Genomic DNA, 72,089 nt, shown 5'->3' on the forward strand with positions numbered 1-72,089 from the left:
GTAGGGGTACCTTAGTAGGCTGAACATTTGGGTCCGCAAATAGTTTAGGGTTAGGGACACTTACCTGAGCTGGAGCGGGGGCGGCTGGGGAGATTTTGTCGGCGAGATGTGACCCAGAGGGGTCATCTCACCGAGACACTATAGTGTCTCGCCGAGACGCCTCCAGCGGTGGGTTGTCTCGCTGAGACACTATAGTGTCTCACCGAGACAACTCGGGCGATGTCGCATTTTCATCGACCGAGTCTTCTAAGCCGCTTCTTACCTGATTCCCACTCCTAAGTTAGATGGCATGGACCCTTTCCTTTGGATTTTGCTCACTGTTTGGGGGTAGTTGTCCCACAGGACGTTCAGAGTTATTCCTTGCCATTTGCCCCAACTGCGTCTCCAACTGCTTCGTGTGAGCTTCATTCTGGACCATACGAGTTTCCATTCCTGAGACTCTCCCGTCTATCGCTCCCAATACTTTTATCATGGCATCCACCTTATCTTCCAGGGTGTCTTTTTTCTTTTGGTATTGGTTCTGATTTTGCTGAGGCGGTGCTGAAGAGGTCCCTTGATTGGAATTCTGAAATCCGGGTGGTCCCAAGGCTGCTTGGTTGTTGGACCAACTGAATCTCGGGTGATTTTGTCTCCTAGCGGGGTTGTAATTATTCTGATAAGGTCCATTATGCTTCATATAATTGACTTGCTCTAGCACGATGGGGCATTCTGTGCTTCTGTGCTCTCCTACGCAGATTTTGCATTTGAAGACTGGCGCGGGCGCTGGTTCGGACTTTTTCATCTCAGCCAAGACAAGATCAAGCTTTTCTGCCAGAGCTGCTACCTGAGAGTCTGACTCTGATGTACCTACCGATTTTGATGATGGGGCCTCCACAGCAAATACACCACGTCTTGGGGTCGGCTTCTCTATCTGTCAGTGTGCACTACGCTCTGCTAGCTCCTTCACAAGGCTATAAGCAACTGCCGCTGTCTTACTGAATAGATTACCACCTGCAGCTGCATCCAAAGAAGCTCTGTTAGCAGAAGAAATACCAGAGTAAAAGAGTTGTACCAAATGGTGCTTTTCAAACCCATGATGTGGGCACTTTCGCATGAGCTTTTGGAATCGTTCCCAAGCCAAGTGTAGATTTTCACTCTCAAACTGTTTGAAACAGTTAATATCGCTCTTGAACTGCGCCATATTGGACGGCGGAAAATACTTGGCCAGAAATTCACTGACTGTGCTATCCTAATCTGCTAGGGATCCTGGTTCCAATGAGGCTAGCCAATCTGCTGCTTCATCCTTCAAAGAAAAACGAAATAATGTCATGTATACATCTTCAGTAGTAACATTATTATATTTAAAAGTGCTGCAATAAAGGGTGAATTTATTCAAGTGGGCATTGGGATCCTCATGGTATTCTCCACCGAATTGTCCCGAATTTTGGATCATTTGGATCATCGCTGGTTTGATCTCAAAAGAAGCTGATGCAATGGTAGGCTGCACTAAGCTAGAGGTAGCTGTAGGCCTTGTGGCCTTGAGAAGCTCCATGATAGAAGGTGGATTGGCCATCTCTTCCGGTTGAGGGATTTCCTCTTCAGGGGGGATGTCGATTTCCTCCACCCTAACCTGCTGTCTGCGTTCTTTCCTTAACCTGCGCGTAGTTTTATCAATGTCAAGGTCAAAACGCAAAGGTGAATAACTTCGAGAACGTCGGTGCATAAACTAAAAACAAAACAAAATAAAATAGCGTCAATATCAAATTTCGATTTTTTTGACTTAATGTGCACTCGCGTGCCTCCCCGGCAACGGCGCCAAAAAACTTGATGCTCCTTGGATATATAGTAAAAGTAAGGTCAAGTATAAACATATCGCAACAAGTAATAAAGTGTGCAAGCACAGGTCGAACCCACAGGGAGACAGGATTGCAGAGCCACTAAGTCTAATCAAACGTCCAAATGTCAAGACAAATAGAATTGGGGTGGAATTGGCATTAACTAAATATGCATTTAATTATAAAGAACTAAAAATTAACGCTAGGGATGACAATTGGTGAGGTTAATGGATGAGAAATCTGGGATTTCGGATCCTTTGGTTGAATCATATATCTAGGTCGAGAGTTAAGAGTTGTTAAATCATGTCGGAATATAACGGCAACCATTCTAGAGAAGGTATGAATGTGATCAGTATTCTAAAACCCCTATTCACATGTGTTCAAACAATAGGTTGGTTAGGCAATATGTTCTACAACATGTAAAGCATTACTAAGTCCTGTTTGGTTGAACTCTAAGCCGTAGCCCAAGTAAGAACCGCACTCCTAGTGTCCTAGTGAGGTCTGAGTGTATGGGTTCAGTATAGATTCTCTCCTCTCGGTCTCGAATCTATCTAAAATTCTATTTCCTTTCGGATCAAGACATTAAGTACAGACAATCAAATTACAGTTGACAATCAAATCATACCCTAACTCTAAACCCAGATATAATCATTCACACCAAATTCACCTCCATCCCAGATCGGATGGAGATTAGCTCATAGATATGTAAATCAACACAATCATAATGATAAAGATGAAATCCATAAATATATATTGAAAATCAATAGAAGAGTACAAAGGAGAAGAAAACTAGACTGTCACTCTAGTGATCGTCGATGAATCCTCAATTGAAAGTCGCCAGAAAATGGAATGAGAGTAATTGAAAATCCCAATTGTAGTAAATGAGCCAAAGCCTAGCTTCTAAAATGTGGTTTGCTATCACAATGGCTGCTCAATTGTTTCAGAAAAAGAAGATTATCTAGAAATAAAACCTAATTCCCTTTTATAGTCACAACAAGAGCTACAAGGGCAAAAAGGTAAATTACAGGAATAAAAATGGAGATTTCCAGGTTTTCATAGGGCCAATTTAGCAAAAAGAGCCGGACATGCGTTGCTGATTCGCGTTTTGTCTCGGCGAGACAGTAGTTGTCTCGGCGAGACTGCATGTGGGCGGGTCCGCTTCAGCTCCTCGTTCTCTCGGTTGATGCCTGATTGCTTCTTAGAGCTCCGAGGAGGTCCAAAAAGTCCTGAAAGACACTAATCATGTCGTAAGGTAAAGGAAACATAAAACCGACCTAAAACACGAAAACAATAAACAAAAACAGTTGAAAATAACTAAGAACAGTGAATGAAATGCACCTAAACATCTATGAAATATGGAAATATCAAGTGGCCCGTGGGGGACGGTCACTAGCGGGTCGCTTGCTTCTTGTCATGGTGGAAGTGAAGGAGTAAGAGAGAGTTTGGAATGATTATGGGGGGTGAGAGTGAGTGTGAGGGAAGAAGTTGGGGAAAAGGGTGAGAATTTATAGGAGAGGGGTGTAATTCCAAGGGATTCTCGGAATTCCAGGAGGGATACGCGGGGCGTGAGGGGGCAACGCCACGCGTATCCCATCTCCTGACTTTATTTTACGCAAAAACTCCACTGTACGCGGGGCGTGCCTGGGGGTACGCCTCACGTATCGCGGCTCCTGGTCAAAAAGAGGTGGGAGAAAGGCGAGAACGCGGGGCGTACATGGGGGTACGCCCCGCGTGGAATTATTTTTTTGGTTTTTCTCCAAGGGTATTCGGAAGTTTTATGGTTTTTAATTAATATTTAATGTTTTATGGTTTTTAAAGAGTAATTATGAGGGTGGTTAAAGCAAAATTGATGATGGAGGGAGGTTGAAGAAGTTTTGAATTTGAAAAGCTGGGATGTGATTGGAAGGTAGAAGAGGTGGAGTGGAGAAGTGGGAAAGACTTTTGGGGAAGAGGAAAGAGTGATGGGAGAGATGGAAGAGGAAAAGCTGTCATGGGGAGTTGCAATTCGCAACTCCCCTAGGATACGCGGGGCGTGCCCTAGGGGGCGCCCCGCGTGTCGGTACACGTGGTGCTTATTAGGAAGAAGACCCAACGGTCGAATGTACGTGGGGCGTGGTAGGTCAGACGCCCCACGTAACGTGTCTTTGATTACGAAAATGGGGACAGACACGGAGATGCGTGGGGCGTGAGAGGTATGGCGCCCCGCGTAGGGTTTTGGATGTTAATGGGATTTGTTTTTCTTTTGATTTTTTTATTTAAAGAAACGAAATGAGACGGAAGAGAAGACAAGTGAAAAAAGAAATAGAAAGAAATGCATACAAATAAAAAGAGAAAAATAAAAATAAATAAAACTAAGGTGAAAAAACAGTTATGATACATATAAACAAGGGGTTTGAGAAATTCAAACCGGTGCTACGTTTAGAGTCGGAGTAGCTCAACTTTCTCATGCGGCGGCTTACTGCAGGTTGTCCGAGTTGGAACTTGATGGGTCCGAACTTCTACCGTTTAGGAGAGTTATTGCTTGTCCGGACTCTCTATTTTTTCCCCGCGAGTTTTTCTCGGTGTTTGCTGGGAGAGTTCCTATTGGCCTCTCCTGTTGCTGACAATTCAAATGGGCTACCTGACGGCTAAGGTCCCTGCAAAACACCTCACTATCGGCAAGACGAGTTAAGATATCCTTTAACAAGGACGTTACTGACTGGCCATGCACGTTGTCGGGAGGCTGATTGTTCTGACCACCGGGCATGGTTTGTGGTTGCCCTAGCCCATTTTCCCGATATTCTTGATAAAAGTCGGGTGGGGGCCTCAATACATTATTATTATTAACGTACGACAAGTTAGGGTGTTGGTATCGAGGCCTCCATCCGCTGTCATTATTATTGTGGTAGTGTGAGTAGGAGTTTGGGTTAGGATTGTACCTTTGATTGCCTCCTACGTAACTTACATTTTCGGTGTCACCGGTGAAAGGGCTACCGGCTTGGCAATTAAGTCCGTCATGATCTCCACCACAATGATTGCACATCAGGACCTGTGCAACTTTGTTGAGGCTCAACTGTGCTATCAAAGCGTCAAGTTTTTTATTCATTTCCGCCATGGAACTTTTTGGAGCCTCTTTCTCCACAGCGAACGTTTGATGTCGCGGGGTCCGGCAAGCCGATTTTCTTGCCACTGTATGCTTTTCCTTGCGAGCTCGTGGATGAGCTCATATGCTTCGCTGGCCGACTTTCTAAACAGGTCCCCACCTGCCGCGGAATCCACGGTAGCACGGTTAGTAGGTGTTAATCCGTGATAAAAAGTACTTACCAAATCGTGCTTGGGGATATCGTGGTGCGGGCAGCTTCGAAGCAACTTTCGAAATCTCGCCCAAGCCGCATAAAGGGCTTCATGCTCGAGCTGCCGAAAGGTAGTGATATCGTTCCTCAACTTAACCGTTTTGGAAGGCGGGAAGTAGTAAGAAAGGAATTCCTTCTCAAGCTCCTCTCATGATGTAATCGATCCCGCCTCCAACGAGTGCAACCACTCCAACACTTGTCCTGTTAAAGAGAAAGGAAACAACTTTAGTCGGACGGCCTCAACCAGAACACCGTTTTGTCGAGAAGTTTCGGCACACATAAGAAATTTATCGAGATGTTCGTTAGGGTTTTCATGGGGTTCCCCTCCGAATAGACCAAGCTGTTGGATCAGTTGGATCATGCTAATCTTGATTTCATATGTGTTGGCTGGAATGGTGGGAGCGATGATTCCGTTGCGATTTTGAGGGCGATGCGGAGCAAGAATCTCTATCATCGAGCGCATGTCGTTTCCTCCACCATTACGGTTGTTGTTCACGGGTTGCACCGGTGGCCTTTGGTTGACCTCGGGTTGGTTAGCTTCATTGTTGAGGTTTTCCATTTTCTCTCTCCGAATCCTACAAAGAGTACGTTCAATTTCAAGATCAATAGGAACGAGAGTATCACTCCGAGATCGGGTGTGCATAAAATAAATAAATGGGAAAAAATTATAAACAAGAAAGAATATTGTTAGTAAAAAGTATATATAAACAATTTATACAAAGATAATGCTTAGACTAACAATAAAACGCTTTTGTCTAATATTGCAAGAAATTATAAATCCCCGGCAACGGCGCCAAAAACTTGATGTGTTGCGCCTAGGTAGAGCTTATGAATATATATTATGATAAGTTCGTTATGACTATGGATGTGATCTTCCTAAATGCTCTATCTCTACTAGACGCTACTACTTAGGGGCAAGTGTACCCCGTCGTATCAAGTAATAATCCGGTTAAGACCGGGTATCGAATCCACAGGATTTATAACTACAAGTATTAAACGACTCGGTTTTATACGTTATCTAAGCGGTGAATACTTTGAGTTGATTTGGGAGACAACTACAAACTACTCCTAACTACGGGTGAGAAAGATTTATATAACAAAGACTCTACGAAGTGATACGGATAGTGATAAGTTATAAATATGATAAACAATGACTCCGAATATATACGGTTGATGATTTACTCTTGCAATGACGACTACGTGTAGAGTGACTGACACGTGGAGTACTTAGACTACGTGGTTCGTAGTCAAGGCGTGTCTAATGCTTGGGATTAGAAATTAGGGCCCGTAAGTTCCGTGGCTTGTCAATTCCTACGGTTTTTGGTGTGTCACTTCTGGTAAGGCAACACCTATATGAATCCCTAAAGATAGCCCGAATGGCGTCGGAAATCGCGTTCCCCTACACAATAATCAATTACGAATATCAAAACAAGTAGCAAATATCAACACATATAAAGAAGTAGAAATTGTAAATCATAAATTATAAATATGGAAAATGTAAATATGGAATACAACCAAGCTTAGTACATAGGAAGAGTACAAGCTAATTAGCAAGTGAAAAGGGAAGAATCCGCCCTCGGAACTAGCTAACCGGACTCAAAGCCGTCTCTTAGGACTTGGAGGTGGAACTCTCGAGCTTGGTGAACGAAGGTGGAACGGAACTTCGACGGAATGCCGGAATAAACGAACAAGTTCTCAAGGGGATAGAGTTTTCCTATGTAAAATCTGAATCTAAAATCTAAAACTATATAGCAAGAGCTCAATACATAAAATTCTGGATGTCTAAATGAGTGCTAGTCACTCTTATTTAGAAACATCAAGCTAGGGGTAGAATTGTAAGTTCACAAGATACAAGCATGGAGATACATTATTTCTGCAGAATTCCCATGACACGCCCCGCGTATGGTAGGGGACGCCCCGCGTATTGGCCCATTTCGTCAATAATTCCTGCATGTGGACCAAATTCAGATCTTGTTGTCTCAACCACGCCCTGCGTAGACTAAGGTACGCCCCGCGTGGTTGGGCTCCTAAGATTTAGTAGCTTGAATTAGGTCTTTTACGCCACGCGTAGCCTGAAGCACGCCCCGCGTATATGAGTCCCTAGAACTTTAGATTGAAGAACTTCCCATATACACCCCGCGTAGTAGCAGTTGACTTGGGAGACCATGCAGTCTGACTTTCATGATTGATCTTATCATCTCTGACTAGATGTTTCACGCCCCGCGTGGAGGTTGATACGCCCCGCGTATCAGTGGGTTAGTCCCACGTGGTGCCTGTGGATTGAGCAATTATTTCTGACTGGATGTCCCACGCCTCGCGTGGAGGTTGATACGCCCCGCGTATGTCGGTGGATTTTTGCTCCTTACTCGTACCTGAAATACAATTCTCGAGAGCCGAGTTAGCTTGACGTTTTATTTTCTAAATTAATCAAAAATAAAGATAAATAACCGAAAGTACGGATTTTATTTTTATTTCGTTATTTTATTAAAACACTCTATTTTTGCAATTAAACTTATTTATTTTTTCCAAAATTAAACCGTAAATCACGCTTAAAGATAGGGACGAAACGCCCCTATCAGTAATAAATCTGGTTTGAGTCCAGGTATCAAATCCATAGGATTTACACCCATAAGTATCAAACTACTCGGTTTTACAATGTTATCTAGGTGAAGATTACTTTGGTTTTGGGTTTTGTAACTATTTAACTACTCTCACACTATACGTGAGACAAATTTCAGCTTTAAAGGCTTTATAGAATGAAACGGGTTGCGTTAAGTTATAAAACGTAATAAATGATATTTCAGATTGCATAACAAGTAATATTTAATCATGCCAATACGATTATGAATAAATTAACCAACTTTGTTAGTTCTTAGTTCGTTATTCCTTTGGGAAGGGCGATATTAATTCTAATTGATTCACAAACTAGGCTCATAAGTGTCATGGCTTGTCAATTCCTACGGTTTTTGGGCTGTAAATTCCAGTGATGCAACACTTATATGAATCTTAATGGATTTCGAAGTTTGTAATCAACCTAATAGCCAATTATGAGAATCAAAGCAAGAAATATATATATTAATAAGTGTAACGAAAATGAAAATCATAGATTATATATTAAAACTGTGAAAAAAGTTTGAGCAGAATACAACTGAATCTAGCACATAGAAAAGGTACAAGCAAATTAACAAGGAAAAAAGGGTAGAGAATTCGACCCTTAGAACTAGCTAACCAGACTCAAAGTCGTCATTTCGGATTCGGAGATGAAACTTCCAAGCTTGAGGAATGATGATGGAATCATAACCTTATCGGGATGATAGAAGAATTTTACAACAATCAATCTCTCAAGGTGTAAAGTACTTTATTGAATGAAAATATGAATGCCTAATTGTGTGCCAAGCACCCCTATTTATTCAAAAATCTAGTTTGAGACATAATCATAATTTACAAAGGTAATTTGGACGTTCGCACTCTAAGCTAGAAAATGGGGTCATATGGCATGTGGGTGAGTGACATATTGTGTTGACCATTGATTCGTAAGTTTGGCAACATTTGGTCTTTAGCCACACGATGTGTGGCCTCTTGACAGATCGTGTGGTGAAGTTGAGGTACATTCTGCCCAAAACTTTATAATTCATATGTCGTGTGAAGTATGTCACATACATGTTGACTAGGTTTTATGGTTGACTCTGAAGAAAGTAATGCTCCACACGCCATTTGGAGCCTTTTTTTTGTATATATTGCTTGTGTGAATCTATCCCACACAACGTGTGGCATACAGGATATGTCGCTTGATATCTTCACAAATCTCCTCCATCACATTCGCACTGAAATAGATGCCAGGTTTACTAAAGTTGATAGCCTGACCTGCCATACTTTCATAAGGATGAAATAAATTAATAATCTGTTGACATTCAACCTCAGTAGCACTAAAGAATGGGAAGTTGTCATCTGCATAAAAAAATAATAAGTGAGAAACACTAGGGACCCCAGGACATATTTTGCAGCTCGTAATCAAACCATCCAATTCAGCTTTAAACGGGACAACACTTCAGTGCATACTATAAACAGATAGGGTGAGGGCGAATCACCTTGTCTCAGACCCCTCCCAACGACCATAGGACCAACAAGTTCAGAATTCACACAGACCTCATAAGATACTGTACTAACACACAACATTATCTAGTTCACCCATATATCATGAAACCCCAATCGAGTTAATACCAGTTTCAAAAAACCTCAATCCACCATGTCATAAGCCTTGCTTACATCAATTTTCAAAGCCACTTCGCCATTTCCACCTTGTTGCTTCCTTTTCATATAGTGTAGAGACTCAAATGCAATCTGGACACTATTGTTGAAACACCTTTCCACATAATTTTGATTTGACAAAATTGTTTAAGTACAATTAAAAATATTCTAAACACACTAAGTTTAAATGCTTTGATTTATTCTACTAATGTGTTTGTTCAATGTTGAGTTAAATTGTTTATAAGACACAAAGATTAAAAGGCCCAAAGCCCAATATGGAAGTCAAAGCCCAAGTCAAACAGTTTAAGGCAACTCGGCCCTCGTATGTCAAAACGCTGTCGTTATGTACAAAACGCAGTTCAGCGGAAGAAGGATCTAGAAGACCTTCAAGGAATAACTTCGGGACGAAGCTGCTGAGTTGATTCGACAAAGAGTACAAGACAGCAGCTGGCTAAGAACAACTTCCAGACAAAGTGTTTCCACTTTGGGTAAAGATCAGAAGACACAGAATGCTGTCCAGTTGACCTTACCTTAAATGGAGAGACATTTTGCCGAGCTGACCAAAAGCTGACCGAGGACAGAAGATACTCAAATCTGATTGGCCGAGAGCTCTGAGCAAGACAGGATGACAACGACAGGAAGCCATTTCCCTCCAACGGTTATTTCGAAATTCGAAATGACCGACACCTCAGGCGTCTCTATAAATAGAGCCCTTCAGTTGCTTCATTCACACAAAACTTGATCAAGCCATTACGCTGACCAAATTTCTACGCAAAGTTCTGCAAGAAAAAGCAAAGCAATCTTACACTAAATTTCATATCTTTTGTGTAAAAGTCTAGAGTGATTATTCAATCATCTAAGGTGTCTTAGCAATCATTGTATAGGACAAACACTTATCATTTCTAGAGATTAGAAAGGAGAGGCTGAGTACTCGGTTATAGTACTCAGCGAGAGATTAGGATTGAGTAGAGGTATAGAGGAAGATACTCTTGTTATACTCAGTTGCTAAGATTGTAAAAGGTTTGATGCCCTACCGTTAAAGAGCTCAGTAGAGAATTCAAAATCTCGGAACGTGTTCCGGGGACAGGACGTAGGCTTGGAGGCCGAACCTGGATAAATCTGCTGAGTAACATATTTCTAACCTTTAACTCCTTCATATATTTATTGCTTGCTTAAACAAAAACTGACCAAGTAAAGAGGTCAAGCTGAGTTGTGCGCATTGAATATCTGAGCTCAGGAATAGACTCTAAGTTCTATCTCCCGACTCAAGTAAAGAAAACTAACCTAGTCACTAGTTGACTAAGCCAGTATCTTGCTATTCACTCAGCGCCATTGTCCAAACCTTTTTCTCACGAAAAAGAAGTCTGCCCTAACTTAAAATTTTTAAATAGTTCCTAACCCCCCCATTGGAACTATACGTGTAACGTTATAAGGGACCAACAAGTGGTATCAGAGCTTAAAATCTCACTGTAAAAGGTTTAACCACCTTGAGCTGATCCCCACTATGGGCGAAAACAGCACTCGATTTCTCCCAGGAAACCAAACAACTCAGATCTTACCTGAGGGGTTGTCCATTACTCGGCCTCCCCTATTCTTCGGGTCTAACTACACCTTCTGGAAGAATAGGATGAAAAATTTCATTCAGGCTACAAATATGAGTGCCTGGCTATCCATAGTCCAAGGTCCATTTGTACCTGTCGAAGTTGTGGCTGGCCAAACAGTTGTTAAAGCTGAGGCCAAATGGACAGAGGATGATCTCAAGAAGCTACAAAATCATGCTTCGGCTATAAACATGCTTCACTGTGCGCTCGATGCTGCAGAATATAATAAAATCTCAGGTTGTGAGTCGGTGCAAGAGATCTGGAAGAAGCTAGAGGTCACCTACGAAGGAACCAATAAAGTAAAGGAGTCCAAGGTGAACCAGCAGATGAGACTGTACGAGCTGTTCGAAATGAACAATGATGAGGGAATATCTGACATGAACGCAAGGTTTACCAACATCATCAATGAGCTCAAGAGACTTGGGAAGATCTTTACTGAGGAAGAACAAGTCAAGAAAATACTCAGGAGCCTTCCCAAAGACTGGCAAGCGAAGAAGACCGCTGTTGAGGAAGCTCAGGACTTAACCACCTACAAATATGATGAGCTCATCGGCTCGCTGCTGACCCATGAGATCTCGATGAAGAATTTCGAGGTGAAGGAAAAGTCTGAAGACAAGAAGCAAAAATCTCTTGTCATGAAAGCTGACTCCACTGATGGGAGCTCAACAGATGATGAGGAGATGGCTATGTTCACAAGGAAGATGAAAAGGCTGTTTAGAAAGAATGACACATATTCTAAGAAGCCTTATAGAAAGTTTGATAAGTATAAAGCTGAGTCCAGCGACAGCAAATACAAGAAGGACAACTCAAAACCCATTACATGCTTTGAATGTCATCAAACTGGCCATATCAAGTCAAGCTGCCCTACGCTGAGGAAAGAAAAGAAGAACGGAAAAAAGGCAATGGTGGCAACATGGAGCGACAGTGATGAGTCTTCATCAATAGAAGCTGAGGCCACCGAGTCAGCGAAGATATGCTTCATGGCTGACGAACTTGCTGAGCCGTGCGTCTCTGAGCATGCTGACCCCTCCATTGCATCTGATGATGAGGAGCAATCAAATGAGGTAATATCACTTTCCCAGCTCAGAAACGAAATGGGTAATGCCCTGAGTGACCTCTATACACTTGTCAAAAAGTGTAATAAGAAAATTAGAGCACTCAACAGGCGTTGTGACGAGGTTGAAGAGGTCAAGCTAAGTGACCTCAAATTCCTTCTTCAGGACAACTCAACTTTGCATGATAACATGGAAATCATACATAAGTCTGTCACTGAAGTCCAATCAGATTCAAAGAAACTGAAAAAGGACGTCACAAATATCCAGAACCAACTAAAGGTTCAAAATAAAAGAAATATTCCTCTAAATGCTCAGTACCGAAGTACTGGTCAGCAGAGATGGAATCCCCAGCGGAATGTCCAGTGTGACTTCTGTGGGAAGAAAGGACACACCACAAAGGTGTGCAGGCACGCTCAGCACTGGGGTGCTGACCAGTCAGTGAAAAATCCTAAACGGAAGGTCAGCTGTGACTTCTGTGGAAAGAATGGCCATACTGTCCAAGTATGCCGCCATAAAATAAAATATGATGTTTTACCTGTTGAACCTAACAAGCAAGGACCCAAAAAGAATTGGGTACCTAAAAGTAACTAGTTACAATGCAGGTAAGCCTGAGGTGTGCTGAGAAGTCAAAGATGTGGTATATTGACAGCGCATGCTCGAGGCACATGACTGGTGATGAAACTCAGTTCATCACATTTGAGCATAAACGAGGAGGAAGCGTAAGTTTTGGAGACAACAAAAAGGGTAAGATAGTAGGGTCAGGAACCATCGGAGGTAATCCTACTATTGAGTCAGTCTCCCTAGTCAGCAGACTCAAATATAACTTACTCAGCGTAGCTCAGCTATGTGACAATGGGAGAAAAGTTATATTTGATGCTACTGGATGTAAAATATACGAGGGAAAAACAAATGAGTTAATTTTAACTGCCCCTCGGATTGATAATGTCTTTATGCTAGACTTAGAGAAAAAGTTTTCAAAAACTGTATGCTTAGTTTCAAAGGAAGAAAATTCCTGGCTATGGCACAGGAGACTTGGTCATGTAAGCATGGACCTCCTGGCCAAATTAGCAAGAAAGCAATTGGTTGAGGGACTGCCTGAACTTAGATTTGAAAAAGATCAATTATGCCACGCTTGCCAAGCTGGAAAACAAACCAAACAATCTTTTCATAGCAAAAACATTGTCTCAACTAAGCGTCCGTTAGAATTACTACACTTGGATCTCTTCGGTCCAGTCCAACCGCTGAGTCTGGGTGGAAGAAGATTTTCCTTGGTCATTGTAGATGACTTCTCTCGGTACACTTGGGTCATCTTGCTGAGTAGCAAGGATGAGACCTTTGAGACATTTTCAAATTTGGTTAGAAAACTTGAAAATGATAAAGACCTAAAACTGGCTCACATCCGAAGTGATAATGGTGGAGAATTCAAAAACCAACAGTTTGTTAAATTCTGTGAAGCCAGCGGCATTGACCATAACTTTTCTGCTCCTAGAGTGCCTCAACAAAATGGGGTTGTTGAAAGGAAGAACAGAACACTGGTTGAAATAGCCAGGACAATGCTGAGTGAGCATAGGCTTCCAAAGTACTTTTGGGGAGAAGCTGTTAACACAGCATGCTACATTCTTAATAGGGCTCTTGTTAGACCTATACTAAAGAAAACCCCCTATGAGCTTTGGAAAGGACGAAAGCCCAACATTGGATACTTTCGTGCCTTTGGCTGTAAATGTTTTATTTTAAACACTAAGGATAGCCTAGCTAAGTTTGACTCAAAAGCTGATGAAGCTATCTTTTTAGGCTACTCAACAAACAGCAAAGCATACAGAGTTTTCAATAAACGAACTCAAGTTTTAGAAGAGTCAGTACATGTTGAGTTCGACGAAACTAACCCTGCAGGAAGATATCTACCGCTGACCGAGGATGATCCACACTCAGCACCCGCTGATCAAGATACAGCTGCTGAGTCATTCCCTCAAGGGCTGACCAAAGGTAAAAGTGAACCAAATATTGTTTTCACTGACCAGTCTTCACCTGCAGAGATTGTTGAAACACAGACAGCACAAGACATCAATCTACCCAAGGAGATAAGGATTCCAAGAGGGCACTCAGAGAGTGCAATCCTTGATGCCGCTGAGAATACCCTGATGACAAGAAACCAACTCAGGAGGTACCTCAGCAATGTAGCCTTCGTCTCAGTTCAGGAACCTAAGAACTTCGCTGATGCTGAGGAAGATGAATTTTGGATGAGTGCAATGCAAGAGGAACTTGACCAATTCAGAAGAAACGATGTATGGGAGCTAGTGCCACATCCAAGGAGTCAGAAGACCATTGGAACAAGATGGGTCTTCCGCAACAAGCTGGATGAGCAAGGAAACGTAGTCAAGAACAAAGCAAGGCTTGTAGCTCAGGGCTACAGTCAGCAAGAAGGTATTAACTACGGTGAGACCTTTGCCCCAGCGGCAAGGCTAGAGGCTATTAGGATTTTATGTGCATATGCATCTTACATGAACTTTAAACTGTTTCAAATGGATGTTAAGAGTGCATTCCTTAATGGAGTTATAAACGAGGAAGTTTATGTTAATCAACCTCCAGGGTTTGAGGATCTTAAATTCCCAAACCACGTTTATAAACTCAAAAAGGCTCTGTACGGCCTCAAGCAAGCACCACGTGCTTGGTATGAGAGGCTGACCCGTTTTCTGCTGACTAGAAACTATGTCAGGGGCAAAGCTGATACAAGCTTATTCATTAAGAGAAAGGGTAAAGATACCCTGCTAGCTCAAATATACGTTGATGATATTATTTTCGGTGCTACTAATGAGTCAATGTGCAAGGAATTTAGCAAGCAAATACAGACTGAGTTTGAAATGTCGATGATGGGAGAACTCAACTTCTTCCTTGGACTTCAAATCAAACAAGGAAAGAATGGCATCTTCATCAGTCAAGCTAAATATGCCAATGAGATATTAAAGAAATATGATCTTGAAAATTGCAAGCCAATATCCACTCCTATGGGCACTGATACTATCCTCTGCGCTGACGAGAATGGTAAGTCGGTAGACAGCAAATTGTATCGAGGTATGATAGGCTCTCTACTTTACTTAACAGCAAGTAGACCGGACATTCAGTTCTCAGTATGCTACTGTGCTAGATATCAATCTAACCCTAAGGAATCTCGTTACATAGTTGTAAAACGAATCCTTAGATATTTGCAAAGCTCAGTGAATGCAGGTTTATGGTATCCCAACACTCATGGCTTTACACTCGTTGGATACACTGACGCTGACTATGGTCGAGACAAGCTAGAACGGAAAAGCACCTCTAGAGGATGTCATTTCTTAGGAAGCTGTCTTGTATCCTGGTTCAGCAAGAAGCAGGCGTCAGTAGCCTTGTCTACCACTAAAGCTGAGTACATTGCTGCTGGTCACTGTGTTGCTCAAGTCCTATGGATTAAGCAACAGCTTGAAGACTATGGTGTTCAAACAAAGACAATTGAGGTCAAATGCGACAACAAAAGTGCAATTGATCTATCAAAGAACCCAATTCAACACAGCAGGATGAAGCATGTCAGCATAAGACATCACTTCATTAGAGACCATGTACTCAAGGGTGAGATAAAGCTGACCTATGTCCCAACGGATGAGCAGCTTGCGGATATCTTCACAAAGCCACTGGCTCATGAACAGTTCAGCATACTGAGAGAAGCCATTGGTATGTTTAATCCTCTTCAGTAAATTCCTGTTCTAAAATGTAAATTTATGCTGAGTGAATTACTATGCCGAATGAGTTATGCAAATGCATGCTGAGTGATTGTTATGCTCAGTACTTAACATATCAATACTGAGTAAATATGCACACCGAGTAGTAATCTCAAACTGAGAAATCATCCTTTCACATACTACTGACCACTCAGAATATAAAACGCTTAGTATTCTAAACGCTGAGTGTTAGATCCATTGCATTAAATGCAAAAGCACGCGAATAGCCACCTAGGATGACGTATGCGCCGAATGTGTCATAAAAGCCAGGATCTTTGTCGGTTGACAATCCCAAGGCAAAACTGACACATGGATTCGATAAGATCCACTCTTCACCACTATAAATAATGGGTAAATCCCCATTTTTTATTTTCTTTACACTTATTGAAATCTCTGGCAAAGCATTCTCTCTCTCTCTCTAAGACTCTCAAAGCTTCCCAATCCTTTTTCTGAAACAATGACTAGAGTTTCCGTCAACATCTCCGGTGCCGGTCACCCTAAGACCAGCTCCGATGAACCCTCCAGGCAAACTACTGTGCCTGAAACCACCAAGGTCACTACGCCGAGCAAAGGCAAAGCTGGCCAAGCTACCTCAACTAAGGGTAAGCCGACTAAGGCCAGAACCTATACCAAGGTATTTGAAGACATTAGCGAATGGAAAGTAGACTTTTCACGATGGGTTTTTGAGACCTTCGTGACATCCGAGCAACCCTTCTGCGAATGGATATCGTAAAATGGATGGACCGAGCTGTTCTCCATTAGGGATCACACCTATCCTGACCTAGTAAGGGAGTTCTACCACAATCTCCGAGTTGCTGATGATAACCAGGACTATCTGGTAATTGTGGTAAAGGAAAAGACCATTTTCATAAACCCTACTTATCTCGCTAACTTGCTGAAGTTAAAGAATGAGGGAACAAAACTGAGGCGATCTGGAGATCATGAAGGTACTGGGTACGATACCACCTTCTGTAAGCCCGCTGGCCACTCTGGAGAAGTCTCAAGTACCTCAATGGGTCAGCACCAAAAGATGGCTCACTATCTGCTGACCTACTTCATTTATCCCAAGATCAACTGCACCACCTCAGCAACGAATTTTGAGCAATGCTTCATATGGCATATGCTGACATACAAGCCGATCAAGATACCAGTATTCTTGATTGTTGGGTTCATAAGGAGCACTGGAACTCTCAGGCTAGGATCACTCATCACCAGAATCCTCTTAGATCATCAAATTGATCTATCTGAGGAAACTAAGGCTAGAGGATCTGAGATAACTGCGGCTTCGCTGAGGGCTTTGAAGTTCAATCAGCCACTAAAGAAAGGAAAAGCTGCTGCTGAGGAAACAGCTCCAAAGCAAAGCCAAAGGACAAAGGCTCCAGCTTCCCGCAAGAGGAAAGATGTTGTGACTCCTTCAAAGAAAGCTGAGCCTCAGGCCAAGAAGTCGAAGTCAGCTGCTGAACCAGGTCAGGAAAGACCTAAGTCAGCTGAGAAAAGGAGTAGGCAAGATGAGCCTGAAATTAAGGAAAGAACAAATGCTGATGAGCAACCTCAAAAGAAGCAGAAGTCTTCTACACTGACTCCTATTGATGCTATTCCTACTGATGTCGTTGTTCCTGGTGATTCTCACTACACACAGTGTCTAGGAACTATAGCTGAGCATCAAGAAGATGATGTGCATCTGGATGATCAGTTTATTGCACAAGTTGAGGAAGAGTTAGATGGCGATAGTGAAGAAGATGAAGAACAAGAAGAACGCGGTCAGGATGACGCTGAGGACACCGAGGAGACAGCTAGCGATGTTGATGCTGAGCATGTCAACACTGAGTTAGTTGCTGGAGATGAACAAGAACAAGCTGACCAGCTTAATGCTGATCAAGAGGAAACTTCTCCCTCTCACTTAGGAGAATCTATACAAGCTGACACCCCTCCTCCAAGAAGAAGATTAATCAAGGCAAGTCAAAAGTCTGTCATTGACCCTCCTGTTCAGAAACCAACTGTCCCTGACTTTGTTATCCAAAAGCTGACCCAAGACCCTTCTAAGCTCAAGCTGAAATTTTTCAGAAAACAACCAACTTCTACTCCATCGGCTTCCCTTGAAAAGCAAGCCTCTGTTTCTTCACCAAAGGAACACGCCGACTTAAATGCTTCTGCAAACTCTACAAGCCAAGTAGAGCCAATACCCGTCAATGTTGTTACAACAAGCATAGTGCTGACTCAAAACATCCCTGCTCCAGTCAGCACAGACAACATTCGGATCACTTCTTCTCCAATCAACACTTTTGCCGATCAATCAGCTTTACCTGAGACTCAAGTGCAGATTGGAAACACACCTCTAGTCACTGACCATGTGATTCCACTGACTCCTCTTCCAACCGGTCAAACTGAGGAAACCAGGCAAGTTCATGAAGGCTCTCTTAGCTACTTGCATGCCACCGAGTCTGGTAAAAGAATCATTGACTCGGTGCAAACTTTAATCAAAGACCTTCATCAAACCACTCCACCTGCTGCTGGGTCTTCTACTGCTGAGACAACTCAGCTCTCCTATGTAACTCAGCTTCTCAACGAATTTAAGGGATTCAAGGACTTGTTGAGTGTCATCGTTACCTTTCAAGCACAGCAAGCTAAGCAGGATTCCATCGCAAAGCTGGCTGAGATCCAGCTGACAATAGTTCAACATCTCAACGCTCTTCAAGAACAAGTTCAGATGTTGTCAGCTGCGAACACACGCTATGCCACTTCTGATGAAGTTAAAATGCTCTTTGCTCAGCTTCACACCGAGCAAATCAAGACCAACGAGCAAATGGTCTCCTATTCTCAATGCTCAGTGGAGCAAATTGGTGAGGTTGTTCGACTGTTGAACTTAAACAAACAAGAGATGGACACTGACGCCATGAAGCAAAATGAAATACTGTCTGCCACCAGACAAACCTTCAACCATGTACGTCACAACAACATTCAGCGTCAATACTACGACACATCCTTACTGAAGACTTTTCATCAAGTCGTTGCTGGTCTGACCGATGCACTTACCTGGATAGGTAAATCTCAAGCTTTCATAGTAAGCATGATCAGCGCTGCTGAACTCAATATACCCGCCGAGGTATCAGATGATGGAGTTGCTATTTTTTACGGTGTCAATGAAAGCGCCGATAGACTTAAGACGTTGTCCACGGAACTGACTAGAGCCGTCTTAACCGACGCTTTTAGGATTCCTCCTCCAGATGCTGAAAAAACGGGGGAGAAAGAACAAGCTAGAACACAGCATGAGCATAGTCAGTCCAAGCAAAAGAAAAAGAAATAGAAATTAGGCTAGCTCAGTTATGCTAAGTTTGTAGTCTCTATGGTTATACTTTTCTTTTGTTGTATATGCTGACTACTTCTAGTAATATCAATACTTGCATCTTTTTATCCAAAAACTAAGTTATGAGTTATTATATACGATGCCGAGTATTAAGTTAGTATGTATCTTCATGTACATCAACTATGTTTAATGCTTATAAAACTTATTGATTGTACCCAATGCTGATAATATGTTTGACATTGACTTGTATGTTTATATAACACTGTCTTATAAAACTCATTGAACAATAAATTACTCAGCGGCCTCTGAATGTTAAAACTTCCGCTTAAACACTGAGTAAAATAGAATATGTTTCATGAGCTGTCCTATATATGAAAACTGACCTTAGACTTACTCGATTAAACCTTTAAATGTTTAGAGTAAAACTAAGTCAGTAGCTCAACCCTGACGGGGGAGTTTGGTAAGTTATATTAGGTCAACTATCATGGGGGAGCTCAATACTGAGTTCTTCGCTGAATAGTTTTGCCAACATCAAAATGGGGGAGTTTGTTGAAACACCTTTCCACATAATTTTGATTTGACAAAATTGTTTAAGTACAATTAAAAATATTCTAAACACACTAAGTTTAAATGCTTTGATTTATTCTACTAATGTGTTTGTTCAATGTTGAGTTAAATTGTTTATAAGACACAAAGATTAAAAGGCCCAAAGCCCAATATGGAAGTCAAAGCCCAAGTCAAACAGTTTAAGGCAACTCGGCCCGCGTATGTCAAAACGCTGTCGTTATGTACAAAACGCAGCTCAGCGGAAGAAGGATCTAGAAGACCTTCAAGGAATAACTTCGGGACGAAGCTGCTGAGTTGATTCGACAAAGAGTACAAGACAGCAGCTGGCTAAGAACAATTTCCAGACAAAGTGTTTCCACTTTGGATAAAGATCAGAAGACACAGAATGCTGTCCAGTTGACCTTACCTTAAATGGAGAGACATTCTGCCGAGGTGACCAAAAGCTGACCGAGGACAGAAGATACTCAAATCTGATTGGCCGAGAGCTCTGAGCAAGACAGGATGACAATGACAGGAAGCCGTTTCCCTCCAACGGTTATTTCGAAATTCGAAATGACCGACACCTCAAACGTCTCTATAAATAGATCCCTTCAGTTGCTTCATTCACACAGAACTTGATCAAGCCATTACGCTGACCAAATTTCTACGCAAAGTTCTGCAAGAAAAAGCAAAGCAATCTTACATTAAATTTCATATCTTTTGTGTAAAAGTCTAGAGTGATTATTCAATCATCTAAGGTGTCTTAGCAATCATTGTTTAGGGCAAACACTTATCATTTCTAGAGATTAGAAAGGAGAGGCTGAGTACTCGGTTATAGTACTCAGCGAGAGATTAGGATTGAGTAGATGTATAGAGGAAGGTACTCTTGTTATACTCAGTTGCTAAGATTGTAAAAGGTTTGATGCTCTACCGTTAAAGAGCTCAGTAGAGAATTCGAAATCTCGGAACGTGTTCCGGGGACAGGACATAGGCTTGGAGGCCGAACCTGGATAAATCTGCTGAGTAACATATTTCTAACCTTTAACTCCTTCACATATTTATTGCTTGCTTAAACAAAAACTGACCAAGTAAAGAGGTCAAGCTGAGTTGTGCGCATTGAATATCTGAGCTCAGGAATAGACTCTAAGTGCTATCTCTTGACTCAAGTAAAGAAAACTAACCTAGTCACTAGTTGACTAAGTCAGTATCTTGCTATTCACTCAGCGCCGCTGTCCAAACCTTTTTCTCACGAAAAAGAAGTCTGCCCTAACTTAAAATTTTTAAATAGTTCCTAACCCCCCCCCCCCTTGGAACTATACGTGTAACGTTATAAGGGACCAACAACTATCAATTAACGAATGACCCATAATGAATGTAGGTTGACTTTTAGATATAATCTCAGGGAGAATAAATTTCAGCCGATTTGCCAAAACATTGGCAATCAGTTTGTATAGTACATTGAACAAAGAGATATGTCTAAGCTCAGCCATCCGAAACGGGTTTTCACACTTTGGAATGAGTATAATGTTTGTATTATTTAGGATGGCTGGGAACTTATTACGAGCCAGCCAGCCTGAGCAAGCCAAAAATATCCTGACCAATGTGTGGCCAAAAATGTCGAAAAAATCACGGGGTAAGCCTATCAAGACTAGGGGATTTATCTGGGTGCATTTGAAATAGAGCAGTGGTGAATTCCTCAAAAGAAAACGATGTAGTTAGCATGCAATTCATCTCATTAGACACCAAACATGGAACAATATCAACAATAGCAAAATCAGGAAGCAGGGATGCAGAAAATAAATTTCTAAAGTAATCATGTGCTACCAAACACTTACCCACATCATCAGTGTGTATGGAGCCGTCCTTAGGAAATAGCCGATCAATTCGGTTAGCTTGTTTTCTCACTGTAACATATGCATGGAAGAATTTGGTATTCTGATCCCCATCTCATAGCCAATGGTACTTCGCCTGCTGCTTCCAAAAAGAGGCCTCCTATTCTAGCATAATATTGAGTCGGTTTCAGATATCCAAGTAGCACGAAACCGAGCCAGAATATGTCCTATCTCGAAGCTACTCCAAAGTATGATAATCTCTGCCAATCTTCATCGTAAAATGTCAACAAAATTTGGAACCCCACCGTGCAAGTAGCGAACTACATGCATCTACTCATGCGGAAACCGAATAAGAGGGCATCGACTGCCAACACGTTGTGACCAGCTCGAAAAAACCCTCCTCAGAACTCCATGCAATTTCAAATCGGAACCGGTGTTTTTTAACCGTGGGAACTTTGTATTCATCAAACTCGAGCAAAAGAGGCGAGTGGTCAAAATAAGATGCAACTAAATTGGTGAGCCGGTACTGAAAAAATTGATGCATCTAGTCCCCCATCTCAAGTGCCCGATCAAGCCTTTCATTAACCCAAGAATCTGTTCCCTTTCCTCAGTCCCATGTGAATGTACTTCCACGCATACTCAATTCATAAAGATCATTAATGAGCTTATTGCCTCCATTAAACGGTTGATTAGGTAACCTGGGTAATCATGTCCACCATGTTTTTTATTTGCTCTCAAAATGCAGTTGAAATCCCCTAAAAACAACTAGGCAATAGAGAAGAATTAGTAATTGTACTAAGAAGGTCCCAGGATTCCTGTTGTCTATTTTTGTCTGCAAAATCATAGAAACCAATATGACGCCAATCTCCCAACTGCTTGTTCTGGATGGCTAATTCAATGTGATGATCGTAAAAGTTGTTAACTTTATAACCCGAATCCTTCTTCCATATAAAAGCAAGCCCTACACTGTGGCCTCTAGCATTTATTATAAGACATCCTAAGAATGCAAACTGGCGTCTTATCCCCTCCATACGCAGTGTTTCCATAAGAAACATTATACTTGACTTATGAGCTTTCAATAGCTCACCCAGTGCCCGAATTGCCTGGGGGTTTCTCAGACCCGAAATTTCCAACTAAGGCACGTCATTGCCTTTGGTGGGTTTGATCCTCAGACCTTGCCTTATCTGTTTCCAAAGAACCCATGGAATCCCTATTATTAGAAACCATATGCTCGTTTTGAAGTACCGTTTTTGATGCACATGGTCGCCTAGTTCCAGTAACATTCAGCTCCCCACCTTCACACTTTGGAGTTCAAGAGCCTCCTCCTCACTAAGGTTTATGTCCTCTTCCGAAACCTTAGCCATTATAGCCTTAACATCCTCCCGGCCCCCAACAAAACCAGCAGTGAAACCCATCAAACCTGATAATCTTCTCCACTTCTCATCGCCAGCCACGCCAAGTTCTCTTAGCCAACGAGATGTAGACGGTGAGCCCCCTCGCCAAGCCTGAGCAAGAAGCCACACTCCTCATTCCCGCTTTAGATCAGGGGTATCAAAGTGAAAAGGCTTATCACAAAAACGTTTTCTATGTCCCAATATCCTACAAAGGTAGCAAAAGTTACATAAGCTCTCATACTTGAACTGAAGGAAAGAAACATAGCGTTTAATTCGTTTAGATCTTTTTGACGGCTTCCTGACATCCAATGCTACCCTTATCCTTAGTTGGCATTGTTACAAAAAAAAAAAATTACCTTATCTTTTAATTTTTATTATAATCAACATTAAATAAAAGGATAAACCTTAAAAAAATAACTTATTTTGTACTATGAATATAGATAAAAATGTGTATGCACACTAAATACAAAAACAAATGAATATTATTAATATTTGTTTATATACCTCAATTAATAAAGTGTTGTAATATGTAACCAAAAAAAATTAAAGTGTTGTAATAAATAAAATATTTAATTTATTTTATAATTAATAATTTTAAACCATACTAAATACGGATACAATAGTAAAGTGGTGATTGTTTATAATTAAAAGAACACTCGTATTTCATGGGATATGAAAAGGTTTTTTTTTCAAATATTCGTAAGACGAATAGAGTAATAAATATTCTCTTAAACAGTAAATAGCAACAATCGAACCAAACAAACTATACATATAAATTAAAGATAACATTCTAAACAGTAAACAACATCAATCCAACCAAACAAACAAAATATACATGTAAATTAAAGGTAGCCCTTAGATTTGGAGGATTGGATAGCTCCATCAAACATGTCCTTAAGCCCATACTTAAACTCAAAGCCTGAGTTCAACAGTTTCTTTGAAGTTAATGAAGGGATTCTAAACCCTTTGATATCGCCTAAAGATCTGTTTAGAAAAGAAAAAAAAAAAACAAAAATTGAGCTTCAATAAGTATGATTTGATGATCCCAAAAATAAAATGTGAATTAATTACTCACTCCATTGTTGGTATTGACAACTCTGGATAATTTGCAGAAAGAAATTCGGACATTTCTTCAATAGTTATGGTATGTGAAGAACAAATATATCTTCCCTTGGCTTCACCATATTCAAACAGAAATATATGTGCTCTAGCCACATCATCAGTGTGCACCATTGACATATTCAGAAGAGGCCCATATTGCTCTCTCTCACCTGTTCAATCCGTCAGATATTAATATGAATTGAACTTTTAATTATCAGCTTTTAAAGTATATAATTTTATATATTTTTTTAATGCTGGTCATAAATGTTCTTTTAATTACAAATAAAAAACTCACGATTTTGTTAGAGTATTTCATTTTGAAAAAATTAAGGTGATTTAGATCGAAGACCTATCCATTCGGCCGGGCCATAAATTGAAGTAAAAAGTTGGAAAATTACCTAGTATCATAGCCAATGAAGTGTGAACTGATCCAGGAAACTTCGGACATATAAAAGGACCATTAATGAAAGATGGAATGACAGTAACAACATCTAAACCATGTTGTTGTCCAAATTCAAGAGCACTCTTCTCTGTTAATGTCTTTGAAATCATGTAAGGACCAAATGAGAAATTTTCCAAGGATTTAATGTAATCCACGTCACTCCAAAAGTTCTCATCCATTAAGTCAACGGGTTTCCCACTAAATTGGACAGCAGAAGCACTAGAAGTATAGACAACTCTCTTAACTGTGTTGGAATCCAAACATGCCTTTAAGATTCCAAGTGTTCCATCAATGGCTCTTTTGGTAACTACTTGTTCTGGTTCTTTGTTTTCAAAGTCAACTGGGGTGGCTACATGAAACACTCCTATGCACCCTTCTATGGCTGGCTTGAAACTTTCTGGCTCATTCATATCAGCTTCATAGATTTTTAGTTTCTTCTTTGCTTCTGGAAGGTTTGTTAAGAAACCAACATCTCTTTTGTGTTCTAATCATCGTACAATCACAAATCGATAACAATATTAATAAAATCTATGACACAACGAGTGAACTAAAAGGTTAAACTGATAGATAGTCTATAATCATACAATGAATAGTTTAATGTTAGTAAATTGGGTCACTTTCATATATCATTGGTGGATAAATCTCATATTTCATATATTTGATTAATCCCAATCGCTAATCTGATTTAAATAAAATTAATCTTAACATTTAATTTAAATCTGAATATCAAGACAAATAAATGTAGAAAGACTAGAAAATGATTAAGAGCAGTCACATAAAAAAGAGTCTCCTCCATTCCACTCAAACATAAATTGCAACACAAAAAAATATCAGTGACAATGAATAGTTTTTTTTTTTTTTTTTTTGAGAGAGAGAGAGTTTAGTAGAATTAGTTAGATACTTAGGTTAAAACATTAAGGGGTGCTTGTTTACTTCATTTTCTCATTTTGTTTGTGTTAGAATAAGAACTGGGAAAGCACAAAAATTACCGGACACGACAATGGGCAGAATCACGGACTATATCACTTTCTTTAAGATGTTCGCAGAACTGCCAGAAAGTACAAGCAAATTAAATTCTGGTCACCTCCAGGATAACAACCCACTCGTAATTCAAGTGTGTACTGCACAATACAAATTCGGTCTGACTACACTCAAATTAGATCAGTATCGAATTTTAGAAAGCATAAAAGAAATTGACTGATAAAAACAGGAATCGCACAACTATTTATATAACAAAAAAAAAGATGTTGTGTTCTATTTTGGTGGAAAAGAAGGTGGGAGAGAAATCAGAGAAGTGGAAAACTAATAATTCCGAAAATAAATTAAGTAAATATTAATTTCGAATTAAATTAATTAAATGAAAATATTATTATTATTCCTAGAGTCAACACCATGCCACACCAACTCAACCTGGTTCGGACGGCAGTGGCGGAGCGAGTGTGGTGGTCAAGCATCAACTAAGTCCTCACCATTTCGTAAAAAGTGGGGTAACCCTTGGGACACACTCAAGTGTGTAAGGATCCTCTTGATAAATATCATTACAAAGTGATTTCTAATATGTGAGATGCTTATTACTCTTCTAAAGCTCTTTGAAGACGAAACTTTGTGGCTTTTTTTCATAAATTCAAACTGGTCCTAGTGGCCTAGCCCAACAATCCCCTACTAGAATTTTTAAAAACATTTACTGAACAAATACATAAGGTCAAGCATAGACAAAGGTATCTTTCGATTTGAACCCTTGCATAGTGAGTATAATTCAGATTATATTAGAGTGACTTGAAGTCTTGAACTATATATCTGACATTATACCACGTCAAAACATTTTCAGAGTGTAGTTCTAGTAGTCCATGCGTTTATGGCCATACACATCTATCCTGGTATGATGAATGCTTTAGAGTTTTGCCCAAAACTCATAGGAAGCAGTCTCACTTACACATTCATATAGGTAAGTCTATCAGAAGTACTCCTATAGCTATGTACTTCACTCCAAATAGAGTATAGATCTTATTAAGAGTTTCTATTATCTCAACCTAACACCGCTTCAGGAAATTTATGCTTCAAAATGCATGATCTAACTCGTATTACATCACAACTTGTTGTTTACCCATTGAACCTATTTCTGGGGATCTCTAGTCTATAGATTGGGTTACCATTATTGTAACTCATCATTGTAGGGGCATAAGTCACATACTTTTTGCGGTACTTTGGACTTTCTCTGTAGCTAATTCTCTCATCCAAGGATCGGTTAAATTCTCTTCAGAGCGTATATGATCCACTCTAACATCTCCTTTAGAGAGAAGCTCTCTAACAGTGTTGTGCTTACGATGTATCTGTCGTTTCTTATCGTTATAATAACGGTTCTGAATCTTAGCAATAGTTGTGGTACAATCGCAGTGGATCAATACTACTAGAATTGGTTTTTCCCATAAGGGAATCTCAGTTAATAGACTTCTCAACCAACCTACTTATTCACTAGCTGTGGCTACTATAATAAGCTCTAATTCCGTTGTTGATTGAGCTAGAATAGTCTGTTTCTTGGACTTCCATAAAACAGCACCACCAACTATATTAAAAATATAGCTACTAGTTGCCTTGGAATCATCTTATAGGGTGTTCTAGTCAACATCATTATATCCTTCAAGGACTGCTAGAAACCTTTGATGATGTAATCCAAGTTTTATGGTTCTTTTAAGGTATCTCATGACCCTTTCTACAGCATCTCAATGCTCAACACTAGTGTTGAAACACCTTTCCACAAGATTTTGATTTGACAAAATCATCCATGATTAAGAGACAATTAAATTTAAGTGCTTTATTTTAATTATACTAATCCGTTTGTTCAATGTTGAGTATAAATATAAATAGATATAGATATAAAAGTAAAACAGGACAAAGTCAGCATGAGACGACAGAACAAGCTAAGTGGAATAAAACTCAGTATAGAAGTCTCATGATCAAGCTGAGTGGAATCGAACCCAGCATCAAAAGATTGAGGCTTAAAATCCAACAGAGCTAAGTGAGATAGAACTCAGCATGAGAAGCCGTCTTAACAATTGTCTTACGAAGATGAGCTAACTAAAACATAACTCAACATAGAAGTTGCCAAAGACAATGAACAAAGCTGAGTGAATCCTCAGGACAGCATGAAAGAGTTGCTTGCAAGACGACAGAGATTGCCGACCCTCTGCGCCAATAATTGAAACCTTGGAATAACGCAAAGGACACATTCCGAGATGTATGGGTCAATGGATTATTGGTAAAGGACAACTAGCACAAAAAGACAAGTCTGCAAGATAATGACAAACCTGGCATCTGAAGAAATCAGAGGAAAAGGATTGGCCTGAGAATTCTGAAGCTGACCAGAGGTTGTCTCCTAAAAGAGCCGTTTTAACATTAACGGCTACATCATTTCAAAATGATCCAATTCTAGATTTTCTCCTATATAAGGACAATCAAAATCCTTGGATCATTGCCTATTGACAAAAACAAAAAGTACAAGAGAGAAAAGATACAAAAGCACTTAGATACAAAAAGAGATCTTACACCCATCTTCCATTCTTTGTGTAAATGCTAGAGTGATTACTTGTAATCTTCTAAAGTGTTCTTTATTTGAAAAGGAACAAGTGTTCATCAATTGTAACATTGAGAGCGTTGTGCTGAGTGTTTGGTTGTAAACATTCAGTGGTAGAGAAATCTAGGTGCTGGGTTGTAGCACTTAGTAGGAGTTGAGTAGACGGATAGAGGAAGGTACTCTTGCATATTCAACTGCCTTGTAATTGGTTTGTGCTCTACCTTTAAAGAGCTCAGTATTGAATTCTAAAAGCCCGGAGGACTCTGGGGACTGGACGTAGGCGGAGAGGCCGAACCAGGATAAGTGATACTGAGTAATCTCTAACCCTCTCTCAATATATATATTTGCATGTGTTGTGTGAGAAGTTTACTCAGCATATAAAATTGTTTAAAGTTGACTCTGAGTAATTTCAAGTGATGAGTTAGAAGCTGACCTCCAAGAGTGTCAATATCTAACTTACAAGTAAAACAGCATTAGTCAATATCCGGCCAAAGCTGTCTTGTAACATATCTGGCCAAGCTGACCAAAAGCTGAGTTGACAAACTCACCAAATAACTAAGTCAGCACATTAATTAAAACAAAAAAGTTATATTAGTTCCTAACCCCCCCCCCCCCCTTGGAACTAATCACATGGGACCAACAAGTGGTATCAGAGCCTAAGCTCACTACTCAAAGATATAACTATCTTAAGCGGATCCCCATAAATGGCTGAGAACAGCACTCGTTTCCTTCCAGGGAACCAAACAACACAGATACTCCCTGAGGGATTATCAATCACTAGACCTCCCCTATTCTTTGGATCTAATTATACATTCTGGAAGAATAGGATGAAAAACTTTATTCAATCCACAAACATGAGTGTATGGCTTGCAATTGTCCAAGGTCCACATGTGCCATATAAAACTGTTAATAATGAGAAAATTGTTAAAAGCGAAGCTGAGTGGACAGAGGATGACCTCAGAAAATTACAAAATAATGCTTCGGCTATAAATATGCTTCATTGTGCTTTAGATGCTGCAGGATATAATAAGATTTCAGGATGTGAGTCAGCACAGGAGATTTTGAAGAAGTTGGAAGTGACTTATGAAGGCACAAGTAAGGTTAAGGAGTCTAAAGTCAATCAGCATATGAGACTCTACGAGCTGTTCGAGATGAATGAGAACGAAGACATCTCAGAAATGAACTCAAGATTCACCAACATCATTAATGAGCTCAAAAGACTTGGAAAGAACTTCACTGAAGAGGAACAGGTGAAGAAAATCTTGAGAAGTCTACCTAAGAGTTGGCAAGCAAAGAAAACAGATGTAGAAGAAGCTCAGGACTTGACTACCTACAAATATGATGAGCTGATCAGATCCTTGCTGACCCATAAAATCTCTATGAAAAACTTTGAAGCTAAAGAAAAGTCCGAAGATAAGAAACAGAAATCACTAGTGATGAAAGCTGACTCCACAGAAGCTGAGTCAACTGATGATGAGGAAATGGCTATGTTTACTAGAAAGATGAAGAAGCTGTTCAGAAGAAATGACAGAAACAGCAAACGGCCATACAAGAGAGGTGATAGGTACAAAGCTGAGTCCATTGACAAATATAAGAAGGACAGCTCCAAGTCTATCACATGTTTTGAGTGCCACCAAACTGGGCACATCAAGTCAAGCTGCCCAAACCTAAAAAGGGATAAGAAGGGAAATAAGAAGGCAATGGTAGCAACATGGAGTGACAGTGATGAGTCAACATCATCCAAAGCTGATGCAAATGAAACAGCAAACATATGCTTCATGGCCGATGATGCTGATCACTCTCAATCTGAGCAAGCTGACCTCTCTGATGAAGCTGACCAGGAGGAACACAACAATGAGGTAACATCCCTACTTTTGCTTAGAAATGAAATGGTAAATGCCTTGAGTGATTTATATACACTAACTAAAAAGTGTAACAAGAAAATCAAATCACTCAGCAGGCGGTGTGACGAGATTGAAGAGGTCAAGTTGAGTGACCTCAGATATCTCCTCCAAGACAATGCAGACTTACATAGCAACATTCAAATAATGCATAAGTTTGTCACGGAGGTTCAATCTGAGTCAAAGAAACTTAGAAAGGATGTTACAACCCTACAGAGTCAAGTAAAAGGCTCAAATAAACATAAATCCCATGTTGTGTACTCAAGTACTAGTCAGCATAAACAGTTCACCCAGTGTGACTGTTGCGGGAAAAGGGGACACACAAAAGATGTGTGTTGGTTCAACAAGCAGATTGTCCAATGTGACTTCTGCGGAAGAAAAGGACATACCACTAAGGTATGTTGGCATGCTCAACATAACAATGCTGACCACACTCAGCATCACCCTCAAAGAGTAAGTTATTGTGACTTCTGTGGTAAAAATGGCCACACTATAAAAGTATGTCGTCACAAACTGAAATATGACTTTGCACCTGTTTATACTAACAAGAAATGACCCAAAAAGAATTGGGTACCTAAAGATGAATAGTTTAAAATACAGGTCAGCTTGACATGCGTCGAGAAGTCAAAACTTTGGTACATAGACAGCGCATGCTCAAGACACATGACAGGTGATGAAACACAATTCATCACACTAGAGCTTAAACGAGGAGGAAGTGTAAGCTTCGAAGACAATAAGAAGGGTAAGATAGTCGGCTCAGGTACTATCGGAGGTAACCCAACTATTGAGTCTGTCTCCTTAGTCAAAGGTCTCAAATACAATCTACTGAGTGTAGCTCAGCTTTGCAAAAGTGGTAGAAAGGTTTTATTTGATAATACCAAGTGTCAAATACTCGAGGGAAATACAAATGAATTAATTTTAACTGCCCCTCGTGTAGAAAATGTGTACATGCTAAATTTAGAAAAACAGTTTTCCAAAAACATATGCTTGGTGTCTAAAGAGGACAACTCTTGGCTATGGCATAGAAGACTTGGGCATGTCAGCATGGACCTTCTTGCCAAATTAGCTAGAAAGCAATTAGTTGAGGGATTACCCAAATTAAAATTTGAAAAAGATCAACTGTGTAAAGCTTGTCAGCAAGGCAAACAAACTAAAAAGTCATTTTATAGTAAAAATATTGTCTCAACCAAGAGACCACTGGAATTACTACACTTGGATCTTTTCGGACCTATCCAGCCACTCAGCTTGGGAGGTAAGAAATTTTCCTTAGTCATTGTAGACGATTTCTCTCGGTACACTTGGATCATCTTGCTGAGTAGCAAGGATGAAACATTTGAGATGTTCACCACATTGATTAAAAAGCTTGAAATTGACAAAGACCTAAAAGTAGCTCATATTAGAAGTGACAATGGTGGAGAATTCAAAAACCAACAGTTTGACGAATTCTGTGAAACCAGTGGTATTGACCACAATTTCTCTGCTCCTAGAACACCTCAACAGAATGGGGTTGTTGAAAGGAAGAATAAAACTATTGTCGAAATTGCTAGAACCATGCTGAGTGAAAACAGGCTCCCAAAGTACTTCAGGGGTGAAGCTGTCCACACAGCATGCTACATACTTAATAGGGCTCTAGTTAGACCTATACTTAAGAAAACCCCATATGAACTTTGGAAAGGACGAAAGCCCAACATTGGGTACTTTCGTGCCTTTGGGTGTAAATGCTTTATACTCAATACAAAGGACAATCTTGCAAAATTTGATGCTAAAACTGACGAAGCAATCTTCTTAGGGTACTCAACAAACAGTAAAGCATATAGAGTCTATAATAAACGAACGCAGGTTGTAGAAGAGTCTGTCCATGTTGAGTTCGATGAAGCTGACCCTACAGGAAAGTCAACTCAGCTCATTGAAGATGAACCAAGCTCAGCTTCCGTTGATCAAAATGGAGCCTCTGAATCATCAATACAAGGACTGACCAAAGGTAAGCAAGAAGTTGAAATTACATTTGCTGACCAGTCTATTCCTGTAGAGATTGTAGAAACACCTGTTCCAAACGACTCAACACTACCTAAGGAAATAAAAATTCCAAGAGGACACTCAGAAAAGTCTATTCTTGATGCTGCTGACAACAAGTTGATGACTAGAGATCAGCTTAGGAAGTTCCTCAGCAACGTAGCATTCGTCTCAATGCATGAGCCAAAGAACTTTGCTGATGCTGAGCACGATGAATATTAGATCAATGCTATGCAAGAAGAACTTGATCAATTCACCAGGAATGAGGTATGGGATTTAGTACCTAAACCTAGGAATCAAAAGCCTATAGGAACCAAGTGGGTATTTAGAAATAAACTAGATGAGCACGGAAACGTAATAAGAAACAAGGCTCGACTTGTAGCCCAAGGATATAGTCAGCAAGAGGGTATTGACTATGGAGAAACTTTTGCACCAGTTGCTAGGTTGGAAGCAATACGTATATTGTGTGCTTATGCTAGTTTCATGAACTTTAAGTTATACCAAATGGATGTTAAAAGTGCATTTCTTAATGGTTTCATAAACGAAGAGGTATATGTTAATCAACCTCCTGGATTTGAAGATCCAAAATTTCCAAACCATGTTTATAAACTCAAAAAGGCCTTGTACGGCCTAAAGCAAGCTCCAAGAGCTTGGTATGAGAGGTTGACCAACTTTCTGCTGACCAGGAACTATGTCAGGGGAAAAGCTGACACAACCTTGTTTATTAAGAAAAAGGGTAAACATACCCTACTTGCACAAATATATGTAGATGATATAATATTTGGTGCTACTGACGAATCTTTGTGTAAAGAATTTAGCAAACAGATGCAAATTGAGTTCGAGATGTCCATGATGGGCGAACTCAACTTCTTCCTTGGACTTCAAATTAGGCAAGGTAAGAATGGCATCTTCATAAGTCAGTCCAAGTACACCAAAGAAATGTTAAAGAAATTCGATATGGAAGACTGTAAATCCATATCAACCCCAATGGGTACTGATACTGTCCTATGCAAAGATGAGAAGAGTAAGTCAATAGATAGTAAACTTTATCGAGGTATGATAGGCTCCTTACTTTATCTCACGGCTAGTAGACCTGATATACAGTACTCAGTATGTTATTGTGCAAGATATCAAGATGACCCCAGGGAATCTCACTTAGTTGCTGTAAAAAGAATTTTTAGATATTTGCAAAGCTCAGTTGATGCAGGTTTATGGTATCCAACCTCAAATGACTTCACACTCATTGGATATACTGATGCTGACTATGGACGAGATAAGCTAGAACGTAAAAGTACTTCAAGAGGTTGTCATTTCCTTAGAAGCTGTCTAGTATCTTGGTTCAGCAAGAAGCAGTCATCAGTAGCCTTGTCTACAACTGAAGCTGAGTACGTAGCTGCTGGAAGCTGTGTTGCACAAGTTTTATGGATTAAGCAGTAACTTGAGGATTATGGAGTAAAAACTGAAATAATAGAGATCAAATGTGACAACAAAAGTGTCATTGATCTGTCCAAGAATCCAATCCAACACATCAGGATGAAGCATGTCAGCATAAGGCATCACTTCATCAGAGATCACGTACTAAAAGGTGAGATCAAGCTGACCTATGTGCCAACAGATGAACAGCTTGCAGATATCTTCACCAAGCCATTGGCTCGTGAACAATTCAACATACTAAGGGAAGCTATCGGTATGTCTAATCCTCTTCTGTAAATTCTATGTGAAAATTTGAACGTTGAGTGATTGCCATGCTGAGTTAATTCAAAATTAGTAACTACTACGTACTGAGTTAGTATACATGTTAAGTGATTATCCTGAGTAGATACACATGCTGAGTAATCACCCTATGCTGAGTAGATACACATGTTAAAGTGATTATCCCATGCTAAGTTACTAAGAGACGAACTTCATCTACATAGAACTAGGTACTCAGTATCACAAATGTTTCGAATTCTAGCAAAGCTGAGTTAAAACCCATTTGCACCATTAAACGCTAACACGTGTAATAAATAGCACCTAGGATAATTCAAGCAATAATGGGAAAACACATGCACCGAATGTGTCATAAATGACAGAATCTCTGTCGATTGAACGTCCCAAGGTGAAACGGCTAGTTCAACGAATAGGATCGATTTCAATCTCTTTAAATAGTGGAAGATTTCCCACTTAACCCTCTTTACACTTGAATCTTTTGGCATTCGAACCCCACTCTCTCTAAGATTCAAAATTCCTAAGAATCTCTGAGAAAGAAAATGTCAAACCCTCAAAATGTCTCCGGTGGTGATTCCGGTAAACATCACTCCGATGAAAATCCCAAATCCCATGTTCTTAACAAAAACCCTCAAGCTGACCCAACAAGCTCCTCGAAACAACAGAAATCCAAGGCTAGAACCATGGTAAAGGTTCACAAGAAAGTCAACAATCTCGAAGTCCTAAAATGCCGGTGGTTTTCTCCCAGCTTCATCACCGCCGAGAAACCATTCTGTGAGTGGATTGAGAAAAACGATTGGGCAGGCCTTTTCTCTCTCCCCGGAACTACCTATCCTCGCCTGGTTAGGGAATTTTACTCCGGTCTGGTTGTGGATGAAGACGATGCGGACTACTTGGAAACCCATGTCAAGGGCCACAAGATAACAATCACACCATCCTACTTGGCAACTCTGCTAAATCTGCCAGAAGAAGGGACTGAGTTTAGAACAACAAAGGAAAAGCTTGATCATGTTAAGGGATTCTGCAAACCCAAAAACCACAAAGGAGAGATACCCAGTACCTGTATGGCACAAAACCAGAAGATGGCACACTACATACTGAACAACTTCATCTTCCCTAAACTCAGCTCAGCCTCGTCAGCCTCCAACTTCGAGCAGTGCTTTATATGGCACATGCTGACCTACAACCCACTCAATATTCCTTTGTTTCTGGTTGGTGCACTTCAACGTGGAGGTAAGAAACTTAGACTAGGTTCTCTAATCACCAAAATCCTTGAAGATCACAAAATAGAGACAATCACTGAGACTAAGAGTTTGGGAATAGAAATAACTGTGGCTCTGCTATTTGGGTTATTATTCAACCAACCTTTGAAGGGAATTGAAGGTGCTGAGGCAGATGAGGAAGAAAACGATGATGAACAAGGAGTCGAAGCTGAGCAAGAAGTAGAAGCTGAGCAACAAGCAGATGCTGAGCCAGAAGTTGAACCTAAGAAAGGGAAGGAAGTCCCTGCTGAGTCACCAAAGGCAAAGAAGAAAAGGAAAGCACTTGAAATGTGCACAAAGGACATCTCTGCCATCCCAAAGAAGAAGCGGGCTATGGCTAAGGGCAAGAACCTTGATGCTGACCAACCTCAGGTTACACCTAGGTCAGCAGAGAAAAGAAAGGGGCAAGCTGAGCCCGAAGAAGAAAGTGATGACACCCCAGAACAACCTCTAAAGAAGAAGAGTCAAAATTCTGGCTTGAATATTGTTGAAGTTGATCCCATTGATTGGGTTGTGCCACCCAAGTCACACTATGCTCAAGGTCTTGGAATTGACTTGGAGAAAACTCCAGTTGAGCAAACAGAAGAAGAGGAAGAACACCGAAAGGATGTCAATCAGCCTGATGTTGAGGAAGAAGTTCATACTAAGTCAGATGATGTTGAGCAACATCAAGCGAAAGATCCTGAACAAGAAGGAGATGATCAGCAAGAGGAGAGGCTCACACAACATGAAAGTCCAGATGACATCCAAGCTGACCCGTCTCCTCCCAAAGCTAAGTCATTCAAAAGGCTTAAGAAGAAGGCCTTCAAGGGACCAGTTATTGATCTACTCATAGATTCTCCGCCTCTAGACCCAATCACCGATCTGTCTGTTATTCAGTTTGAATACTTCTCCCACACTATAGAGTCTCCTCTTAAAGAACCGGCCAAAAATCAAGCCTCGGTTACTCATATTGAGGAACAATCCAAGACTCCAAAGGATCCAAAATCTGCCGAGCAAGAACTCGAAGTCACCACTACTCAAAAAGGAGATCAAACCATGAATCCACCTGCTCAATTTCCACCTCATAAAGAACACTCAGCTCCTGGTACTGAATTACCTCAAGGACCAACTATTGATCACTCAACTTAAGCTGATAAGAAGCCAACTCCACCACCATCCAGCTCAACTTCCGTACCTGCTTCTGAGTCACATCCAGCTGGTCAATTTGCCTATCTAAGTGCAACTCAATCTGGCCGTCGCATCGTAGAAACTGCTCAATCCCTTCTCTAGGAGTTCAACACTTCTGATGCTGCTGGGTCTGTTCATCCTGAGTCATCTAACATCTCATCCATCACTCAACTTCTTAATGAAATCAAGGGGCTCAAGGATCTTATAAGTGTTATAACATCAGTTCAAACACAACAACCCAAGCAAGACCAAATTGCGAAGCTGACCGAGCTGCTACTTCTCATGGTAAATCACATGGATTCGCTTGAAGGAAAAATCAACACTCTCTCTGTGGTCAATCCAGGATATGTCACTTCAGCTAAGTTAACCCAACACTTTGCTAAGCTGACTGCAGAACTGACCCATCTACGGTCTACGGGAAATCCTGAATCTGCCACATCTGCCGAGTTGCAAGAATACTTTGCCAAGCTGACTGCTGATCTTACTTGTACACGTGAGTTAGTTTCTTCTTCTTCTCAGTGTACAATTGACCAACTGAGTGAAGCGGTAAGTCTACTCAACGTCAACAAAGCACAGATGGATGTTGACCCCATCACTTATGAAACCCTTCTGAGCTTCTCACAATCCATCCTTCGCTCAGTCCTCTACACAAATGCTCAAAGACAATTCTACGACTCAGCTCTGCTCAAGTTGTACCATCAATCCTTTGCTCAGCTCACAGCGTCCATCTCTTGGATCAGCAAATCTCATGAATGTCTCATCAGCATGCTGAGCAGCTCCTTACGGGTTCCTCGAACTGTTCAAGATGACAGTGTTCCAGTTATTGATGGCTTAAGTGAGAGTACAAGAAGGTTGAAGCGTTATTCAAACGCTTTGTCTAGTGCTGCTAGAAATGATACTTTCATTCCTCCTCCTCCCGATGATGGCAAAACGGGGGAGAAAAGTCAAGATGGAACTCAGCACGCCGATGGTGCATCAGGGAGTAAAGATAAAGGAAAAGGCAAGTCTCAAGCTGATCACCAAGCTCAAGTCAATCCGAAGAAAAATAAATAGTCTAGTCCAAAGCTTAGAACCTAGCCCATACTTACTTGTGTTTAATATTTATATTTCTTGCTGAGTAAAATTATGATAAGCATCACTTTATCCAACTTGTCTTAATATCCAACTTGTCTTAATACCAAGGATGATCTGTCCAAATTGAACAAACAAATAATAATGAAACATACTCAGTATACATAAAAACAAATCAATCAAACTGAGTACTCAAGCATTTCTGAAAGCTATCTTAGACTCGTCTAAATTAGAACTTTATGCCTAGGACTGAATCTAGCCAGTACAAATATCCTTAATTTGTCTCAATTAAATCTTGGAAGGTTTAGAGGTGAATTAATAGATGCAACCCTTTCGGGGGAGCAATTTCAGAAATATGAAAAATAAATCAATCATGGGGAATTTCAAAACTGAGTTCCATAATCATGTATTTTGCCAACATCAAAATGGGGGAGTTTGTTGAAACACCTTTCCACAAGATTTTGATTTGACAAAATCATCCATGATTAAGAGACAATTAAATTTAAGTGCTTTATTTTAATTGTACTAATCCGTTTGTTCAATGTTGAGTATAAATATAAATAGATATAAAAGTAAAACAGGACAAAGTCAGCATGAGACGACAGAACAAGCTAAGTGGAATAAAACTCAGTATATAAGTCTCATGATCAAGCTGAGTGGAATCGAACCCAGCATCAAAAGATTGAGGCTTAAAATTCGACAGAGCTAAGTGAGATAGAACTCAGCATGAGAAGCCGTCTTAACAACTGTCTTACGAAGATGAGCTAACTAAAACATAACTCAGCATAGAAGTTGCCAAAGACAATGAACAAAGCTGAGTGAATCCTCAGGACAGCATGAAAGAGTTGTTTGCAAGACGACAAAGATTGCCGACCCTCTGCGCCAATAATTGAAACCTTGGAATAACGCAAAGGACACATTCCGAGATGTATGGGTCAATGGATTATTGGTAAAGGACAACTAGCACAAAAAGACAAGTCTGCAAGATAATGACAAACCTGGCATCTGAAGAAATCAGAGGAAAAGGATTGGCCTGAGAATTCTGAAGCTGACCAGAGGTTGTCTCCTAAAAGAGCCATTTTAACATTAACGGCTACATCATTTCAAAATGATCCAATTCCAGATTTTCTCCTATATAAGGACAATCAAAATCCTTGGATCACTGCCTATTGACAAAAACAAAAAGTACAAGAGAGAAAAGATACAAAAGCACTTAGATACAAAAAGAGATCTTACACCCATCTTCCATTCTTTGTGTAAATGCTAGAGTGATTACTTGTAATCTTCTAAAGTGTTCTTTATTTGAAAAGGAACAAGTGTTCATCAATTGTAACATTGAGAGCGTTGTGCTGAGTGTTTGGTTGTAAACATTCAGTGGTAGAGAAATCTAGGTGTTGGGTTGTAGCACTTAGTAGGAGTTGAGTAGACGGATAGAGGAAGGTACTCTTGCATATTCAACTGCCTTGTAATCGGTTTGTGCTCTACCTTTAAAGAGCTCAGTATTGAATTCTAAAAGCGCGGAGGACTCTGGGGACTGGATGTAGGCGGAGAGGCCGAACCAGGATAAGTGATACTGAGTAATCTCTAACCCTCTCTCAATATATATATTTGCATGTGTTGTGTGAGAAGTTTACTCAGCATATAAAATTGTTTAAAGTTGACTCTGAGTAATTTCAAGTGCTGAGTTAGAAGCTGACCTCCAAGAGTGTCAATATCTAACTTACAAGTAAAACAGCATTAGTCAATATCCGGCCAAAGCTATCTTGTAACATATCTGGCCAAGCTGACCAAAAGCTGAGTTGACAAACTCACCAAATAACTAAGTCAGCACATTAATTAAAACAAAAAAGTTATATTAGTTCTTAACCCCCCCTTGGAACTAATCACACGGGACCAACAAGTGGGCACATCAAGTCAAGCTGTCCCAACCTCAAAAAGGAGAAGAAGGGAAGCAAAAAGGCTATGGTAGCCACATGGAGTGACAGTGATGTGTCAACATCATCCGAAGCTGAGCAAAATGAAACAGCCAACATATGTTTCATGGCAGATGATGGAGCTGACCAATCCCAATCTGAGCAAGCTGACCTCTCTGAAGATTCCGAGCAGGAGGAAAACAACAATGAGGTAACATCCTTACTTTTGCTTAGAAATGAAATGGTAAATGCCATGTGTGACTTATATACACTAACTAAGAAGTGTAACAAAAAGATTAAGGCACTCAGCAGGCGCTGTGATGAGATTGAAGAGGTCAAACTGAGTGACCTCCGATATCTTCTCCAGGACAACTCTGACTTGCATACCAACATGCAAATCCTACATAAGTTTGTCACGGAGGTTCAATCTGAGTCAAAGAAACTTAGAAAGGATATCACAATGTTACAGAGTCAAGGGAAGGGCTCAAATAGAAATAAACCCCATGCTGAGTACACAAATACTAGTCAGCATAAGCAATTTACTCAATGTGAGTGTTGTGGAAAAAGGGGACACACAAAGGATGTGTGTTGGCATAACAAGCGGACTGTCCAATGTGACTTCTGTGGAAGAAAAGGGCATACCACAAAAGTATGTTGGCATGCCCAACACAATAATGCTTACTATACTCAGTTTAACCCACAAAGGGTACCTTTTTGTGATTTCTGTGGTAAACCAGGCCACACTATAAAAGTATGTCGTCACAAGTTAAAATATGATTTTGCACCTGTTTATACTAACAAGAAAGGACCCAAAGGAAATTGGGTACCTAAAAATGAATAGTTTAAACTGCATGTCAGCTTGACATGCGTGGAGAAGTCAAAACTATGGTATATAGACAGCGCATGCTCAAGGCATATGACAGGTGATGAAACTCAGTTCATCACACTAGAGCTTAAACGAGGTGGAAGTGTAAGCTTTGGAGACAACAAGAAGGGTAAGATAGTCGGCTCAGGTACTATCGGAGGTAACCCAACTATGGAGTCTGTCTCCTTAGTTAAAGGTCTCAAATACAATCTGCTGAGTGTAGCTCAGCTTTGCAAGAGCGGCAGAAGGGTTGTATTTGATGATACTAAGTGTCAAATACTCGAGGGAAATACAAATAAATTAACTTTAACTGCCCCTCGTGTAGAAAATGTATACATGTTAAACTTAGAAAAACAGTTTTCTAAAAACATATGCTTAGTGTCTAAAGAGGACAACTCCTGGTTATGGCATAGAAGACTTGGGCATGCCAGCATGGACCTTCTTGCCAAATTAGCTAGAAAGCAATTAGTTGAGGGATTACCCAAGTTAAAGTTTGAAAAAGATCAACTGTGTAAAGCCTGTCAGCAAGGCAAACAAACTAAAAAGTCATTTCATAGCAAAAATATTGTCTCAACCAAAAGACCATTGGAATTACTACACTTGGATCTTTTCGGACCTATCCAGCCACTCAGCTTGGGAGGTAAGAAATTTTCCTTGGTTATTGTAGATGATTTCTCTCGGTACACTTGGATCATCTTGCTGAGTAGCAAGGATGAAACCTTTGAGATGTTTACCACAATGATCAAAAAGCTTGAAAATGACAAAGACCTAAGAGTAGCTCACATTAGAAGCGACAATGGTGGAGAATTCAAAAACCAACAGTTTAATGAATTCTGTGAAACCAGTGGTATTGACCACAACTTCTCTGCTCCTAGAACACCTCAACAAAATGGGTCGTTGAAAGGAAAAATAGAACCATTGTCGAAATAGCTAGGACAATGCTGAGTGAAAATAGGCTTCCAAAGTACTTCTGGGGTGAAGCTGTTCACACGGCATGTTACATACTGAATAGGGCTCTAGTTAGACCTATACTTAAGAAAACCCCATATGAGCTTTGGAAAGGACGAAAGCCCAACATTGGATACTTTCGTGCCTTTGGGTGTAAATGCTTTATACTCAATACAAAAGACAACCTTGCTAAATTTGATGCTAAAGCTGATGAGGCGATCTTTTTAGGGTACTCAACAAACAGTAAAGCATATAGAGTATTTAATAAAAGAACTCAGGTTGTAGAAGAGTCTGTACATGTTGAGTTCGATGAAACTGACCCTACAGGTAAGTCAGCTCAGCCTGAAGAAGATGAACCAGGCTCAGCTTCCGCTGATCAACCAGAAGCCTCAGTGTCAACTATACAGGAGCTAACCCAAGGTAAGCAAGAAATTGAAATATCATTTGTTGACCAATCTATTCCTGTAGAGATTGTAGAAACACCTCTTCCAAACGACTCAACACTGCCCAAGGAAATAAAAATCCCAAGGGGACATACAGAACAAGCCATTCTTGATGCCGCCAACAACAAATTAATGACCAGAGATCAGCTTAGAAAATACCTCAGCAATGTTGCATTCGTCTCAATACATGAGCCAAAGAACTTTGCTGATGCTGAGCAAGATGAATATTGGATCAATGCTATGCAAGAAGAGCTTGACCAATTCACCAGAAATGAGGTATGGGATTTAGTACCTAAACCTAGGAATCAAAAGCCCATAGGGACCAAGTGGGTCTTTAGAAATAAGCTAGATGAGCATGGAAATGTGATTAGAAACAAAGCTCGACTTGTAGCCCAAGGCTACAGTCAGCAAGAGGGTATAGACTATGGAGAAACATTTGCTCCTGTTGCTAGATTAGAAGCTATACGTATATTGTGTGCCTATGCCAGTTACATGAATTTTAAACTATATCAAATGGATGTGAAAAGTGCATTTCTTAATGGCTTTATAAACGAAGAGGTATATGTTAATCAACCTCCTGGGTTTGAAGATCCAAAATTTCCAAACCACGTTTATAAACTCAAAAAGGCCCTGTACGGCCTAAAGCAAGCTCCAAGAGCTTGGTATGAGAGGTTGACCAACTTCCTACTGACCAGGAACTATGTCAGGAGAAAAGCTGACACAACCTTGTTTATTAAGAAAAAGGGTAAACATACCCTACTTGCACAGATATATGTAGATGATATAATTTTTGGTGCTACTGACGAATCTTTGTGCAAAGAATTTAGCCAACAGATGCAAACTGAGTTCGAAATGTCCATGATGGGTGAACTCAACTTCTTCCTTGGACTTCAAATCAAGCAAGGTAAGAATGGCATCTTTATAAGTCAGTCTAAGTACACCAAGGAAATGTTAAAGAAATTCAGCATGGTAGATTGCAAACCAATATCAACCCCCATGGGTACTGATACTGTCCTATGCAAGGATGAGAAGAGTAAGTCAGTTGATAGTAAACTCTATCGAGGTATGATAGGTTCTTTACTCTATCTCACAGCCAGTAGACCGGATATTCAATACTCAGTATGCTATTGTGCTAGATATCAAGCTGACCCCAGGGAATCTCATCTAACTGCTGTAAAAAGAATTTTTAGATACTTGCAAAGCTCAGTTGATGCAGGTCTATGGTATCCAACCTCAAATGACTTCACACTCATTGGATATACTGATGCTGACTATGGACGAGATAAGCTAGAACGGAAGAGTACTTCAGGAGGATGTCATTTCCTTAGAAGCTGTCTAGTATCTTGGTTCAGTAAGAAGCAATCATCCGTAGCTCTGTCTACAACTGAAGCTGAGTACGTGGCTCCTGGAAGCTGTGTTGCACAAGTCCTATGGATAAAGCAACAGCTTGAGGATTACGGAGTCAAAACAAATACAATAGAGATCAAATGTGACAACAAAAGTGCCATTGATCTATCTAAAAATCCAGTCCAACACAGCAGGATGAAGCATGTTAGCATAAGGCATCACTTCATCAGAGACCATGTACTAAAAGATGAGATCAAGCTGACCTACGTGCCAACAAATGATCAGCTTGCAGATATCTTTACTATACCCTTAGCACGAGAACAATTCAACACACTAAGGGAAGCAATTGGTATGTCAAATCCACTCTAAATAATTATGTATGATTGAATGATTGCTATACTAAGTGGAAATTTGAATGAATGTGCAAATGCCATGCTAAGTAAATTAACAATAAATATCTACTCTCTACTAAGTTTAAAAATAGAAAAATAACCTCATGCTAAATAGACATAAACATTGAGTGGTTATACTGAGTAGATACAAATGTTGAGTAAATATCCCATACTGAGTAGATAAACATATTGAGTCTTCATCTTATGCTGAGTAGAAGCACATACTGAGTGCTCAAACGTATGCTGAGTTATTTAGAGATAGACAAAACATTGACACTTAACATCACGAATGCTTCGAATTCTAGAAAAATAAAAAAGAAACCCACTCGCGTAAAATGAACCTACACGTGTAACCTCTGGCACCTTGGAAAGACACACATTAATGGCAAATCCCATGCGCCGAAGATGTCATAAATGACAGAATCTTTGTCGGTTGAACGTCCCTAGGTAAAAACGGCTAGTTAATGAATAAGGGCTGCCGTAAATTTATATAAAAAGTGGAAGAATCCCCACTCTTCACTCCTTACGCTTGAAATCTCCTGAAATCGAACTTCTTTCTCTCTCTAAAAACCTCAAAACCTTCAAAAATGGCTCCCAGCAAAAACAAAACCCCTAAAACTCAAACCTCAAACAAACCCACTCAGGCTGACCACGCGGGTCCTTCGACGGAAATAGAAAGGAAAATGATCAAAGTACACACAAAGGTCAACAATTTGGAGGTTTTAAAATGCCGATGGTTTTCTCCAAGTTTTGTCTCGTCTGAGAAACCATTCTGTGAATGGGTCGAGAAGAACAAGTGGAAAGGTCTCTTTTCTCTTTCAGGAACAACCTATCCCAGGTAAATACGGGAATTCTACTCGAATCTACGTGTTGATGCAGATGACTCTGACTATTTGGAGACCACAGTTAAAGGTCAGAAAATCATCGTAACCCCTGCCTATATAGCCACCTTACTAGATTTACCAGACGAAGGAATTCAGTTAGAACGACGAAGGAGAAAGTGCCAAAAGACACGGCTGAGAAGCTCAAGGGGTTCTGTAAACCTAAGGATCATAAGGGCGAGATACCCAGCACTTGTATGGGAAAAGAACAGAAGATGGTCCATTACATGCTGACCAACTTCATCTTCCCCAAACTCAACTCAGCTTCATCCGCATCAAACTTCGAACAGTGCTTCATCTGGCACATGTTGACCTACACTCCGCTCAATCTTCCAGTCTTCCTCGTTGGCGCTTTTCAACGAAGTGGTAAGAAACTCCGCTTGGGCTCTCTCATTACAAAAATTATTCAGGACAAGCAAATAGAGACGGTGGATGAAACAAGTACACTGGGGAGTGAAATCACTGCAGTTCTACTGGATGGACTGTTGTACAATCAACCCTTAAAGGGATATGAAGGAGCTGGAGATGCTGAGGATGATGAAGAAGCTGAGCAACCAGAAATTGAGCTTGAAACTGAGCCTGCAAAAGATGTTGAGGCTCATGCTGAGTCACCTGAGACAGCTCAGCCTGAGAGAAGGAAGAAGAGAAAGGCTGTAGAAACTTGCTCAAAAGACATTCACGCTATCCCAAAGAAAGTAAGGCTTTCATCAAAAGAAAAAGCTAAAGCTGACAAGGCTAAGGAGCAAGCTGAGTTAGCTGAGAAAAGAAAAAGGCAAGAAGAGCCTGAGGATGAGGAAGAAGAAACTTCAGAATCCCCCTTAAAGAAAAGGAAAAAGGGTAACTCCTTAAAGATAGTGGAAGCTGTCCCACTAGCCTCTACTCAACCTGAAGGTCATGGAACTGACCAAGAAAAGGAAGCTGTAGAAGAAACTGAGCAACATGTTGAGCACCAAGAAGCTAATACTGAGCAGGAAAAATATCCCAATGTTGAGAAATCTCAGGATGATGCTGAGTAGAGAGAAAAAGAAAATAATGCTGTTGAGGGTCCTGTTGAGCAACTTGTAGAAGAGGAGACAGTTGCTACTGAGTCCAGTGAAGGTATTCGAACTGATCATTCACCACCACGAGCTGAGACACGGCGAAGACTAAAAAAGAAAGCGCAAAAGCAAATTGATCTCATGGACGACTTTCCCATTGATGAGCTTGAAACTGACCTCTCTACAATCCAGTTCCAGTACTTCTCAAATGAAACTGAGTCACCACCAGAAAATCCAGCAAAAAAACAAGCCTCTGTTACTCAGGATGAGGAACAAGCCAAAAACCCTGCAGATCCAATTCAAACTACTCAAGTTGAGCCAACTCCTGCCTCAACTCCACCTCCAACACAACATGTTGATGACTCATCTCATCCAATCAATCAAAGTCCAGGTACCAATCAAGGTACTCAATCTGGCAGAGAACCAACTCCTCCACCACCATCAAACTCTGTACCAGCCTCTGAGTCTAATACTGCTAAGTTTGCATACTTGAATGCTACTGAGTATGGCCGACGTGTCATTGCTTCTGCTCAGTCCTTGCTTTAAGATTTCAATGCTATTCAAGCTGATGGTCACCAATCTACTCAAACTGAGTCCTCCCACCTGTCAAGTATTACTCAGCTTCTGAATGAACTTCGAGGACTAAAGGATCTGGTTAGCGTTATCACTACGGTTCAAACTCAGCAACCGAATCAAGGGCAAATAGCAAAACTGACTGAACTAGTACTTACAATGGCCACCCATATGAATTCGCTTGAAGGCAAAATTCACCAACTGTCAGAAGTCAATCCAGGGTATGCCACTTCTACTGAGCTTCAAAGCTATTTTGCTAAGCTAACAGCGGAACTGACCACCTCCAGTGCAACTGCCAATCCTGAGTCTGCTACATCTGCTGAGTTGTAAGACTGCTTTACCAAGCTAAATGCTGAGCTAACCAAATCAAGTCCACCCGGCAATGCTGAGTTTGCCACCTCTGCCGAACTTCAACAATGCTTCACCAAGCTTCATACTGAGCTGACCAGTACACGTGACTTAGTATCCTCCTCTTCTCAATGTACTATTGACCAATTAAGTGAAGCAGTCAGACTACTCAACATCGACAGAGCCCAGATGGATGTTGATCCAATCTCCAACACTGAACTCATGAGCTTTTCACAAGCTATCATGGAGGCAATGCGCATCAACAATGCCCAGCGCATGTTTTATGATTCTGCTCTGCTCAAACTGTTCCATCAAGCTTTTGGTCAGCTCACAAGCTCACTCACCTGCCTGAGCAAATCTCATGAATGCCTTCTCAGCATGATCAGCAGCTCCCTTCGGGTTCCTAGGCATATCCAGGACGATAGTGTACCAGTCATTGATGGCCTGGGTGAAAGTACCAAAAGGCTTCAGCGCTACTCCCATTATCTCTCCTCTGCGGCACGAAATGAAACCTTCCTCTACAAACCCGATGATGGCAAAACGGGGGAGACAAGTCAATGAGGAACTCAGCGTCAAGGAGGAACTCAGCCTCAGCCTGCAGGTAATGCTTCTGGAAGCAAAGAGAAAGAGAAAGGCAAAGGAATTGCCCAAGCCGATCATTCGGCTCAGAAAAAGAAGAAGTAGAACTAGCTCAGTCAATATCTAGGACTTAGCTTTATATCCTGTCTTTAAATGTATGTGTGTTTGTTGTTTAGGTCAATATGTTTTTTTTTTGTTTAAATCAATATAACAAGTATCAGTTTCCTTCCTGACCTGACTAATAAAATTTGAACAAACAAATCAAAAAGATTAAACACACTCAGTATGCATTAACACCAAAACAACTTATGCAATAAACTGAGAGACAACATACTTCCAAAACTGACTTAAATCCAAACAAGCTCAAAACTAAAACTAAGTCAGTATACACAAATGTCTTAAGATCTTGGAAGGTTTAGAATTAAGTTAAAGACAATATGTGTGCAACCCTTACGGGGGAGTCATTTCAAAAATATCAATCATGGGGTAACTTATAACTGAGTTCCATAATTATGTATTTTGCCAACATCAAAATGGGGGAGTTTGTTGAAACACCTTTTCCATAAGATTTTGATTTGACAAAATCATCCATGATTAAGAGGCAATTAAATTTAGATGCTTTGATTTAATTGTACTAATATATTTGTTCAATATTGAGTACAAAAATATATAAAGTAAAGACAGGACAAAAGTCAGCATAAGCAAAGCTGAGTGGAAAGCAACTCAGCATGACAGAATGGAAGCTGAGTGGAGTAAAACTCAGAAGCAAAACGAAGCTGACTAAAGTTGAGGATTTCTTCAGAAGCGGTTACACAGAACGGAGCTGACCAAGTATGCACTCAGCTTAGAAGTCGAACATCCGAAGATTACGAAGAAAGCTGAATGTCAGTCAGGACAGCATGAAGGATCCGTTCACTAAAGGACAAAGTCTGCCAATCTTCTGCACCAATAATTGGAACCTCGAAGACACCTAAAAGACTAATTCCAAGAGTCATGGGACGTTGGATTATTGGTAAAAGACAACTGGCATAAAAAGACAAGCCAGACGCAAGAAGACAAACCTGACGCCTGAAGAAAACAGTGAAATGGAATGGCGGAGCAGTCTGAAGACTAACCAGAAATTGTTCCCCAAAAGAGCCGTTTTGGTGTTAACGGTAACAACAATTCAAGGATCCAAATCTACAATTTCCTTCTATAAAAGGACAATGAAGAACCTTGGATTATCACCGAAGTATAAAGAGAAAAATAAAAAGAGAGAAAATCTTGAAAGCACTCAAATACAAAAGGATCTTACACCCACTTTTCTATTCTCTGTGTAAATGCTAGTTTGATTGTTGTGTAATCATCTAAAGTGTTCTTTAGCATAAAAAGAACAATTTTGTGATCAATAGGAATATTGAGAGTGTTAAGTTGAGTGCTTGGTTGTAAGCATTCAGTGGTAGAGAAATCTAGGTGCTGGGTTGTAGCACTTAGTAGGAGTTGAGTAGACGAATAGAGGAAGGTACTCTTGCATATTCAACTGCCTTGTAATTGGTTTGTGCTCTACTGTTAAAGAGGTCAGTATTGGATTCAAAAAGCCCGGAGGACTCTGGGGACTGGACGTAGGCAGAAAGGCCGAACCAGGATAAGTGATACTGAGTAATCTCTGTACTCTCTCTTATATTGTATGTGTTGTTTGCTAAATTTACTCAGCATATAAATTGGCTAAGCTGACCTTGAGTAAATAAGTGGTGCTGAGTTAGAAGCTGGCATCCAAGAGTGTCAATTCTCAACTCACAAGAAAACAATTTTAGTCAACATCTGACTAAAGCTGTCTTCAAACATATCTCACCAAGCTGACCAAAAGTAGAGTTAATAAACTCTCAAAATTACTTCCAGTCAGCTTAATTAAAACGCGAAAAAGTTATATTAGTTCCTAACCCCCCCTTGGAACTAATTATCAAGGACCAACAGGTAAGTCTACTAAGTGTCAAGTTTTGTTTAACTCTAGTGAGTCCATTTCATCATTGATGGCTTCTTGCCATAAATTAGCATCTAATGAGGTTTGGTCTTCTTGAAGAGAAGTGGATCCTCCTCTACTGAGAATACATAAAAGTCAAGACCAAAGTCTTTAGAGGCTCTAGGTCTCTTACTTCTTCTAGATTTTCCTCACTCTCCTTGTGCACTATAGGTCTAACAACAGGCATGTTACTAGATGATGCACCCCTACTATTTCTCAAATTAAAAGGAAATCTATCTTCATAAAAAAATCAGCATCATTTGATTCTAAAATAACATGTGCATTTAAATCATAGATATGCTTTACTATTCACAGCATATCTAATAAATATATATTCATTAACCCTAATAGCAAGTTTAACTCTCTGAGGGACAGGAATTTTAACATCAGCAAAACAACCCCAATTTTTAAAATAGTACAAGTTTGGTGTTCTATTTTTTAAAATCTCATAAGGAGAGTTTTTACTTTTTCACTTATGGACTCTATTAAGCACATAGCAAACAGTCAATAGAATTTCTCCCCACCAATGGAGGTAGCACCTGAACTAAGCATTATAGCTACTTGTTTCCTCGACAATTACGCGGGAACTAATTGAAAGGGATCAACGTAGAAAAAGTGCCAAACAAAGAAAGAGTCGGAGAACACCGCCAAATTAGAACCATCCGTAAGAAACAGAGCAGGCTGGCCAAAAACGGCAGGGGATGCAAAGTTTAGGTGAGCAGTAGCACACCCACGAACCAAAGCTAGTAGAACTCGAAAGCATAAAGAACATGGAGCGAAAACATGGGTAGGTGGAGAATCGTGGGCAGTCCGCAAAGAAATAGAGCCCGTCGCACAAAGGGAACCAACTAAAGGAACTTGGGTTAGTGGAACAAGAATGTGGGCACGACAATTACCAGCACTAACAAGCCACTGTATTTAAAGAAGAGAACAAGCAAGAAAAGGGATCCAACTCAAACCAATTCAACAAAATGAAATCAAATCAAACCAAATCCTAAAGGAATTCAAACAATTCTTACATTACGGACTCTAGCTATTCTGCAACCTTAGTTTGTTCATTTGAATTTAACTTTCAACTTGTAAGCTCTATCTCTAGTCTCTCAGTCTTTTATCAACAAAGTCATTCGAATTCAATGCAAGCAATGTTTTTCCTTTTGAAATCTCTGTTTTGCAACATCTTAGTGTAGTCATAATCAGTCTTCTAGATTCCACTACGAACTCTAAGCACTTTCATGTCCTTTAAGCTTTTTACACTTTCGTTTAATTAGAAGTTAGATCTAGCTCTTAGCTCTTTTTGTAGTTTTTTTAACAAAGCTACTGGCACGCTCGCAATCCGATCCAATCCACACAAGAAAGGCACCAAACAATACTATTAATTCTATCAGTGTCTTATTCTTCCTTTCGGACTTTCCATTCATTTCTGATGAATAAGGTGCAGTGGTTTCATGTATAATTCCATATGATTTATAAAACTCAATAAACATGCTAGAATCATATTTTATGCCTCTATCACTGCGAAGTCTCTTAACTTTTCTATTGCATTGATTTTCCATTTCAACAATGAATAATTTAAACATGTCAAGAGCTTCACTTTTATTTTTCATCAAATATCAAAAGTAAAATCAGAACAATCATTTATAAAAAAGTTATAAAATAACGTTTATCATTTCTGGTCAATTTTCTATCTAATTCACATATATTAGAATGAATTAAATCTAGAAGTTCCTAATCACAGATTTATGAGGTGTTTTTATGAGTTTTGCATGACTACAATAATCACATTTTATAAACTCATTTAAATTCAACTTTAGAATTAGGCCTAAGTTACTCATGTTCTTAATGATACACTTGTTAACATGAAAAAAACGAGCATGCCAAACATTAAATATACACAATGTATAAACATAACTAGACACTTCATTAACTTCAGTATTCAATTTAAACATACCATCAGTTGCATAACCTTTTCCGACAGACACATTATTTTTTGTCAAAGTAAACAAATTTGCCCCTATAATCTGAGTGAACCATGCCTTGTTGAGAAGATAGCCTGAAACCAGATTCTTCCTCATCTCTGGAGTATGCATCACATCCTTCAAAGTCAAAGTTTTTCTAGATGTGCAGTTCAATTTCAGCAACAATAGTGGTGTGGGAATCACCCGACGGTATTTTCTTATCCTCGGTTATAGCAGTTATGTTTTGAACATATTTCTATCATAACAAACATGGCGAGAGGCACCGGTGTCTACCCACCACCCATCTGATCCACCTACAAGGTTGATCTAAAAAATCATTGCAATAAAATTTTGATGTTCTTCAGTCAGTTTAACACTAGGAATAGTGTTTGGCCTATTCCTGCACTTACGTTCCATATGACCTGGCTTTCCACAGTTAAAACAAAGAAAAAGCAGTATCATTCTTAGGTGGTTGTTTTTATGGTCTGTTTTGAGTGTTCCAATTTTGATTGACTCGGGTATTGCAATTTTGGTTCAGTTTGGGGTTCTGATTCTTAAAATTTTTTGAATTGGTTTCATAACAACAGTGGATCTTTTAGGGTTATTTGAGACGATAAACACTTCTTCTTTCTAGTTTTGTTTTCGAGCTTCCTCCTCAATACGAAGGCGAGTGATCGGAATTTCCATTGAAAATTTCATGGTTTTGTGCCTGAGAACATTCTTAAAATCCTTTTAGGAAGGAGGAAGTTTGTCAATTATTACAGCAACTTGAAATTGATCATTAAAAGACATACCTTTTGAGATAATCTCGTGTACAATTTTTTGGAGTTCATGAGATTGAGCCTCCACTGATTTTTCATCAGTCATCTGAAATTTGAGGTAGCAGCTGACAATATATTTCTTTGACCCAGCCTCCTCTGTGTCATACTTCCTTTGCAAAGCATTTCATATCTCTTTGGTAGACTTTTGTTCAGCATTGTAGTAATTATACAGGTCATCTATCGAGCCATTCAGCATGTTGTTCTTGCACAAAAAGCCAGTCTCTGACCATTTTTCAGCGGGACGAAGTTCTGCCTCAATAGCTTCTTCAGAAACAGCAGGTTTTTTTCATAGGTAAGAATAGAAGCAACCTTTTGTGATAAGGTAGAACAACATCTTTTGTTTCCACATTTGGAAGTGAGCTCCCTCGAACCGGAATGACTTGTTGATATCAGACAACCCATTGGTTTGTTCGGTAGCCATAATAAGATAGTAGTAGTGAATCATCTTAAAATTGTGAGAATATGAACTGGAAAAGCATAAAAATTATTGGACAGAGTAATGGACAGAGTCGCACACTATGTCGCTTTTTTTAAGATGTTCACAAAACTGCCAAAAAGTACAAGCAGATTAAAGTCTAGTTTCCTCTAGGATAAAACAGCTCACTCGTAATACGAGTTCGTATTGCACAGTACGAACTCGGTCTATGTCGCTTTTTCTAAGACGTTCGCGGAACTGCCAGAAAGTGCAAGCATATTCAATTTTGATCGCCTTCAAGATAAAATAGTCCACTGATAATACGAGTTTGTATTGCATAGTACGAACTCGGTCTGACTACACTCAAATTAGCTCAGTATCGAATCTTAGAAAGCATGAAAGAAATTGAGTAATGAAAATAGGAATCACACAATTATTTATAGAATAAAAAAAGAGATGTTGTATTCTGGTTTGGTGGAGCATCTCCAATGCAAGCAACTTCAAAAGTTGTCAAAACTTAACACATCATCCAAAAATATAATATTTTATTTTCTCTCTAGCTCACATCACTTTTTGCAACTTTTTTTTTATAAAAAATGTCCTAATGTCAAGCTACTCCAAAAATTACCATTATGATCTCACAAATCATTATTTTATGTATAATTTATTTTAACCATAAATATTGTCATAAAATTGCGCCAATATTAAGCAACTAAATCAATTTTTTATATTTTAAAAAAAAGAAAGGAAGGTTGTCAAAAGGGTTCTAAAAAGTGGCACATTGCCATAAAACCAAACAACCCTTGTTACTTCAATACAAGACACTCTTCCAAGCACCCTCTACATCATCAAGCATCGTTGCAAGCATCCCCAATTGAAGATGCTCTAAATATCCAAAAGTTAATAATGTGATTTTTTTTTTCAAAATAAAACTCATTATTTTACCGGCATGAATAGATAGATGTTCTACGAGGGAGACGCTGAACATGGCTGACACCTCTTCGTTGGTTGTGAGTTTGCTCGGTCATGTTGGCAGGCTGCTAGTTTTCCTGCTCCAGGATGTGAGTGGGATTAGATAGAGGACTGGGCGCTACACATGCTGCCAAAGGAGCTGTAAGAACTGGCAAGAAGATGGGTTGTGGTGTTATGGTCTATCTAGAATCATCGAAATAAATAAAAATTGGTCCGAGTCGGGGGAGGACGCTGCAACAGTCGTCCAATAAGCAGAACGTATGGTTGAGGAATGGTAGGGAGCCAATTCAGGCCCGAGACAGTAGATCGCGAGTAATGCAGGTCTGACAGCCGCTAGGTGGCAGCCTCCGCCTACTAGTTAGGTAAAGTGCAATGTCGATGCAACGTTGTTTACCAATTCTCGTAAGTTCGGAGCAGGTGTTGTTTTGCAGGATAGTTCAGGGGCATTTTCGGGTTTCTTTAGTAGTTGTCGGTCGAGGTGTATCATTGTTCCTTTGGCAGAGGCATTGGCTGTTCGACAGCCTATGGAGTGGTGTATCTCGTTATCGCATTGCAACGTAAAGTTCGAGTCTGATGCGTATCACGAAAATGATGCTTCTATTCGTATTGATCGCTTCGAGATAAGGGGTGGTGAGGATATTCAAAAGATGTTGGTTGAACGTCCGGATTTTTCTCTGACTTTTGTTCCGAGATTAGCGAACGGTGCAGCTCATGCTATGGCTCAATGCTAATTTTTTTCAATAATTCTTTTATTTCTGGTTACTTGGTTTCTATTCTTTACAATGACTCAGTTCCAGTTTAATTGAAGTTTCAGTTTCGTTTCAAAAAAAATAGATAAATATTTTGCGATTATAACTAGATATTATTAAAAGTTCAGTGATAGTTTAACTTCAAAGATATTATTATTATTAATTTAAAAAATTAATTATAAAGATTTAATTGTTAAATTATTTATTTATTAATAATTAAATGTATTAAACAAAATTTCTCAAAATTCAAGTTGAATTTCAAGTGTCTCAAACTGAATTTTGATTTGAGAGAATTCAAATTCAAGGAAAAGGAAAAGAAATAGATAATGTACAATCAAGATTTGGGTAAATAATTTATTACTCCATGGGTTTATGTATATTACAATATTTTTTTGTACAAATATATATTACACTAGTTAATTCTTGTGTTTTTAGATACATAGTATGATATTTTAAATTTGACAAAACTAACTATTTAATATCTTCGTCTATAAATTTTATTTAAAATGATAAGTTTACTTTTATATCACTAATTAATTTTTATATATATTTATTTTTCATACGTAGCCAGTCTCTTTTATTTGGAAAGCAAAAACTTGCGTTTTGATGTGGAACAGTAAAAAACAGTAGTATCTTTCAATATTTGTTATTTTTTGTATTCATTTTTTTTAATGTTTTTTCAATATTTAAGACTTATTAAAAACATTTAAAAAGGTAACTTTTTTTAAATAAGTCAAAAGTATTTAATCGCTAGAGGAGATTTTGTAAGGAGGAAAAATTAGTAGAAGAACGGTTCTCCATAATGTATGACCTCTTATACATATTTTGTGATGTATAATATGAACTCACACATATTATAAAAGACTTCCCACTGTTTTAAATATTAAGTGAGATCACAATATATGTGTCCAAATGTGAATTGGGGGTCCTCCAAGCGACATGGAAGACATGATGTTTAATATAAAAACTCTATAAGGAGAGTGTTTTAATGTGAATGGTGTTTTATAATAATGTAATTTGGTGATGTGGCAAATGTTGGATACACAAACCATTAGAGATGCTCTTAGAAATTGTTTGGATGATGGTATTTGAAGGTAGATGAGGGTAAGTGTAATTAGGTAACTATGTTTGCTTTCAGGTGCAATTGAAGAGCATAGTAAGTGAGGATATGTGAGTGAATTTTGGGAAATTTTTCTTACACTCTAAATTGAATGGGAATCATGGTACATATCTTTCTCTTCCAAAATTACCCTTTATTTTTTATTTTATTGGGATAAGGTACAAAAACACTTCTAATGTTGGCAACTAAGAGCAATTTTACCGTTAATATTGGAAATTTGGTTCAATTTCAGACATCATTATAAAACATAGATGGTTTATTCGTTATTTTGCATCAATTGCATAACCATTATTTATAAAAAAGAAATTCATATTTTTTGTGATTTAATAATAGAATTGGAGATTAATATTTTTAAATTTAGTGAAATACTTGAATTATTTTGTCAAACTCGTAGAAAATACAGTATATTTTTTAAATTTTTTTACGTCTAATTATATGTTTGTAATCTGTTACTAATTAGTGATAAAAAAAATGATACGCATAGGAAGTGTAGATGACAAGATTTATGACCGAGAAGACAGTTTGGTGAATTATTTCTCAAATTGATCAAACTTACCAACGTTATGGATAAAATTGCTTTTGGCTGCCAATTTTAGGGGTAAATTTGAACAATTTTAGACGTTAAGAGTAAAATTGCTCATTGCTATATATGTTAAGCGTATTTTTGCACTTTATCCCTATTTTATTTATACAAATAAAAGTATACAAGAGTAATTTTATATATAATTATATTATTAAATCATCACTTACCTTACCGTCCATCTCAATTACTTCACCTTACTTCAATTATACTTCATACTTCATCCAAACAAGATCTTATAGTAACGAGTATAACATACACAAACTCATGGACTAATAAATTATTTAGCCTAAAGATGCTTAGAGAAAAATCAATTTAGTCCGTATAATACAATAACACAATTTCAGTATAACATTTGTCAAATAGCACAATGCAAACCCTCACGAATAGAAATTCACACGTTATTAATTCATAATGCTGAAAGATAAAAGTAATTATAACTGAAAAATGTCATGTCTAAAGATAGAGGGATTAACACCATAATTATTTGCGAGAACTTTAATTGTAGAATCTGAGAAATATTGACACTCAAATTGTGTTATTTTATGCTAAAATCCGAAGAAAAAAAGAAAAGAAAAGAAAAAGAGTGTGAATTACCGGGTGTTGGATGGGGTCGAATGGTGGTGTGAACAGAATAACCGTGTTGAAGGAGCTTCATAATCAACCAAGAAGCTAAGAATCCAGTTCCTCCACTAACACATACACTTCCTTTCTCTTCTTCCATTCTTCTCTCTTTCTCTTTCTCTTTCTCTTTAGGAATCTCAATTTCTTTACTTATAAAATTAAAAATGTTTTGCTTAATTTAAGTGTATTATAGATGGATGGATGGATTTGTCTTATAATTAATGATATTTGTTTTTTCTCCAAACTAGTAATGATATTTAGGCCGATGTGTTTTCTACTCTTACGTTTGGCCAACATCATGCCAACTATTTCGGTTGGGTTTAGATCTGGGTATCCCATCACTTGGGTTGTTGGGACTTTTGCTTTTTAAGACAATTGTTTTTAGTATATGATAATTTTTCATCCAAAATGACACGAAAATTTAAGACGTGACATATATATACTATGTGTTAAAAGTTGAAAATCAGAAGAATTTTTCATCCAAAATAGATTAAATGTCAAATATGGAAAAATCATATGGGACAAATGTTACAAAATAATACCATGGAAATAAATAATAAAATTTTGGATATTATATGGATCAAATAAGACTCTATGTCATTGTTTTATGGGATAACCTACAAAATAGGTAAATTATACTAATGACCAAATCGCCATTAAATTCATTATTATTTATTTCCATGGTATTATTTTGTAACATTTGTCCCATATGGTTTTTCCATATTTGACATTTAATCTATTTTGGATGAAAAATTCTTCCAATTTTCAACTTTTAATACATAGTATGTATACGGGTCAATTGTTTTAATTATTTTTTCCATATAGATTTTATACGTGGATAAATAAGAAAAATTAATTTTTCCATATATATATATATATATATATTGAGGATAGACTAATTGCATACTATATTAACAAAAAAAAATTCATCAATTAAAATTGGCTTAACTAGTAACGTCTTAAATTGTTTAAACTAGAAATTTCGAGTTTGAAACGGTGTCAAAAACTTACTTCCCTTAAAAAGGTGACACTAGCAAATGCACTAGGTCTTCCGAGTAATAGTGTGCAAGTGGCGTGTCACTCCAATGAGAATGAGAACAAACACAAATTGTTCACTAAAAGTACTAAATTATTGATGCTCTAATATAACCTCTTTTATAAATATTTTGAAAGAAATTTCTACACTAAAACCCCGTTTATTTGCTATGAAATATTTTCCTAATTTTTTAATGTTTATTTGTTTAGAAAAATAAATCAACAGAAAATCTTAGATTAGTCAACAAAAACATAAAAAAGGTGAAAAAAATATTTTATCCATTTGAAAAGAGAAACAAATTACTAAACTTTTAGAATCTTAATTCATCCTTTCTCACCGTTTTGAAAAAACTAGTTCTACACCACTTCTTTCTATTTGTCAGTGGTATAGTCAAACATTGAAAAATATTTTATTTTACAAATCAATCTTTCCTTACCCAATACTTTTCAAGACATAATATTTTCTGACATACAACGGGACTTAATAACAAAAAAAAATTAATTTGAACTTACATTTCTAAATAATAAGTTAAAAGAACAACATACGTTATTCGCTTTACACAATAAAACAGAACAGGTTGAAGGCCTAACGAGAATAGGCAATTATAAGCAAAACTTCATCCTTGTTCACATGAACGATGTTAAGAATATTGGTTCAGAGTTTCTTCAACTAAAATCACTTAAGTCGGGCTTCCATGTTCCCAAGATCCTATAAAATCGTCTTAACTAAGTCTCCTTACATTAATCCATCTTTAAGCAGTAAGAACAGTGAAGTTTTACAACATACATGTTTAACATATATCAAAAAATCCTAACATCAGGCCTTTCATATCTCTAATCCTATCCTAGCATATATATACCTAATGGTGTTTCGGTCTCATAAACCAAGCCTCCTTGCATTAAATCAACTAATGTAGTTAGCTACTCCTATTTATGAAGAATATTATTAAACAATCATCAAAGGTATCATACATTCATGGATAAAAGAAAAAAAAAAACTTACAAACCACACGTTCAAGGCTAGCTTCAATCTGAAAACGACTACTCCCTCTTAGTCGTGTAGAAAACAGCTTTCTTACTGAAGAACAGCTGCTCAGAAATGTATAAGAGAAAAAAAAAATGAATATAGAAGTTTTATTTAAGATGATAATGGAGATCACCTCATGTTCTCCACCATATACAATAAAATACCACTAAAAGTCTTCTAATCATCACAAAGCAAGTGGCCTAGTAGCCTCTTGTCACTGTTTTCACAGTGACAGAACAGACTGTCAAAAATAAGCTCCCACTTGCAAACTAACAAAAATAAAATACTAAATCTCATTTTTCCAGCTACTGAGCACCTTCCAGCCCAAAATTTTAGCACATCAGATATACATCTTTTTCTACATAGAGAACAACTTCAAGGTCATTTAGAACAATCTGATTGCGCTGGAGAACGTTAATATTGCTGCTATGTTGAGTTGGTCCCTATGGAGCAATCAGAACTAGAGCTGTCAAAATGAGTCGTAACCCATTTATTGACCCATTTAATCCATCATTTAAATAGGTTAGGGTTGACCCTTTTATGGACTGGGTCATAAAGAGGTTGAGCCATTTAACCCATATAATAAAAGGGTTGAATAGGTTTTTGGCAGGATCAACCCAATAACCCATTAGTTTTTTTTTTTTTTAATCACCCATTACTTTCTTATTCATCTTAAAACAACCACAAATACTTATTCTTTAATATTAGTAGATTTGAATTATTGAATGAAATTTGAATTATTCCTCCACTAAATTAGAATTATTCTCTTCATATTATTCTTTTCATACTTATTCTTTAATATTAGTAGATTTTTCAATTGATTATATATAGTTTCCTTTGAAATAATATATTTATTTATTTATAAAATGTGAGGATGTGAGGCTGTGACGACAACCCAATAAATAATTTCATCAAAACATTCATTTATTTAATAATTAATAAATATATTTTTTTTATTTCTCATACAAAACGTCTAAAACAAAAAATAATATTCTCTAATTCCACGAAATATTAAATTATATATATTCTCAAAAGAAAACTTATAAAATTAAGGATTAATTTAAAAAAACACATGGTTTCATAGATCAAAAATTCTAAAATTCAATAAGTTTCTAGAATTTAAAATTCCGAAATTCTAGAATTTTTTAGAATTTCATAGCTCTGGAATTTTTGAAATTTCATATTTCAAAAATTTCAAAAATTTCAAAAATTCTGGAATTCCAGAATCTGAAGAATTCTGGAATTCCATAATCTAAAATTCTAGAATTTAGAAAATTCTGAAATTCCAAAATCTGAAATTTCAGAATCTGGAATATCAAAAATTCTGAAATTTCAAAAATTTCAGAAATTCTAGATATTCTGAAATTCCGGAAATTCTGAAATTTTGAAAATTCCGAAATTTCAAAAATTCTGGAATTTCAAAAATTCTTGATGATTTGGATGATTACTACGTTGTTGTTTGATTTTATAGAACATTACATTATTTGGACTAATAGTTTTTTACGTGTATGTTAATTGAAATTCAAATGAACAAATTTCTAGGTTTTTTACGCTAGTTCTTTTTGTACTTAGTTGAATTTAAATTGAATTTTAATTACACTAAGAGACTATATCATATAACAGGATGAATAACCAGATATTATATTATATTTTAGTTAATTGGGTTAAATGAGTCGATCCGTGTAATTTTTACATTTTCATGTTTTTATGTTTCTACGTTTTTTTTTTTTGTTTAATTTTTTATTAGATTTAGTTAAATGGGTTAAATGGATCAACCCATATAACCCATTTAATAAATGGGTTGGATCATTTTGACCTCTATACAAATAGGTTATTACAACCCATTTATTAAATGGGTTGGATTGGATCAACCCATTTATTAAATAGGTTGGGTCAATCTTTTTAGCCATTTTGACACCTCTAATCAGAACTTTGGTTTGGAAAAAAAAATGTTGTTAGACTGCTGGAAATTTGTTTAGCAGTGGCATATTCAAAAATATTACAAATAAATAACTCCCTCATTTCATATATTAATTCTCACTGCTCAAGCAAATCTATTTCATATTCAAATATCCTGAATAACTATCAACTTCTTTGTTTTTCCGCAATGCACATACAAGTTGCTGAAGATGCCAAGATAACCATATACTACATTGGCAAAACTTGTAGTGCTTCACTTTCAAAAATAATTGTGGAGGCTGAATTATACATACAGTTTAAGATGCAATGAAACAGCTATATGAAATATGAAAGACATCGCATGCACCACCCATGTGGGGAAAATTGATACAACTAGAAGAGTATGCATGATTAAATCTGCCCGGAGAGGCGACAAACGCACTCTTCACTGAGTCAGCAAATGAAATCAAAATCTTGTGAATTCAAAATATTCATTCTATGACACCGCCCAGACGAAGAAAAAAGGATATATAGAAACATAATACTGTCTCTCCACTTGAAATGGCTTGGAAAACCTCCATGATCCACCTAAAAACCAAAATCTATATCCACAAACTACTCCGTTCGATATTCTCGGACAATGACAGGCACACTTGTAGGTGGGACCTGATAAGAGAACAATATTGCAAATTCACAATGAGATAACAGAAATATGAGAGCACATTTGGAAGTGCGTAAGTAATGAAGATTGTGGAAAAATTCAAGCATTAAATGGTGTGGTTGCCCACAACTCTATCCAGGGGTGGAGACAGGGGCCCGGCCCCTCCGGCCGCCGGAACCACTATGGTTACGAGTAGTTTCGGCCCCCTGTCTCCACAAAATTTGAGGTGTTGTGGTGTTTTGGCCCTCTTGTTTCCAAGAAATTTAGATCTCACCACCCAAAAATTGGCCCAGGTCCTGTTAGGTTCTCTCTAAATCCAAAATTCCAAATTTTTTTGGCCTGTTAGGCTCTCTCTAAATCCAAATTTCTAATTTTTTTGGCCTGTTAGGCCCTTCTTAAACCTAAATTTCTAAATTTTTAGGCCTATTAAGCCCTCTCTAAATCCGAATTTTTTCTATTAGACACCAATTTAGCAAAAAAAAAAAAAATTACACCACATGTAAAATCCCATCCCAACCCCCCCCCCCCCCCCCCCCCCCCAACAACCGAACAATCCGGTATTCGCCACTGACTCTATCAGTCTATGTTCCAGATGAATGTTGCTCAAACAAATAATACATCCATTTGCTTATTCTCAAGGAATCAAATCCAATAGAGATTAATTTGTAATTCAATAACAAAAAGCATCATGCATGCAAATTTGTAAATATTAGCTTATAGATTGTGCAGCGACTTACCATTCCGTAATCTGTTATTATCATGGAAACATAATCTGAAGGTGTAGCATCATAACTGCCAATCAAATCCAACATAAGACGATCAGTCGAAGCAAATTGATAACTCTGAGTTTCATGCATGTCACATATACACAGGTACTTACATCAGATTTAAAAGCTGCAGATTTTCTCTATTGGTACAGGCATCCAAGAAGTTGATTTCTTCTCTGCCACGAACTTTCGAAATGATTTCTGGATCACCTGCGACAAGGAGACAGCATGTGAGAAGACCAAGCAGCCGGTTAATTTATCAAGCACGAATTGAGCAGGAATGCTTACCCAACTCATTAGAGCAAATAGAATCAAGCTGTACCCTTTCATGGAACTTGTATGCTTCACAGCATACTAAGACTGGTACATGGAACACATGTGCGACCATAGCAACACATGCAGTCCCTACTCTTGAGTAAACTGTTCCATTGGAGAGCACAGATGATGCACCGAGAAACACCCGCGTAACTTCACGCATGATATAAGAAACAGCATTTATATGAGTGTATGTACAGCTGATACCCTTTGCCACCAACCTACGAAGCAACAGCTGCCCTTCAAGCTTAGGACGTGAGTCCACAACCACAACTCGGAATTGCTTGCCAAGTTCATGGGCATGTAGTAGTATCATTTCAACAACAGAGGATGACCCATATGTGAGAAGAACATCCCCATCCCTAATCTTTGTTACTGCATGCCTGACTATCACCTTGTCTGCAAGTAGGATCTTTTCATTTATAAAACAATCAATATCTGCTTGAAGAGTTGTTTTCGCTTCCAATTCAGACAAAGTCAAAGGCAACTTGGCAATCCGATTCTTCAGAAACCTGATTGCATTCCCCATGCTGATTGAAAGGGGCCGACACTCGATGAGAAAAGAAACATAACTTCCTACCTTTGTAGTCAAGTCTCTAGTAAGAGTTTTTTCAGGTGGTGTTGAGTAATCCTTTATGACCTCTTGAAATGCTTGAAGCATTGCAATGCAGCGAGCATTGCCACCACATATATCTCCTGATAAGTACTGCAATCCAACCTGGAAACAGCAGTGGAAACTCATAAAGCACTAGAATAATTGACCCAATGGAGCAGTGACATTGAGCAAAAGCCTTAACAGCACAGGCACTTCTGGTGATCTAGCAAAAGGTTTGAACCATGATACACTCTTGTACACTCACATTTCAACTCCCATGAACAACAGCAAATACCGAAAGAAAAGAATTGAATAATATTGGCATTAACTTGCATACATCAGTTGAAGTGAATCAAAAATTTATCTCACGTGAGACAAATACAACACATTTCAACCAGCAATATTAGCTAACAACTTCGGATGAATACCTTGTAGACAGCAGGATGCATTGGATCAAGTTGGAAGAACTTTGTCTCGAGATCAGGAAGCTGAGTTCCACGTTCATACTGTGGTAGATGCCTAAACAACTCAACTCTATTCCTAGCTTCAGTTTGTTTAACAACTGCACGTTTTTTTGCTTTATCAACTCGACTCTTGTCATCATATTGCATGCGTGGTTGAGGAACATCTTTCTTTCTATCCTTTTCCAGAGGGCGCTCACCACTCTTCTTCTCAGAAGCAGCAACTGCAGCATTATCATTCTTTTGTGACGGAGCTTTCGCCGGTTTAGCTGACTTTGCATTTGCTGACACAGCCCCGGATGAAGGCGCCTTGCCACCTTCAGCTAATTAAATCCCATTGTTGAAGAGCAACAAAAACTCATCATTCTAGAGCATAAAGTGATATTAAAAAAAATGATTTAAAATATTAATCAAAAACTATCTATGACTTATAACTAATCTAAACAAACACACATAACCCATTTACTGCTAACAAAATACATGAATGATTTGACAACATGAAAATGAGTTCAGTAAAGTGCAAGTTCTGTTATTGCACAAAGAAACAAAGTAAACCAAAGAAAAGAAAAAGGAGTTTCTTGAGGTAGCAGTCACTAGCCAGATATACATAAAAGCAGTCAAGGATAATCCATATCTTGTTTCTTCAAAAACAGAATGGAAAACTGTATTCACCTTTTGCAGCAGCTTTTGCAGCTCGTTGAGCTTCTTGAAGAGCACGTCTTTCAGCTTTACTGGTCTTCTCTTTCAATGACTTCGAATTTGTGTGCAGGTCGTTTTGTGCTTCAGCTGACACCCCAGCCTTTTCTGTAATTAAAATTTTATGTCATTTGATGCAACATTATGTTAAATAAAACAACGCCACCCAATATAAACACTAGTAAATAAATAGATCAAGTAACTCCAAAATCATTGTGCTGCATTGAATGGAGACACTTGTTTCCATGGATAGCAAGATGTTTCTTGTATTCGCCAACTAATATCAAACTCAACAAGCGCCTTTCATCCTGGACTCTGAAAACAATGTTCTAAACAAATTCACATGCAACAGAAACAAATTATAAAAGAAAAAGTAAGGTTATCAATGCAAATCATCAGATAATTACTGTCCAGAAATGGCTGATATAAATGAAACATACACAGTCTACTCTTGTTTTTCTTATTCATCCACCTTCAATCAATTAATTCAAAGTGGCTATTTTAACAGAACTTCCAATGGCCTACTGACATGACAATGTAACAACATGAAGCGAACTTGCATTTAAATGAATAGCTCGGAGAGTAAAGCAAGGGCAACCTGCTAACAGAAGCATTAAGCATGCTCCTCATGACACAAAATATCAACGCAAAGAATCGAAAATATAGATCCATATTTACTATGATCTCTGTAAAACAGAAGTAGTAGAGTTACTGTTTCTGTGTGCAAAATATAGTCACATTCCTACAAAATTTCACATTGTCTAGGCATTATGCAGTCAATCCTTTACTACATATGTTAGCAAATCAGTGGTTTGTCTAGAATTCTGATTCCAATTGAATTGTTATAACTTACAAGAGTATCAACCCAAGAACCTGATTATACCAAATGTCTTTCTGATAAAAGATGCTAAATCCTCTATCAAAGTGAACTCTAAAATTTCAAAGCAGAAGCCTAGTAATCGCTTCTTTAAGAATTGGATGCATGAGAATTGCAGATCCATCAACCTCGAATTCATTTTCAGCCAATAACCGTAAGTTAATCACATTCATCACAAAAATCACTTGCAGAACTGAAGCACACATTATTGAATCTTCAAATGTAACCCTGGAAGTATAGGCGTACCAGATAAGCCAGAAGGTAAATTGACAACAGACACAGTCGTCAATCCACTCGCCGGAACACTACTCGCTGCTGAAGGCATGTAAAATCCTCCGCCAGGGAAACTACCCGGCGAGGCTCCACGTCTCCCTCCCCTCCCCGTGAAAGCGGCATCCTCTGAAAACGAAGTCGTACCAGTTGGAGAAGTGGCCGGCATGAACTCAGAAGCGTTATAGCTTCCGACGTGGACAGTGTCGCGACGGAGAGGAGACAAGGGAGCAGAAGCGTGACGTGGCGGGGGGATCATGACAGGGGAGAGAGAGTTACCAGCGGTGGGAGAGTCGGGGAGTGTAGGAGGTGAAGAGGAAGTGCGGTCGGGTGGACCCGAAAGAGAGCGGTCGGGAGATGAAGCTCCGGGAGTAAAGAAGCCGACTTGGCGGACCTTCGGGTCGCTGACAGTGCGTGCGGCTCGCCGATGGTCCATCAAGAGCTGAGCAAGAGAGGGCAGTTACAGGGTCATGAAATGGGGAAATCTAAACGGAGTCATGTGCTTTTGTTTTTGTTGGATGATATGATTGGATTGGATTCATTAATTTTAGATTTTGATTTTTTTTTGTAAGAGAATTTTAGATTTTGATTTTTTAGTATTTATATTTTTACCCATTAAGTCGATTTGAGTAGTTAAGTATTTTAGACCGTTTAAATTCAAAACGGATAAATAATGAAGATGAAATTAAAGTTTAAAGTGAACTATTGGTTGTATAGAGGAGAAAATGCATTTATATTGATCATAATTACTTTTAAATTCTAAATAATAATTACTAAAAAAATTATAGAATGTTTGCTTTATTTTTTACTTTTAATGTTTCACTCGGAATGGCATGAAATATAATGAGGTTTATACAACAACAGCATTTAATATTTTTTTTATAAAAATATCAGCTTTTTGAAGCTTGACAACTATTTGTATTTATTTGCTATTGATAAAATTATTATTATTATTTCCACATAAATATTTCTCCTTTAATGTTTATTTCTATTTGTACAATATTATTACAGAAACAATAAGGTTTTACTTCGTTTAATAAATAATTATTTTCTAATTTCTAACTTTTATTTAGTTATTTAGATGTTTTTTTTGTAAGAAGGGAAGAAAAAAAACAAACAAACAAAAACCTAACCCGGGATCAGTCTAGGAAGACTGACCTGAATCCTATCCTCAAGAAGAGAAGGTAACAGAAAAGAATGAGGAACGGAAAGGGTAGAAACACCTAACATCCCCCCATGCCCAGCAGCTGCCAAGCGATCCGCCACGCGGTTTTGCTCCCTATAAATATGGGAGAAGGTAAGAGAATCGAAGGCAGGACGAAGCCTCAAGATGGCTTTAATGAGATTCTGACTCTTAAGCCAAACAGCCTGTCTATCCGAAATCCTGTTGATAGCCTCCAAATTGTCAGACTCCACCGAAAGTCTTTTAACACTCATGCGAATAGCGAGTTTAATGCCAGACAAGATCCCCCAGAGCTCCGCAGTAAAGGAGGAACCCGTACCTAAGTTATGGGTAAACCCAGCCAGCCAGGCGCTATTTAGATGTTTTTATTAATTTATGTATTACAAATTTTATTTTTATAATTTATTTATTAATTAATTTAAAACATATCCATATTAAACATTTACATAAATAATTTATTATTTTCTATGTTTTTACCTAACACATTACTAATGTCCTCGTATTTTAATAATACATTGTTTATTTTAATTTTGTTCTATTCAAGAGTTTTGTTTTCCACATATTTGAATTATTAAACAGTTTAGTCCCTTTTTAAGGGACACAAGTATTGAATAGAACAAAAGTTAAGGACTAAATAGTGTATTATTAATATACAAGGACTAAACAGTGTGTTAGATAAAAGGGTAAATTCCATAAAAAACTCACGTGGCACAAGGGTAAAATTGGAAAATCAATTTTTTTTTCCCCTCTCTCTCCTCCTTCTTCTTCTTCCTTCTTCCTCCTACTTCTTCTTCTTCTTCTTCTCTCCTTCTCCTTCTTCTTCCCCTCTTCTCTCCATCTTCTTCCTTTTTCTTCTTCTTCCTCCTTCTTCTTCTTCTTCTTTTTCTTGTATTTTTTTTATTTCCGATACTCGAAGAAATCTGGAAATTTCCAGAAATCTAGAGATTTCTGGAAATTTCCAGATTTCTTCGGTTCCAGATTTCCAGAGAGAGAGAAAAGAGAGTAAATAATCACAAAATCATTCAAGTATGAAATACATTTGAGCATTCATGATAATTTAATTTAAATATATAAAATCTTCAACTAACAGACTGAACTATGAGAATGTTTTAATTTAAATCCATTTCACAATACATAAAAACAGACGTTTTCTTTCATTTTCCTACACTTTCTCAGCAACCAAACAGAAATTTCAGAGAAAAAGAGGGAGAGAGATTAAAAAAAAAACCAGACCTAATAGAACCACTAGCAAACTGAGCTATAAGAGTGTTTTAAATCAATTTCACAAAGAAAATCAAAACTCATTTCCCCTCATTTTCCTCCGTTTTCCTCCATTTTCTAAGTAACCAAACAGGAATTTCAGGGAGAGAGAGAGAAAAACAGAGCGAATAAAACCACTAGCAAACTGAGTTATAAAAATGTCTTTAATCAATTTCACAAAGAAAATCAAAACTCATTTTCCTACGTTTTCTCAGTAGCCAAACAGGAATTTCAGAGAGAAAGAGGGAGAGAGAGAGAGATTAAAAAAATAAAATTACCAGAGCAATAAAACCACTAGCAGACTGAGCTAAAGAATGTCATCAATCAATTATATCACAAAAAACCACCACCGCAACCCCTCTGTTTCTACTAAAATGCGCAACAAAATCACCGGCGCCCATTTTTTTACAGAAGAAGAAGAACAAGCAGGAAGAAGAAAAGGAAGAAGGAAGAAGATGAAGGAGGAGGAGAGAGATGGAAAAAAATAAAAAAAAATTCGATTTTCCAATTTTACCCCTGTGCCACGTCAGCTTTTTAACGGTGTTAAACCATTTTCCGTTTTTCGGGTAACGGCGTAAACCACATGGATTTTTTTTGGTAAAAACAAACCACAAGGGTTTTTTTGGAAGAACATGAAACCACAAGGGTTTTTTTTGGAATTTACCCTAAATAAAATATAGGGACTAATTAGACATTTTACACACTAACAGCAACAATTAATCACAATTTTACCAAATACAAATAATCAAGCAACTAATAATAAACAGTTAACAGCAACTGCAAACAACTTACTGCAACAGTAAACACCTAACTGCAACAACAACAATTATTAGCTAACAGCTAAACCAAACAAGACGTACATGAATACATTGACTAGATTACTTTGATGAACGAATTAAATTGTAATTTTTAAGCCTGTTGAAAGAAAAAAAATCAGACTAATTAAATAAAATATAAATAAACGATTTTTTATGTTTATTTTTTATTGTTCTGTTTTGTTAAACATATTATTATTTTTTATTTTAACTTAGTTTGTTTGGAATTTCTGAAAATAGTTGATACTTTCATAGAGATGGGTCTGGTTCTAAAAATGTGTCTGGTTCAAAGACTAATGAAAACACGGTCACTCTTGAGGCTCTATGCCTAAGTGGCAACGTTTGTAAGCCATAGAAAAAGCATTGAAAAATTTATCGGTGTGAATTTTAAAACGTGACAAAAAAAAATATTGTTTTACTTGACCATACTTTCAATTTGGCTAAAAAAATTAAGGATGGTCCTCTTGCTATTAGAGACGATGAGGTAGATGCTGCTATCATCGAGAGGCTTGAAAAAATTCTGACTTCTTTTGTCATAATTACATTTTAAACGACTTGACTCTATAGTCACTGCTTCTAAACTAATTATAAACCCAATCAACAAGAACTATGCTTCAAAAGAAGCATCCATGATTAGATACCTAAAATAGGTAAAAAAAAGTTACTCCACGGGCTAAGAAAAACATAAGATGGGAAGTTGTGAAATTTCCTAGGGAACAGAACGCGTAAACGAACAAACTGACTAAAGTTGCGGCTAGCACCAATGGTTGTAAACACCTAACATGCCCATATGAGGTTCAAAGTGTACCTAGCATGGAAACTTATAAGGTACTACTAGCCCATGACGAAAAGGACAAAGATTGGAGGATCCTCATCTTGGAGTATTTGACAAATCAAACATTGCCTAAGAATGCGACAGAGGTTGGTCAAATTTTATGAAGGGTCTCCCGATACTCCATCAAGGGTGGACAATTGAAATGCATCTCTTCCAATTAAAGCTAGAAAGTATGTGTTAAAAGAGTTGCACGAAGGAATATGCAGATCATATGAGGGTGCCCATCCCTGGTTCGAAAAAGCAAGGTTGGTCTACTGGATAGACATGGACAACGATGCTAAAGAGCTAGTAAGATAGTGACATAAATATCAGGTCTGTTTCCAGTATATCTTATATGTTAACAACAAATCAGAAGCTTATCTACATCGGATGATTATCCTCCACATAGGGGGATAGAGCTAGTATTTCCATTTGTCAAGGCAATCTGACAACGCAAATTTCTAATCATGCGCAATAAATAACACCATCACTTTATTCGGTATACCGAACACCATCATGACTGATAATGGAACACAATTCAACTATTAGAAATTTAGAAGCTAATATGAAGGCCTTAAAATCACTAATTGGATATCTTTGGTGGCCCATCCTTAGACAAATGACATGATAGAAGTCGCCAATCGCATCATCGTGGTTGGATTGAAAAATAGACTAAATATGCATAAAGAGAGATGTGTTCAATAGTTGTACAACGTCCTATTGTCTTACATAAGCACCCCTGGAACAACAAGTGGCGAAACTCTCTTTGCTCTCACTTATGGAGTAGAAATGATAATCCTAGTAGAAATAGGGGCACAAAGTTGTAGAATTATGCATTACAACGGTGCACAGAACACATTGAACATGTGATGACACTTGGATAACCACGAAAGTAGAAGGGACATGAACTATCTGCATTCTATAAACAGAAACTAACATACCACGATAAAAAAGGTCAATATAGCTCATATAACTATTTCTCTATGGGTGGATTGTTACAGTTGATTCCAATTTCAAAAGTTGAGCGTTTTTTTTAATTGATTGTTGGAACCAGTTAGTTGTAACAGTTGTAAGAGCTTCTCTTTAGAAATGTAAACAATGAGTTAAGAGGAGAAAGAGAAAAAGATTTAGTAAGTTGCCTTGAGAGAGATGAAGTGAAATGAGAGGAAAGAGAAGATTTGCATATTCACATTCTATGGTAGATAGAATTTAGGTTTAATACCTCCATTACCCCTCTGAACTTGTCTCATTTTACCACTTAGCCTCTTCTACTTAGTGGTCAACTTATCAATCCTCTCAACTAAAAAAAGTCATACATTTGGCTTTTTTGTACCTACATGACATTGTGTATATCTCTCAAGACACTTTCTGCATCCATTCCAATACACTTTCTACATCTTGATGCGAACTCTTCCTGCATTGCTTTGAAACAGACATAAAAATCTAAAGGGCATGAAGTGTTATATTTGGTGAGTTGAGAAAACTAATCAATGTCATGTAAACACATAAAAAGTCACAAAATGTTACATTTGTTCAGTTGTGAGAGTTGATAGCTTGACCGCTAAGTAGAGATGGCTAAGTGAAAAAAATGAAACAAGTGCAATGGGTGACATAGGAATTAAGCGTGGAATTTAAGAATTTAACTATAGCACTTTAAACATGTTTATGGATCAATTTAACATTTTGAAAATTAAAAGGAGACGGTTGGTATTTGGAACCAAATTTAGAGGACGTAAGAGATGATTGTTTACTCTATTTTCTCCTTCTGTTTGCATTTTCATATAAAAAATGAAGTTTTAGGTGTTTAATTATGAAACTACTGTTTGTCTTTTTATACATAAAAAAATAGTTTTTTTTTAACAGCACAGAATCCCTACCTTTTGCGAATGCAGTTTTTTCACCAAACATGAAATTTGGAGGTAAATAAAAATTATTTGTATATTTTATTCATCAAATTCAAAACACAAATGTTCACGCGATTCCCCAACAAAAATCACTTGTAAAAAATAAAATGTTCTTTTTACCTGCTCACTACACTTTTTATCAACTACTCCATCTGTTCCATAATATTTGTCTTTTGAGGTTAAAACACATAAATTAAAAAAGGGTAAATTCCAAAAAAAAAAACTCTGTGGTTTGATGTTGTTCCAAAAAAACCCTTGTGGTTTGTTATTACAAAAAAAAGGACTGTGGTTTGCACCGTTACCCGAAAAACGGAAAATGGCTTAACAGTGTTAAAATGCTGACGTGGCACAAGGGTAAAACGGGAAAATCGATTTTTTTTTATTTTTTTTATTTTTTTCCTTCTTCTTCTTCTTCCTTCTTTTCTCCCATCCTCCATTCTTCTTCTTCTTCATCCCTCTTCTTCATCCCTCTTTTTTTTCTTCTTTCTTCTTCTTCTTCTTTTTCTTCATCCCTCTTCTTCTTCCTTCTTTTTTTTTCTTTTTTTTTAAGTTTCGGAAATTTCCAGAAATCTGGAAATTTTTCAGATTTTCGCGAAATCGGAAATCTGGAATCTGGAAATTTCCAGATTCAAGGGCATAAAATACCTTTTCCCCTAAAATAGATAATTACGTGCTTAATTGATCAAAATACTACTGGATTCAAACATTAAATCAAGCAACAAAAACATCAAGATGCAAAGAGGTGAGATGCAAGGATCAATTACATCAACAGAGTTAAACATTCCACAACTCATTTTCTTGATCAATTACATCTAGAAACAAAGGATCAATTACATCAAATTACAACACCCTCACCGCCCCTTCAATGTTCACTTCCGCATCCAGCATTCGCGGTATGGTGAAGAGTAGCTCGGTGTCGAGGACAGGGAGCTTGAGCTTGAAAGAAGTGAAATCGATGGAGATTAATTGGAAGATTGGGTATTTAGGTCTGATACTGAGAAGAGTTGTTACCGCCGTCGAGTTCGGAAGATTAATTGGAAGATTAATCGATTTCGAAAATCTGGAATTTGAAAACCCAGAAATATTTCATATGCTTAGAGGAGTTCCTGGAACTCGCAAAAAGCCCCCAATAGAAACCGAAATCGGAAAGGAGATGGAGGCCGGAATTCATGGAGCCTCCTAAAGGCCCGAAATCGAACAAAAGCCACAGACCCAAGTTAAGAGTGTGGATGAGAGTGAAATCGGCTAAAAGGGAGACCGGAATTCATGGAGCCGAGGAGAGGGAGTCGATCGCCATAGGAGAAGTGAGGGGGGAAAGAGATGTCTGCGTAAGTGAAGAAGGAGGGAAGGAGACCGCCATAGGAGAAGTGAGGGGGGTCTAATATGGGAGAAGAAGAAGAAGAGAGAGGAAAAAAAATAAAAAAAATATTTTTCCAACTTTACCTCTTGCCACGTCAGCAACTTTAACACTGTTAAGCCATTTTCCGTTTTTCGGGTAACGGCGCAAACCACAGTCTTTTTTTTTGTAATAACAAACCACAAGGGTTTTTTGGAACAACATCAAACCACAGGGTTTTTTTTTTGAATTTACCCATTAAAAAATGTAATTAATTTTAACTAAAAGACTTTGTTACGCTTGTATTAATTACACACTAATTAATTTTTATCCATTCCCAAAATAAATAAAAAACAACTTAAATAGAAATATATTTGGTAAAACATCAATTAATATACATGGATTTAATCAAAACGCCATATATTATAAAACAAACAAAATTCTCTAGAAAGACAAATATTATGGAACGGAAAGAGTAATAAGTAGTGGCCCACCGTATT

The 72,089-nt window shown here is 38.2% G+C and overlaps 2 protein-coding genes across 2 annotated transcripts; both read right to left on the minus strand.

The window, feature by feature from the left end:
• Nucleotides 1-23,518: 23,518 nt before the first annotated feature.
• On the minus strand, nucleotides 23,519-56,060 carry LOC136207022 (vestitone reductase-like). Its single transcript, XM_065998266.1, has 4 exons — nucleotides 55,648-56,060; nucleotides 24,375-24,902; nucleotides 23,951-24,146; nucleotides 23,519-23,859 (listed from the first exon to the last, which is right to left on the minus strand). Exons 1-4 carry the CDS (start codon nucleotides 55,772-55,774, stop codon nucleotides 23,718-23,720), a joined length of 993 nt encoding a protein of 330 aa, XP_065854338.1. The 5' UTR covers nucleotides 55,775-56,060; the 3' UTR covers nucleotides 23,519-23,717.
• Nucleotides 56,061-59,976: 3,916 nt separating this feature from the next.
• Nucleotides 59,977-64,793, minus strand: LOC136207029 (uncharacterized). The gene is made up of 7 exons (XM_065998276.1): nucleotides 64,254-64,793; nucleotides 63,107-63,238; nucleotides 62,402-62,757; nucleotides 61,352-62,096; nucleotides 61,177-61,273; nucleotides 61,034-61,088; nucleotides 59,977-60,301 (listed from the first exon to the last, which is right to left on the minus strand). The coding sequence occupies exons 1-7, from the start codon at nucleotides 64,711-64,713 to the stop codon at nucleotides 60,251-60,253; spliced, it is 1,896 nt and encodes a 631-aa protein (XP_065854348.1). The 5' UTR covers nucleotides 64,714-64,793; the 3' UTR covers nucleotides 59,977-60,250.
• Between the last annotated feature and the right edge of the window lie 7,296 nt (nucleotides 64,794-72,089).

Source organism: Euphorbia lathyris, chromosome 1 (assembly GCF_963576675.1).
Source record: "Euphorbia lathyris chromosome 1, ddEupLath1.1, whole genome shotgun sequence".
NCBI lineage: Eukaryota > Viridiplantae > Streptophyta > Magnoliopsida > Malpighiales > Euphorbiaceae > Euphorbia > Euphorbia lathyris.

Bases quoted from the DNA above. Each gene is read 5' to 3' on its own strand.
- LOC136207029 (XM_065998276.1), bottom strand. From the start codon at position 64,713: ATGGACCATCGGCGAGCCGCACGCACTGTCAGCGACCCGAAGGTCCGC. The intron at 62,758-63,106 runs GTGAATACAGTT...GGATTTAATTAG, and splicing joins TGCAAAAGCTGCTGCAAAAG to CTGAAGGTGGCAAGGCGCCT. The intron at 60,302-61,033 runs GTAAGTCGCTGC...TTCTCTTATCAG, and splicing joins TAATAACAGATTACGGAATG to GTCCCACCTACAAGTGTGCC.
- LOC136207022 (XM_065998266.1), bottom strand. From the start codon at position 55,774: ATGGAAGAAGAGAAAGGAAGTGTATGTGTTAGTGGAGGAACTGGATTC. The intron at 24,903-55,647 runs GTAATTCACACT...TACGATGATTAG, and splicing joins TCGACCCCATCCAACACCCG to AACACAAAAGAGATGTTGGT. The intron at 24,147-24,374 runs GTAATTTTCCAA...CGGATTGAACAG, and splicing joins TTCATTGGCTATGATACTAG to GTGAGAGAGAGCAATATGGG.